A 72,089-nucleotide genomic window follows, 5' to 3' on the forward strand; every position below is an offset into this window, starting at 1 on the left:
GGTTATCCTTCAATATTGGATGACATGGTTTGTGGAGATGGAATCCTTATATAGAGCTACAGCTGGGTGGTCAATGTGTGTGTGTGTGTGTGTGTGTGTGTGTGTGTGTGATTGCTTTATTTTTCCATCTTTACAGAACTTCATATTGAATTGTATCACTTATTATCTATCTTAAATAGTAGACTTCAATTCTTTACTCAATCTTAGATACACAATACAAAAACTTGATTATAAATTAATGAATTGATCAATCGAGTACACTAAGTACAACCGGTATTTCAAGAGGAGTACATTAGGGCCAATTTGGATGAAAAAAGGGTTGTGTAAGGATCTGAAAAGGGGTAACCTAAAAAAGACCATGAAGATCTTACCAAAACTATTCAACATGGGTACTCATTGGATAGAGCTCATCAAGCGCCACCCATGGACCATTTGAGCGCTAGATTTGGAGTTCATATGAAAAAGTTATGGCTAAAATAGTGCAAAATATTCCAAAAGCAAGTGAAGGAGATCTTGACACGTGTACAAAAGTGCCATACTTTTGGAAATGTGGCTCCTCCTTGACCCTTAGATCAAGAATAGAGAAACCCTTTAACATCCCTTATTTCATCCAAATTGGCCCTAATGAGGTACGTCTCCTCGTAGGTGAAGGAGGTCTGTACCTGCCACCATCCAAACATCCAAGCTTATTAGAATAGGCTACAATGAATGGGTAGACAAGTACCAAGTGACTCCCACCACTTGTTATCGTTGTCACACCCCCCAGAATAACCTCCTACTACCCTGATTTATGCTCAATTACAATAGCACATTTGAGAACAGCTCTAGCTTTTCTAGATAAGAATTTCCTAATCCTATAGGGTTCTATTGTTTGTAACTTTAGCTTCAGTCTGGTCGATTCCAATTTTTTATTAATTGCCTTAATTTTTTCTGGGCTAGTATTCACCCTAATCCGTGCAATGAGATTTATTTTGCTTGATTCTTTGTCATACAAGCATGCATTTTATAAGAATTGGTACTCATTATAATTCTAAATTTTTTTGCCAACGTTCTGTTTGTCTTATTAAGAAAAGTGCAAAAAAAAACCATAAACCATTTTCAACAATTCACAACCACTTGAAGTAACTTTATGAACATGCTTCATCATCCATGTATATGAGCTACCAATAAATTAATTTGTAGTCTACTTCAAGAACCAGTTGATATTTGCTACCACATTTTTGTTATACTACTCAGGAATGAACCAGAATATATTAATAGAGTGCTTTTACACATATGATTGTTCAACAATTCACCTTACATCAATTATCTATAGATAACCATAACACCAAATCCTAATATGTGTCTTATGAAAAGTGTATACTTACATACGTGTGTGTAAGTGGTCATATGTATCAGACATAGTTACCCTAATCACACCTGGTATTTTTTGTATCATGTATTCATCCAACACTCACCACTACGAGCATGTTACACTTATCAAAGACCAACAGGGCCAAAACACTCCTAATCTCAAGCAATACATAGTGACAAACATGATCGGGTATATTTGTTACACCGAAGCATATCTACTGGTTTGGAAATTGTGTTTACAGGATTAAAAGCTTTTTTTTTCCCGGATCATATAAGTTTACATGATTTCCATCTATAAGCATCCATTTATGCATGTCCTTATTTACTCTTTATTGTAGACCAGCTACATGGTCTACAATAAAGACATTTTAAATATGGTAGTAATCCCAAGAACTAACCATCAAATGAGAACACAAGAAAGAGTAAAATACACACAGATTCTTTTGTGTATACAACACCCCCTCATTATATATCTATGTACAATCATTTATATGTGTAGTTCAGTCATGCAAAGCCTCCAAAATCTAGATCTTTACCCATACAAGATTAAGGATAAGAAAAACCATATTACTTCAAAATTTTGCTTAGTCCTCACAGAACCTTCCTGACTAAATGTGTAATGTACCATGCATATGTCCAAATAAATATTATGCCCCAGTATATCTCCTGCAATTTGGCCATGTGAGTGAATGTTTATTCCCAGATATACAATGCAAGCAATCAATCAGATTAGTAGGAACTTGGTTCATTTTGGATAAAAAACTGTTTGACAAATCCTTCTTAGAAATACCAACCAACATAGATTTTCTATGCATACAGTATGTTATGCAATTTATTTAATCACCCATCATGCATTTTTATCAAGACAAGGCATTCTACATTACCATTGCCAATATACAACGAAGTGTGTGTGCTTTCTCATAGTGCAAAAGTTAGTAGATCACATATCGGACCTACCTATGATGAGGAGGCCATCGTCCTACTCGTTCTGTGAGTTGAGGAGTGTATTGCCGAAAGGAGCCCCAGGTGCAAGTGTCCTTTGCGGTTCCTAGGTTATGATGCATGTGTGTGCAATGATAAGGAGTGCAAAATCGTATGTAGTACCCTGTTTGATAGATCCTTTATATGTTGCTTTGATACAGTGCCATATTCAAATGAATCTAATGTACCCATATCAAAGTGCACTCATGCAGCCACCTAATTTTAAACATCCGGTTATTTAACTCCATAAGTTTTTATTCTATTTTCAATATGAGGTTATTGAGCCCTCTATTAGATGCATATCCGAGTCAACTACAGCTCATGAGGCCTTTGAATGCTACCATGTTCCCAGAAGATAACCCAATAGTACCCATTCTTATGAGAACCACTAGGTAGACTATAATTTCTCTATGGAGAAACGGTTTTATTGAAAAAAAGCCCACGGGTATAATAGTGCGCATACCCTTATTACCAAGCTTGGTTAGTTTATCTACTGTCTTAGCAAAAAATCACTCAGAAAACATCTGGTTATCACTTTATGCTACCCCACCACTACTACCTTTGCTTGAAGGGGTATGCATCTGTCTGACCAATTTCTACATAAGTGAAAAATTGTCAGCAAATTAGCAAGATTCTAGCAAAGTCCTGTAATGTGTGTGTGTGTCGTGTGTGTGTGTGTGTGTGCATGCGTGTGCATGCGCGTGCATGTGCATGTGCACGCACTGCATGTGTGTGTGTGTGTGGCCCTCCCCATCCGTGGGTTAAGGTGCACTTAGTGGGGGGTAGGCCCACTAAGTGGACCTATCCCCTCATCAAGTGTCTTAATGAGCTCAATAGTGTCAAATCGTGATCCACAAAAATGATTTTTCTACAAAAATCTCATGATGTGTCTTGTGACTACGTGTTTCTTAAATCCATTTTTTTCAAACATGCCTATCAGATGCAATATATCTTGATATGCTAATGAGAGGTGCAAGGCATTATACACTATTGGAAAAACTTGTGATATGCACACTTTTGCAGCCATTATTTTGGGCCTATTAGCTGATACATGTATAAATGAGATACTGTTTATTGGCAGTCCCTGTTTCTTCCAAAAAGTAGATGAATCAAAGTCATCAATATATGGTCTTTGCATTCCGATTCTTGTGTTCCAATATTTAGCACTATGTGTATCAAATGTCTGCTTCATAGTGATGATGGCAAAAGGATATATGGTAAAGGGGTCCTCAAGGGACAAGGGTTTATTATGGTTTAAACATTGCAGTACAAACTTGTTGTTAATAAATAGGAAATCATCCATAAAGCTCCATGAGTAAAGAAAAGCAGTCATCATTTTGAATTCACCTAATTTAGTGAGTTTTTTATTGAATCTTATCTCAAACCAAGACAAATACAAGTTACACCAAATAGGTGAGCACCAATATCTCATCGGTATGCCTTTCCTTTTCTTGTATATGTTTGACCGAAGCTGAGTGTAACAACAATCCAATACAAACTTATTTAACCCCTTAAAATAGTCAAAGGACCAATGGACCTCTTTGTATTTCTTTCTGAGATTAATCTATTTTTTGAATTGTTTGAAACCTATGTATCTTGCATATGAAATTATTTTCACAATGTCATTCATAACCATACCATGCCATTGACACCATCATGGGGAATGGCTTCATAACAAGCTTTGATGTCAAATGAATATGTAGAGAATATTTGTTAGGTAAGTTTATATGGAATTCAAACTGATTTTTAATTAGCCAATAACAAAAAAAAATTGTGTGAGCAAATGATTTATATTTAAGATGCAGATGCTTCGTGATTTCAATGAAACCAGTGTTCATAGCTGACAACATAGATGAAACTCTGGTTGTGATCTTTGAGAATAAACAATTGTGCGCATTTGTAGTCCAATGAAACTCATTTTTGTGAAGTTTGTAGTTCCCCATTAGGTAAGGAAATGTATCCATTTTAGGTGTTTCTAGGTCCATATCATTACAAAATCTTTTAACTTCCTCTATTAATTCTAGTGCGGATAGAGGAGCTTTGATAAATTCTTCAAAAAGAAGTCTACCTTTGGCTTTAATTCTAGCTAACTTCTTGCATATGAAGATCCAAGTCTGTGCAAAATTGTCAATACCACACATGTAATATGAATTGCATAACTAATTTAGTTCATCCAATAGATCTTGGTTCATAAATCATGGTGTTTGGTTATTCCTAAAGTTTGGAAAATTCTCATGAAAAAGTGTTTGATAAATTCATGGTGTTCAAGAGTATAAGACTAGTGCATGATGGTGCATATTGTATCCCATGCTAGGCATAATTCTTTAATCAAAGGACTAGGAAGACCATCGTACATGAGGTATATGGTTTATATCTTTCAGGATAAATTCCCTAAGAAGAGGGTGTCTGAATAAATTAGGTGAGGTAGACAAAACACATTTCCCAATATTCCCAGCACACGTATTATGGGAAGACACCCACATTATTCATTTTCATCAGTGAACTCTACAAACATGAATCTTGGCTTATATAGATTGTGAGCTATGCTTCGAGCATATCTCCATCCGAAGACAATATTAAAATATGATAAGGACCTTGAGATATGAAAATGAGTGAGAACTTTATGGAAGAATGAGATAGGGTGGATAAAATCCATGAATTTGTTGCACAACATCAAGTGTACAAACCTACTACGTATTTTAGGCTTTCTAATCAATGATTGTAAGACATTATTTTTAAAGTACAAAATGCGTACCTCATCTTCTTGGATGTTGTATTTCAATATTTTGGGAGTGTCTCCCAGATCTTTTGAGCCACAAAATTGTCCTGGTCTCTTTCTGGGTGAAGAGGCTAAACTACCAGGAGTATTGGTAATTCTCTTCAGTGGTTCTTTGCCTTTCATAGGCTTGAGGATACTTTCAATGGTTTGTGTAATGGAAGTGGACTGCATTTCGGGAAGCCTGAGGAGTTCTGGGGGAATAAACAACCATCCCTTTAACTGCTTCAACTAGATGTTCATGAAAGGTATAATACATAATTAGTGCATGGTGTAACTCCACCAAAAAGCCAGCAACCCAGGCAATAAAGGGATAGATTTGTGTTGGTCCTGAAGAGCATTAGAAGCTGAGCATGATGAATTAGCATCCAATTTCCGACATTGGCATGACAAAGGGCCGATATGTGTTCCAACAACTCTTCAAGAATCTCTTGTGGTCCTTGAGTTTTGTCCATTAGTGCCAATCCTTTGGTCCTGGCAATGAGCTTTGAGTTGGAGCGTTTGTTCAAATCTACCTCTGAAATCTTGACTTGGGGGAGATCAAAAGCTAAATCAGAAGAGAGGAGTTGTTTGGCTTGGAGAGCTAAAGTTTGTCATTGGTCCACCACTTCAGGAGAAAGACTACACAAGAGAGCTAGAGCAGAGATACTAAAAGGAGCATTGAGATTAATGAGTTTTAAATCTAGGAGTTTATTGTCGAGACGAATGGCATCAAGCTCAACTTTTCTAATGGAGAGAAGAGGGATAGCATCAAAGAAGACCTTAGAGATGGATTTTTACATTTTGTTAGAATTTGAGATGGCTCAAGATGCTATGGATGCTCTTTCTTCGGGGTCAAGGAGAGGTCAAGCAAAGGGTTAACTTCCTTCTTGCTATGCTTGATTTCCAGGGGAGCAGCAGGAAGATTGTTGATGAGGTAGAGCTTACTAATAATAGTAGAGAGGGAAGTAAAGTAGAATTCCAAGTTTGTGCGATCTTGGAAATCAATGAAACAAAGAGAAAGAAGAAAATTATCCAAAGAGGAGAGAAGCTTAGGAAGTTCCTTCCTTGCTATTACTAGACGGGAAATCCAATCATTGACCGAAGCTATGCTAAGGGGTGATAAACAATGATTGGAAATGGCCTCTTTTTCAAAGTCCAAAAGCTTTTGATGAAAGTCTTGGCCTTTGAAATAGGTCAGTATGCATTGGGTCCCCGAGGGTGGAATTGACAAATCCTTGATCTCAATGTCTCCAAGTTTAGTCAGGGATGAAATCCATCCCACCTCATATGAAGGACTGCAAAGATAAGTACATGCTACTTGTTATCATTGACCAAAGCTATGCTAAGGGGTGATAAACAATGATTGGAAAGGGCCTCTTTTTCAAAGTCCAAAAGCTTTTGATGAAAGTCTTGGCCTTTGAAATAGGTCAGTATGCATTGGGTCCCTGGGGGTGGAATCAATAGATCCTTGATCTCGATGTCTGCAAGTTTAGTCAGGGATGAAATCCATCCCACCTCATATGAAGGACTGCAAAGATAAGTACATGCTACTTGTTTGGTACAATTCACTATATAATGATAGTCCAACCAACTGCCTGGAACATAGTGTGTGTGTTTGCTTTATTTTTCCATCTTTACATAACTCTATAGTGAATTGTACCACTTATTATCCATCTTAAATAGTAGACTTAATTTCTTTACTCAATCTTAAATACACAATACAAAAACTTGATTATAAATCAATGAATTGATCAATCAAGTACACTAAGTACAAATTGGCATTCCATGAGGAGTAGGTAAATCTCTTGGTAGGTGAAGCAGAGGTCGGTACCGACCACCATCCAAACATCCAAGCTCATTAGAATAGGCTACAATGAATGGGTAGAAAGGTACCAAGTGACGCCCGCCACTTGTTATCGTTGTCACACCCCCCATAACAACCCCCTACTCCTGATTTATTGTCAATTACAATGGCAGGTTTGAGAACATCTTTAGCTTTTCTAGGGAAGAATTCCCTAGTCCTATAAGGTCCTATTGTTTGTGATTTTAGCTCCAGTCTAGTCGATTCCAATTTTTTATTAATTGCCTTAAATTTTCTATGGGCTAATATTCACCCTAATCCATGCAATCAGCTTTATTTTGATTGATTCATACATCAGACAAGCATGCATTTTATGAGAATTGGCACTCATTATAATTTTTAACAAAATTGTCAGCGTTGTGTTTGTTTTATTAAGAAAATTGCAAAAAAAACATAAACCATTTTCAACAATTCACAATCACTTGAAGTAACTTTATGAGCATGCTTAATCATTCTTGTATAAGAGCTACCAAATAAATTAATATGTAGTCTATTTCAAGAACCAGCTCTACCACTTTTTTGTTATACTACTCAAGAATGAACCACATTATTAATAGAGTTCTTTTACACCTATGATTGTTCAACAATTCACCTTACATCAATTATCTGCAGATAACCATAACACCAAATTCTAATGCATGTCTTATGAAAAGTGTATACTTGCGTATGTGTATGCTTAAGTGGTCATATGTATCAGACATAGTTACCCTAATCACAAAATTTACAGCCTGGTATTTTATGTATTATATATTCATCCAACACTCTCCACTACTAGCATTTTACACTTATCAACGACCAACAGGGCCAAAACACTCCTAATCTCAAGCAATACATATACAAACATGATTGGATATGTTTGTTTACACCGAAGCATACCTACTGGTTCAAAAACTGCGTTTACAGGATCAAACTTTTTGTTTTTTGTTTTTTATCATATAAGCTCACATGATTTCCATCTATAAGCAGCCATTTATGCATGTTCTTATCTACTCTTTATTGTAGACCAGCTACATGGTCTATTCACGCTTATAAACGTTCTGAATCTGGTAGTAACCCCAAGCATTAACCATCAAATGCAAGCACAAGAACGAGTACAATACACACGGATGCTTTTGTGTATACAACACCCCCTCATTATATATTTGCATACAATCATTTTATATGTGTAGTTTAGTCATGCAAAGCCTTGAAAAGCTTGATCTTTACCCATACAAGATTAAGGATAAGAAAAACCATATTACTTCAAAAAAAATTGTAGTCCTCACAGAACCTTCCTGACTCAATGTGTAATGTACCATGCATATGCCCAAATACATATTATTCACGAGTACATCTCCTGCAATTTGGATATGTGAGTGAATGTTTATTCTCAGATATACAATGCAAGCAATCAATTTGATTAGTAGGAACTTGGTTCATTTTGGATCAAAAACTGTTTGATGAATCCTTCTTAGAAATACCGACCAACATAGATTGGCTATGCATATCAAAAAAATCTGTTATGCAAGTTTATTTAATCACCCATCATGCATTTTTATCAAGTATGCATATCAAAACAATCAGTTATACAAGTTTATTTAATCACCCATCATGCATTTTTATCAAGACAAGGCATTCTACATTATCAGTGCCAATATACAACTAAGTGTGCGTGCTTTCTCATAGTGCAAAATTCAGTAGATTACAGATTGGATCTACCTGTGAGGAGGCCATCATTCTACTCGGTGTGTGAGTTGAGAAGTGTATCGCCAAAATGAGCCCCATTTGCATATGTCCTCTATGTCACCTAGTTGGAGCCGCCGTCCCCAAATGTGCCTAGGTTATGTTGCATGTGTGCTCAATGATAAGCAATGAACAATTGTATGCCGTACCCTATTTGCTGGATCATTTATATGCTGCTTTGATACAGTGCCATATTCAAATGAATCTAATGTACCCATATCAAAGTGCGCTCATGTAGCCACCTAGTTTTAAACATCCGGTTATTTAACTCCATAATTTTTAATCCTATTTTCAATATGAGGTTATTGAGCCCTCTTTTAGAGGCATATCCAAGTCAACTACAATTCATGAGGCCTTTGAATTCTACCATGTTCCCAAAAGATAACCCAATAGTACCCATTCTTATGAGAACCACCAAGTAGACCATAATTACTCTATGGAAAAAGGTTTTATTATTGGGAAAAATCCCATGGGTACAATAGTATGCAAACCCTTATTACCAAGGTTGGTTAGGTTATCTTCTCTCTTAGCAAAAAATCCCTCAAAAAACATCCAGTTACCACTTTATGTTATCCCACCCCTGCTACCTTTGCCTGAAGGGGTATGCATCTGTCCAACCAATTTTTGCATAAGTAAAAAATTGTCAGTAAATTAGCATGATTCCAGTAAAGTCTTGGTGTGTGTGTGTGTGTGTGTGTGTGTGTGTGTGTGTGTGTGTGTGTGTGTGTGTGTGTGTGTGTGTGTGTGTGTGTGTGTGTGTGGCATGTGCGATATTGACTATGCCAACCACCGTTCGTGGGCCTCCGACCACCTACTAGAGGACTAACAGCATGTACATATGGCCTAGTATCGCAAGAAATATGTTATAAATATTCCTTTAACATTTTCCTTGAGGCTGCTTACCGCACCCTAGACCCCAAGGTTGGACTCTTGAATTATCTTTGTACCATCCACGATCACAAATAAAGACCTCATGAGCGTGTAAGTTGGAATCCACCAAACATATGTGCATTGTTGGCTTCTCCTCATATGGGGACCTTATAAATTGTGCAACATACATTATGGTGGGCTTAACTGATAGATGGGCATTGTAGGTATACTAACACCCTCCTCAATGAACGCGCGAAGATGCTTTATGTGGCCGTGCACCACCTTTGAGTGGATAAAGAAGTCAAAGTAATTGGTCTTTCTCAAGAGCTTTGGTGAAGATATCTGCACAATTGAATTTAGTAGGACAATACTCTAACTCCACAATCTCATCTCAATTAGATCTCGAATATGATGATATTGAACCTCAATATACTTTGTGCATGCATGGAAGACATGGTTTTTGGAAAATGCCATGCAACTCTTGTTGTCAACATTAAAAGGTTGTTGTTGAATCAACAGGAACACCTAAGTCCATGAGAACTCTCTTGAACCAAACTACTTCACAAGCTACAAAACAAGCAGCTTTATACTCCACTCTTGTTGAATAAAGAGCAACAATTGGTTGCTTTTAGATAATCCAAGAAAACCAAGCCACAAAAAATATCAAAAAATTGACTTTATAGAATCACAATCTATTGTCGTCCAATCATCATAATGCCCATTTAGGGTATTTGTGCCAATGCCATAGAAAATGCCATGGCTCAAAGTACCTTTGATATAATTTAGAATATGCATGTCTGTCTTCCAATGAGATTTCCTAAGGTGGTTGGAAAACCTACTCAAAACACCAACTGCAGAACAAGTGTCTGCCGGTATAGTATTATACAAGAAAATCAATCTTCCACAAGCTTCCTATACTTGTTAATGTCGACTAAGGGGGAACAATCCTCCATAGAGAGTTTCATATTCACCTTCATTTGAGGTTTACAATCCATCATCCCAAATGCTTTTAGAAGTTCTATTGCATACTTTTGCTGAGAGATGAAGATACCTTTTGTGGATTGCCAAACCTCGATCTCCAAATAAAAATCTAAAAGACTCAAGTCTACTATTTCAAAATCGGAGCTCGAACTCTTTCGAGTTTGTTGAATGAGCTCTTCATGATAAGTAATTCATCTACATACAAGATAACAATGACCTGCTTTTCGTTTTCTTTGAGACTTATAATTTGCATCAAATATTCATTTGAAAGACTTTCCTTTTGAAAAACCTATCTATCATGAGATACCATGCTCTTGGTGATTGCTATAGGCCATATAAAGCATTTTTCAACCTACAAATCTTCCCTTTTGAATGGAGTGACTCAAACCCTAGTGGCTGCTCTACATAAACCCCCTCATCTAGAAGTCCATTCAAAAAGGCGGATACTATATCTATTTGGAAACCACAACAAAAGAGAGTAGTAAGTGTAAGTACAAATCGAATAGTGGTCATTTGAGTTGTGGATACTACATCCATTTGAAAAACAACCCAACAAAAGATAACAACAAGTGTAAGTACAAGTCGAGTAGTGGTCATTCGAGTTGTGGAAGCAAAGGTTTCACTCGCATCAAATCCTTCAATGTATGAAAAACCTTGTGATAAACTTACTTTGTACTTTTCTAATGATCTATCATCCATGTGTTTGACTTTGTAAACCCATTTGATGCCGACAACCTTCTTCTCTGGTGGCCAATCCACTATTTTCAATGTGTCATTCTTTGTTATGTGGTCATACTCTGGTTGCATTGATTCTTTCCACTAAGGATCAGCCATAGCATCTTCGACGGGGGCTCGCTCTTTTACAAAGCCCACAATTTCAAACATTAGAGCCATGTTGATGATGTCTTCAAAGGCTTTTTTGTCTTTTCTATTCTCTTTGGCCTTTGCAGACCATCCTCTTTATGATGAGGATTGTAAACATAAGGATTTCGATCATCAAAGATTAGCCTGCTTTAGTAGTGGCTTCTCGTGTGATGCTACAATAAAATGGTTAGTTTTGTTTGAGTTGTCATCATCAAAAAACTCTTCCTCCTTAATTTTTACTTGACTTTGATCCGGCATAAATTGGTTTATTTCTTCCTTTGATGAAAAAGTGCACGAACATATTTTCTCCACCAAATGTAGCCCTTCTTCAAATACCACATCACGACTAGTATCTTCTTTTCCTCTAGATCATAGAGTTTGTATACCTTAGACTCTTCACTATATCTTAAAAAGACACACTTCTTGCTTTTGGCTTTTAAATTTATTTTTTTGAAATCAGGAACATGTGAATAACAAAACACTCAAAAGTTTCAAAATGTACAACCGAAGGGTTCTTACCAGAATAGGCTTCTTGAGGTGTTTTTTTTTTCAAAACCTTTGTGTAGCTTTGATTGAGGATATAATTTTTTGTATTTACTGCTTCAACCCAAAAGGAATCTGGCATTCATGCAACATGTCATCTCTACCACATTCTGATTTTTAGTCTGAGTTCCACAACTTCATTGTGTTAACGTGTATAAGCAATAGTAAGGTGACGCTCGATGCCATGCTTGTTGCAGTAGTCGTTAATTTCATTTGAAATGAATTCTCCTTCTCTATTTGCATGAAGTTTCTTGACCTTCTTTCTTGTCTCATTTTCTACACACTTTAAATTTTTCGAAAGCTTTGTACTTCTTACGAATAAAATACATCCGTATCTCCCTACTAAAGTCATCGGCTTAAAAAAGATCCACCCAAATTAGTAGATATTATACCACAAAGATCTGCATGTACCAACTCTAGAGGACATTGTGCTTGATTGTTAGTTTGTCGTGGAAATTCCTTCTTTTATTGCTTGGCCGTCATGCAAGCCTGATATACTTTATTCAAATGTGAGATTTGAGGCATGTGTGCAACCATCCCAAATCTCTGCATCTCTTAGCATAGAAATACTTAGTTGACCAAATCTCTCATACCATAATCGAGTTGTATCTTTCTCTGTAGTTACTGTAAGTGCAAAAAGCTCGTAAAGATTATTGCGCCTTACTCCCTTTCCTATTGTATTGCCTTCACAATCCAAGAGTTTTGCTCCAATTTTTTTGAAATGAACTTGAAGACCACGATCAGTGATTGCAACAATGGAGACCATATTCTTCTTGATTTGTGACACATACAACACATCAAAGAGTTACTTCGTTTCACTTATAGTTGCTAAAAAAGAAATTGTATATTTTGCATTATTCCCAACAATTACACTGATGGGTTTCTGGAGAGGCTACCAGGAACTATACCAGTTTTTTTAACTAGTCATATATCGGAATGCTCCACTATTTAAAATCCAAGAACCATCAACAAACGGATTGTCTCATTGTTGGCGGATTCTCTTTCCTTCCAAGAAGCTTCCATGGTGCCCTTCTTCTCATGCTTTCTTCTTTCTACTGTCTTTAATAGCATGACCTTTCTTGTCATAATAAAAACAGTTACCTCTAATTTTCTTCTTCTTAAGCTTCCTCTTAGAGGCATCTAACATAGTTTCCTTGCTTTTCGTACTAGCCGTGAAAGCAACATCACCCATGTCGTCTCTAGTTCTCAGATAGCTCCTCTTCAAGCAACATTGCACTCAGTTCTTCAAGTGTAAGAGGGGTTGGACAAACCTGGGCGTTGAGTGCCATAACAAGACTATCATATCTGGCCGGAAGTATGCAAATGTAGTGCCAAGCTAAATCTTCCGAAGAAATAGCCACTCCAACAATAGTTAATTGGTCTTAGAGGTCCTTCATTTTCTTGATAAAGGTCTTCACCTTCTCTCCATCAGCATAGTTTCTCGGCAGCAAGTTGATTTTTCAGATTTTGAATCCGGGTGTCATATTGGTGAGCCAATATGCTCCAAGCATCATGTGTTGTAGTGGTAGGCTAAATCAAAGTGAAAAACGAATTACTTACACATATGAAAATGGCGTGCAATGCATATGCACTCCTTCTCTTCCAGGTACGTAGAAAATTAGCATTTGAAGGAATTATAAGACTTGGATTTTTCGGATGAGTTATAGTAGACTCTGGGTCAACAACATTTTTTCCTCAACACTGAATCCAGTGATTCATACGAATCTAGAATTGCATTGAATTTCCACATAGTGTAATTGGTGTCATCAAGCTTGCCTTCTTTGAGAGCAGGTGGACGAATGCGTAGCAGAGTAGCGTCGATAACACATTCATAGGCGCCAATATAATAAGGGACTGATTTTGCAAGGTAATACAAGTACTTATCGTGCACTCTTAGTTACAAGCACCTAATGCTTCGATACCTGTAAGAAATGTAGAACAAAATAGGATCTTTGAGCAGAGAGACGAGAGAGAGATATGATGCAAAGTAGATGAGTGGAAAATCAAAATTTAAATTGATGCTATTACAAAGTGATGGCGTCGTCTACCTATGCACTCTCAAAGTAGAGCTACATCTAGTAAGCAAAATAGAACGGGTTGGTTATCCTTTAATATTAAATACCATGGTTCATGGAGATGGCCTCCTTTTATAGAGCTACGGGTGGGTGGTATATAAACGTGTGTGCGTGTGTGTGTGTGTGTAGCATGTGCGGTATTGACTATGCCAACCCACACTCCGTGGTCATCGACCACCAGTCTTAGTACTAATAGGTTTAGTATATAAACGTGTGTGTGTGTGTGTGTGTGTGTGTGTGTGTGTGTGTGTTATAGCATGTGCGGTATTGACTATGCCAACCCACACTCCATGGTCACTGACCACGAGCCTTAGTACTAATAGCATGTACATGTGGTCTAGTATCACAGAGAATACTCTAGAAAAAAATTTCCTCGAGGTTACTCACTGCGTCCACCGTGCCTTGGACCTCAAGGTTGGGATTCCGAATTAGCTTCATGCCATTCACAATCACAAATAAAGACTTTATCAACGAGTAAGCTGGAATCCACCAAATATATGTGCACCAAATACTGTGCAACATACATTGTGGTGAGCAAATCTGATAGGAGGACATTGCAAGTATACTTAAAGTTACTCTTCCATGAATCCGATCCTACGTCTCGCTACAAAGATACTCAATACTAGTCAATAATCTTTGCTTGCAAGTCTTTGAATGTGATTGCAAAGACTTTGCAATTGACCAACTTTGCAAGGCACTGTGTAGTGTATCACAAGCTTTGGCAACATCCATGAACCACAGTAAGTCGACCAGATTTCTCTCCAAAAAAAATTGCAAACCTTGCTACTCACATTCTTGATTTCGTTGCAAAATAAATTTAACCTAACAAACAATGCCATTGATACAAGGGTAGCAAGGATATTTTTTAGAAGAACTTGTTGTCAATTAAGCGAGGTTCTATAATGAGCATCTCCGTTCCCTTTCTCCGATAATTGGGAGGGAAAAAAGTCGCAAACTACCTGCCTATATTTCAAGTATACCTTTAAGCCAACTAATTGGAGCCAGCTTTATCTTCTTGCATGCTTGAGAACTTGAGATTTCAACTGGTTACAATTCGTTTAATTTCCTATTTTCAATGATGTTAGGCATGAGGAACCACTACTTTTACTCGGCACAATACCACCGACACAGCCTCATTGGGACTATTTGCTTGAAGAAGTTGCTCCCAATTCCAAATTTGATATTTATCCCTTTCAAATTCTTTATGATAGTTAACATCATCTATTGATAAATCTTACATTTGTCTATTTCATCACTTTGACTTAGTAAGAGTAAGCACTAGAGTAAGAACCATATGTGCCAGTGGTAGCACCTGCGGTTGAAGAATAAGCAGGAACCGACTGGGTGTAAGATAGGTACCCACCATTATCCATGGATGTGTATGAAGGTATAGAAGAATATGTGGAATTAGTTGATGCTGGAGTGTAAGAATTGGAGGGTAGTGCATTGTATAGGGAAGCTCCGGACAGAGCGGATGTGTCAGAGAAGGCGGGAGGTGCAACCGTCATCATGGAGTTCTGATTTCATAAAAAAAGAAGCTAATTAATCTCCTATTGCAAGAGAAAACAGCAAGACCCCTCCCATGACAAAAGTAAGACCTCAACCACATAGAGAGTGACCTGAATAAGTTGGACTGCAGTCTGAACTTGAGTGGACGTCCCTTGAAGTTCGATCGTCATCTCGCCAGGACAGTCTGCAGCCTCTTGTACATCAATGGTTGCCCCGCTTGCCATGCGCATGGAGCTGATGTTTGTACCTCCCATCCCAATAATTGCATCTGCGTAAGATACGGGCACTTGCATGTGCTGTGTTACCTGGTCATCATACCAAAGCTCTCTCTCTCTCTCTCTCTCTCTCTCTCTCTCTCTCTCTCAAAAAGCAAAATCTCCTAAGTAGAATAAACTTCTCATGGGTAAAGCTTCAATATAAATGTACAAAGCCGACCGCCACATAGATGTAGCCCCCAAAATGTCCATAAAATATACAGCAATTACCAAGACTAAATCTTAGTTTCCTTAAAAAGTCTCTTAGATCTTCTAATGTTAAAAAAAAAAATCTGTAATCCAAGAGGAGAAAAATTATCCTCATACCGTGTCATGAGCACAGCAAGAGGAATATCATCTCTGTCTGAACTGCATGAAGGTTCAAAATTATCCCCAAGAACCCTGACGGGCTCAGGAGAGCCAGGTGGTATCTCTGTTGAAGAAGAACAAGCCTGAAAAGGTGGATCCCATGGAGGATCTTTGCGCGTCTCTATCACCCTCTCCTCTTCTTTGCTTCTCTCCATCTAGCTCTTTCTGCCTCTGACCTCCTTGTACCATACAATACCTCTCTCTATCTCTCCGAAGACAGAGTGTTGTCAATCCTCTAGATGCTCTATCCTCCTAGTGCATCCAGTTGCCATATGCCCTGGTCGGCCACATACAAAACAGTCTCCGGATGATCCAATAAAAGATACTCTTTGATGCATGCCACCTCATGGATAGTAGGGAAACATTTGCACCGTGAGGATTCTTCACGCGAGAGGGTGAAGTATCAATATACCATCGGATGGTGCACCACCCTCACTCAAAACCACACCCAAAACAAATGCCAATCTCCAAAATATGTGGCTGAAACTTTGGCAATAGACCTGGAAATCTCATCCAATCAATCTCACTCTCTGGGAAAAGAGTATATACCTCTCTCTGCTGCCTTGGAAGAGCCGGCTGAAGTACCCCATTGGCTGCGAAGAGTATGCAGCACCTCTGCCCAAACAGCTGTCAAGGTGGTCAACGTCGGGGAAGACTCTTAGCCCAGAATGTGAGCACAACAAGCCTTCCACATGATTCATAAAGTGATGCTGCAGATCATAGTGAAAACTGCATCAGTCTGAGAGTAGTTCAAGTGATGGACAGTAATTGGAACCATCTATAGAGTGCCCAATCTATATCCCAATGATGTAAGCATGAGGCCAGATCTGTCGGGAGAGCAATGAAAAAGAGTGTGATACCCTGGAAATTGCAAAACCGAAGCAACAGCCCCCCAAGTCACAAATCCATCATGAGCTCCCACTCTAATCAGCAAACAACAAACCGCCATCCACACTGGCTGAGCATAAGGGCAAACCCACAAACAGCGACTCTAGGACTCATGCTGCAGAGTATGGCCATGACCAGTAATCTCGGGAGTCGGCCCAAGTGCCCACTGGCAATCCTGTATGCATACTCATCTACATGAAATAGCATATCCGGCGGCTGATTCTGATGCTCCAAATGCATGACCTAAACTATCATTGAAAGGCTGGAGAGATAAGCTGACCTCCCCATCCCTTTGACTGACAAGGACAGTGACTTGGGCATCGTGTCCTCAATATGATCCTCCTCCCAAGGGATATGGTGTGCTCAAAAAAGGAAAGAGGTGCCCCATTAGCCTCTAGAGAAGGACACTGCCACTCACAAGGATCCTAGTCCAACTCAACCAATGGACGTCCTTGCCATATCCACAACCTCCAAAGCGGTGCCTCATGTACTCTGAAAACAGGGTCGACACAAGAGCACTGCACCAAAGAGCCCACCACTCAAACAGGCTGCCAACGAGCATCTAGCCGCTGATCAAGAGGCACCTCACCCAAAAAAGCCAATCTAATGTAATAGCCATGATGGCCAGTGTCACAAACTGCTGATGTGTCAAGCCACTGAAGACTCGGCGGGTTGGGGTTTCCCAGACCCAACCCTAGTCGACCTGCAAATCCTGGCCAAGGGGCCTAAACCCTAAGAGAAGAAGCAGCAGAAGAAGTTTTACCAACTTACTCTCTTGCCAAGTGGCCTAATCTTTGATGAAGAGTTCTCACTAGCTTACGGGACCCTGTCCGATGGGGCCCAAGTTACTAGGGCATAAAAACATTAAAAAAAAAGCACCCACACACACTCTGAAGGCTTGCGTAGCGAATTGATGACGTGGCAGCAGCTGTATAGACCTTTCGCGTTTTGCGCTGACACACCACGTGGCAACACTACGGATTTCTGTGTTTGGCGTTGCAGCATGCTGACGTGGCAGAACTGTACGGAATCCCTTGGATTTGCGCTGGCTGATTTTGGGAGACCAAATGCCTTTAGGATCATGTGATTTCACTGTAAACTGCTTTTCAGGCCTAGGGCCTTTAAATATGTGGCAAGGGCTCACTATCCGGCATGCTTCCACGTGAAGATGTAGATACGTGACGCCGCTGTTGTACTGAGTTGAAACAATATAAAGAAATACCGAAGGGGTGCTAGGGCTTGGGGCCAGTGCTCTCATGGGGTGGAACTCCGCCACTCCGTGTCTCGTGTGTCGTGCATCTCTTTCCATTCAGTTGTTATTTGAAGTGCTTAAAGTTGTTCAATCTATTCTTTTCCGTTGGCAAGTAGTGCCCTCCCGTTACCGTGATATCAGAGCTTCAGTCATGTGCTTTTCTGAAAGCATACAAGTCCTTCCAAAGAGCAGACAGAGCAAGATGTGGCTTCCAAATTTCACAAGAAATGTTTCTCGTTTTTCGAGAGGGAAGGATCAAAGGAAAACTTAAACAATTTCTGAAACAGTTTGACATCATCTATGCTATTGGGGATTACTCAAAAGAATCAAAGATCTTTTGAGCAACCACTTTTCTCAGAGGCAATGCCATGCAATGGTGGATGTCTTTAGATATCAAGCCGCACACTCCAAGGACTTGGCAAGCTTTCAAGAAAAAAAATTTGCTCGAAGTTACATGCCATCTGACATCCTCCTTTGGAATGTCGTTTCTGGCAAAGCAGGGTATCTTGAAATGCTTGCCACAAAAACCCTAGCAGATTACAACTTGAAATTTCTCGACATCTCTCATCAAGTGTCTCTTCTCGGACCAATAACCTTGGAGGCCCATTGTGATTGCTATACCTGAGGACTGCAATCACCGCTACAAATGGCTGCCATCACTGCTACAAGAACACTGTCTGACCAAGCTAGTTTCGACCATTCAGGAGCTTTATGGACCATGTTGCAGTCGGCTACAAACTTCTGGGAGAAACCTAACCCTTATTTTTGGTGCAGGCCTTAGAATGGAAAGCCCATTGCCTTTTCGAGCTCGACTGACACCGAGAATGCTAGTGCAGTTTTTTCAATTTTTGATAACCAATTCGAAAAATTATTTCGTGATCTTGTTTAGAATTTGTTTGAAATAGATGGTAATTGTTTTAAACCTGTCTTGGTGTCAATTTGAATTGTTTGACTCTCGTTTAAATATTAGTTTCAATGATTGGTGATTTACTCCCAAGTGGAGTAGTGACAAATGTTGTTTGATGATGTCTGAACCTCGAAATGACGCAGACGCGATGTCTAGGGAACGTTTCGTTGTATGCTTGAAAACCTCGAAACGATGCAGACGGATAGTTGTATGCTTGAAACCTCCAAGCGATGCACGCTACAGTCTGGGGTGCATTTGGTTGTATCAATCCTTTGAGCTCATGGCCCGGACCTTTCTAGGTTATTTGCAGGGGGAGTGGCGAGGTAGTCGTTGAGTAGCGTCATACCGCACATCGTCTATCTCCGGGGGGGAGTGCTTAGCAGCATTGTTCCTTGTCTTGTAATATGCATATGTGAGTATTTGTGTTGCATTGTGATGTGCCAACCACTCACAATATTCCTAATTGGGTGAGATTGCCTGGGTATGTAAATTTAGTGCATCGAGACACCTATTACAGACCAACGCGGTCTGAGCGTGATGGCTAATTTTGCGACGCCCGAATATTAAGAGCTCCCATCTAAAATAAGAAAAACGATTGTCCCTCGGAATGACCCTCGAAAATTTTTGAGCTAACTTGAGTTTTTTTACAGATATACTGAAATCGCGGACGACTACTCTTCTTTCAAGTAGGGGGGATGTCACAAACTGCTAACGTGCTAGGCCACTGAAGGTCCGACAGTTTGGGGTTTCCTAGGCCCAATCCTAGTTGACCTACAGATCCAGGCCGAGGGGCCTACTAAGAGAAGAAGCAGTAGAAGAAGTTTTAGCAACTTACTAAGTCTTGCCGAGTGGCCTAATCTTTAAAGAAGAGTTTCCACTAACTTATGGGACCCCATCCATGTCAAAGTCGACGATGCGGAAGCGTAGAGAGTGAGCAAGGGGAGTGAGCACGAGAGAGAGAGAGAGAGAGAGAGAGAGAGAGAGAGAGAGAGAGAGAGTCTCCTGAACCAATCAACCTTGGCAATGAATAACTGAATGTGTATACAATGGAGGCAAGGGGTTGCTTATATAGCAATCCCAGTAAATTGCCTTACCGAAGACTTTGACAAATAAGTAAAATAAATACCTAAAAGCCAAACTAAATAATGGGATCACATTGGGCAGTTGACTTGAGATGCCTAAACTTTAACACCCTCTCTGCAGCTCATAGTGGACATCAATAGTGAGACCAAGTCGATGAAGAAGCTACCATGGACACCCAGCACAGGCCGGGATACAAATACACCTCGGTGTTGCTCTCCTCAACTTTGTATCTGAAAGTCATGCCATCTTGAGCATTAGTTGCCTTTGTAGAAACTTTGAGCTGTAGTCCACGCTACGTTCAATAATCCCCATTCGTGAATTGTGAACACATCACGTCAAAATATAAAAATCCAAGATAATGAACTGTTGGAACACATCTTGTCCATAATCTGACCATCAACAATGGATTGGTGCACTCATCCATAGTGTTTTGGACGTCTGATTGGTTCCCTGCCAGATGCATGTGCATTGAACTCCGACCTACAGGTCCAAACACCAATAACCTGAACTCCAACACAAGGGTCCAAATTAATTATAGGGAGCATTGCTTGCCCTCTCTGCCACTCACAAGCCTCTCTCTGGCTGAAGCTAGTGGTGACACCTGTCATTTGACTAGAAATCTGACGTCGAGGCCATTGTGGCCACTCCCACAAGTGCCATGCCGATCTCCTCTGTCAAATCTTTATTAACGTAATCTCTGTCCAACTTGCCTTTGTCCTTGTCTATCTTTGAGTTCCTGCTTTTGCCTTTGGCTTCAAACTCTCGAGCCAAACAAAGCGTTAAATCACATTCATGATTGTGGTCGTACCTCTCGGATACCGAGGCAGCTAACTGAGTACTGGTACTGTCATCCTTGTCCAATTGACCTTTGGAACTCCTCCATTTTCCTTTGACTTCATAAACTCGAGCCAAACAAATTGCCGGGTTCCTTGAGATCTGTGCCGGTGTACAGGCCGCTGGATGGTTGACGATCCGTTATCCATAGCTTTTGGTTGCTTTTGGTCGTTGTTGGGGGAGGCCTTGTTGAAGTTGCAAAACTTGGAAGTGAACTCTCGCCTTCTTGCACTCCAATGATTGGCCGCACAATCTCCAAGTCGAATCGCCAAAGCAAAACTCTCCGATCTCCCAAGCCGCGTCAAGGATCTCGTCCAAAGATCCTCCATTGCTCCTCGCTATTCGCCTTCTAAAGCTCCTCCCAATGCCCGTCCAAGTCGCTCAATCCATGCAAGGTTATGTTCTCAAGCCATTCTCCAAAGGTCTCCTCCAAATGGCTACGAAAGCCTTTTTCCACGAGGTACCGCCCTTGCATTGTGTCCTCCAAGGCAAGGCCGACGCAACCCCTAGCCTAGTGCCTTGGGGCACCCTCTCTCTGCCAAACAGCGTTTTAAAACGCTAGCCAAGAGGTGGCAAGAGGGGACTGTGGGATGGCATTGACAATGGTTGTGTCTCGAAATGCAAGTGGAGAGAGCAGGGCGCTGTTGACAGTAGCGTTTCAATACGCTAGGAAAGGGGAAGGTCGCTTGTCGGAGGGTGGGCATCTCAAAACGCGCAAGGAGGGGTGGACACTGTGCTGTATGGCAGGGCTGTGGGCGTCTCAAAACGCGATCGAGAGGAGGCGTTGCCAGGGGAGTTTGCTGCCTTTGTTGCCAACGTTTTAAAACACTGCGACAGCAAGCAAAATTTTCAAACGCCGGTGAAGGAGCCACAAACGCCCGGCGTTTTAAAACGTTGTGGGCTTTAAAAGGATACCGACGACCCACAGGATGCAGTTCTCTTCTTAGGCTTTGCACGGCTGCTCCTCCATACCAAGGGCTTCAAGCACTAAGCTCTAATGCCATGTCAAAGTCGACGATGCGGAAGCGTAGAGACCAATGGGAGTGAGTGTCACAAATAAGTGGCGTGGTAGAAGACCCGGACACACTCTGACACGTGGCAGCAATATGGACCCCCCGCAGTGCTCACGTGGCCAACTGTACGGACTTCCTAATTTTGCGGCGCGAAACGTGCTGACAGGCTAACGTGGCAGCATACGGATCTCCGCAAATTACGGAGGCTGCTTTTTGTGCTGGCTAAAAATTACTGGCAGCTTTTGGGATAATTGCTTTATTGTGAGAGAAGCTTTTCACTTATTGCTTTTGGGCATCCCTTGTATCAATAAATAAGTGGACAAGGCCTCACTTCTTCGAGCATCTTACTGCTTTTGGGGCTTTGCTTTTGGGCATCCCTTGTATCAATAAATAAGTGGGCAGGGCCTCACTTCTCAGAGCATCTGGACGCAGAGTCTGAGAGTGAGCACCTACCCACTCTCTTGTACTTTGAACATAGATTAATACAAAAAGAAATACCGAAAGGGGCGCCAGTCTTTGGGGCCAATATCTCTAGGAGCGGAACTACGCCAGGCCGTGTTGACTAAATTGTGAAGTGTGAAGTGTTTTGAAGTGAATCTCTGTTGTGTCGCGGTAGAATCTTGACTTGAGGTGTCCAAGTTTATTACAATGGTATCAGAGCGCGGTCGATTTCTCTTCTACCGGGAAATCCGATACTTTTCTCGAGACACTTATGGATTCAACAGAAATCAATCGACTTCTTCTGCATTTGCGAGTGCGAGAGGAGATCGCGGAGAAGATTCTCATGAGCGATTGGAAGAAGAGTATGGCCCACCTCGGCCTACTCAAGCTGAGATTGAAGAGATGGAATGTCGACAATTGGTTGACGACGCAACAAAGATGATGATTAACATTGTGAAGGATTCAAAACTTGCAAAATTTTTGACTCGGCAATCCTTCGAAGAAGTGCACACCCAGTGGCAAAAGGCCACAGAGCCGCCCATCAAACAGGCACTCAAGAAACATCCTTCTCCGAGGATGTTTACAGAGCAAGAATTAGAAGAGGTGGTTCACACACAGATCAACCGGATTTTGGACGCGAACAATAAAGCCAAAAAGCACGACAAAAAGCAGAAGAAACAAACTGACTTCCTGAGTTATTTGGGTCGTCAATCTACTTTTGCATCGGCAAGGAAGCAGAAGAAGCGTGTACGATTTGAAGGACTACCCAGATCTTCTTCTTCTTCTTCTTCTTACAGTTATTCTAGTTCTTCTAACTCGAGCAAAGAAGGCAGAAAAGGGAAAAGCGAAGCAAAAAGCAAAGCTTTGGAAAGGGCAAGAAAAAGGCAAAGAAGCCTAAGTTTCGCCCAGCTTCTGAAAGTTCTACAGAGGACTCATCCTCAAACAGTTCGGACTCAGACGATCACATGTTTTATGCAAAGAAGAAGCATTTTTACATAGCCAACCAATATGACTTCCTCGAAGATAAAAGCAAGAAAGTAAGAGAATTCAAAGAAGGTGGACAGTCAATTAAGTTTGACTCTTTTTTTTAATTTCGAGATGCTCCGAGGGCTTTGGCCTTCATACAGCAATTTGACATAGCTTTCTCTGGAGTGCATTACTCATGGCACTCCAAGATTCGGAAGGCTACATCTTTCTTCAAAGGAAATGCTCGAACATGGTGGTCCACCCTTCTACTAAGAAAGGAAGCTCCGGTTAAATGGTTGAAATTCAAAAGGCTTTTTATTTCTTCTTGGCTGACTTGGGAGTACGAACGAGATATACGAACTGCTTGGAATCATCTTCGGATGACCAAGGGAGATTCTCTGGACGCGTATTGCAAGAAATTTTGGAGCTCTTTTCTACCAGCTTCTTCATTTAAGAAGGTCTCGTTTAAAGAACAGATTCAGCTGTTTTGCTGCAGACTTCCTACAAAGATCCGAGACTACTACTTGGAACAAAAGTCAAATTGTCACCTAACACATCCGACCCTATGTGTCCGTGGACAAGCTACAGCATGATCAAGGTTCAGTCAATCCAATCAGTCTAGATTAGAAGTGATCTGGCACTTTGTGAGTCTATTCGTAGACCGTGCATGCCCAATCACTTAGTGTAGATGCATATCCTTTGGTTGCACACAACATGATCATCAGAATTCCTATCAGAATCCATTAGAATCAGTTAGGGGATTTTTCTAGTACATTTAGCCTATTTTCCCTATTTTTGACATTTTTCAATTATTATTTTTAAGTGACTTTCCAACAAAAGTAGGTAGGGCAATTTTGCTAAGTTTGTATGTCACAAAGTGATGACATGGCGGACAACAAAAACCCTAAAATTCTTGCAAACCCTAATTTTCTGCCAGAAACCCTAATTTCTGGAAATCGCAGAGGCGGATTATTAAAAAAGAAAAAAAAATATTTAGAAAGATGAGCGACGCGAATTTTGCTTTTTTTTAATAAAAAAAGAGAAAAGACTCTCTAAGAGAGAGAGAGAACTGATGCTTTTTATTTTAAAAGCTTTTGGGGCTCTGCTTTTGGGCATCCCTTGTATCTTTAAATAAGTGGTGAGGACTTCACTTCTCAGAGCATCTGGACGCAGAGTTTGAGAGTGAAACCCTAGCCACTCTCTTGTACTTTGAATTGATTAATATAAAAAGAAATACCGAAAGGGGCGCCAGTCTTTGGGGCCAATATCTCTAGGCACGGAACTCCGCCGGGCCAGTGCAAATCTATTGTGATCTGTGAATTGTTTTGAAGTGGTTATTTTGGTGCTGTCGCGATTGATTCTTGACTTGGAGTGTCCAAGTCTGTTACATTGTATATAACCAAACTAGAGCTAGCACTATTTGGCAGAAGAGGCCGTAGGAGCTCCAAGCTCAACAGGCACCTTCTCAACAGAACCCCCCCAAGAGACCTAGCGTTTTTGGAGTAGAGCCATCACCTAGCGTTTTCATCACAGATCAGCCAACGATTTGCTTTTGCGGATTCCGGCGACAGCAGAACCTCAGAGCAGCCTAGCGTTTTGCATTTTGCAGAGCAATTGCCGACAGAAAGACGAATTTCAGCCCCTAGCGTTTTTGGTTTGCAGATCAGCCCTGGCGTTTTGCAGCTTTACCACCACGGAACAGCAAGGAACATTAGCGTTTTCAGTTTTCAGCAGTTAGCACCCGCAGATAAAGTCCCAAACCTCGCAGATCTCACCTTCCTGCAGCAACTCCTCGCCGCACGGTCAATTTCCGCAAGGTTGACAGTTTCAGCCCGGAAAACGCAGATTTGAGCATCTGCGTTTTCATCGCGTCGTTGTCGCATCGTCGTCATCGACATCGCCACCGACATAGAGTCAGAATTCAGCAGATAGAAGATTAGCAGATTTCAGCCCATAGCGTTTTTGGACAGCAATAGGAAGATTGCAGATTTCAGCCATTAGGTCGACTTCGTCATCCCCGTCGTCATCGTCGACATAGCCTAGACTTGCATCAGTCTCATGCATACCATTTGTACCAGATTGTGCAATCATAAGTAGACCACTCTCACCGACGAGAGTGGGGCCTTCGGAGGAGGGTTTTACAACGTCTCTGGTGTCGTATTCTCTTCTCTCTCTATCTCTCAGTCTCATACACTTACACGCACAGTGTCCATTCACTTTGTTTGTGATCATAGCATTCTCTCATTAAGAACGGAAGGATCTACCTTACATAAGAACAAAAGGAACCTTGAGCACAATTCGGAGCACTCATCTTGAGCAAAGCGCAAACATTCATTCCGCTGCACCTAACACAAATTCTATTCAAGAATTGATGGGACATGCGAAACGGGGTTTTGCCATACACTTGGGCAATCTGACTTACTCCACAGATGAGATCTTGACTCAGAGAACTCAACAGACTTCTAATAATGAAAGTAAAAAGAAAAAAGAGTTCCCAAGAAAAGAAAGACAAGGATTCACGACCCCGGCTCACTCTTCGAGAGAGGGCCAACTACATCAAAGAGGGGAAATGTTTCGGATGTGGGGATCATGGGCACGTCTCCCCAACTGCCCTAAAAAGGCATAGCAAGAACAGAATGAAGACAGGCCAAGAGCAGCTGAGGAACGTGGCAGAAAAGGCAAGATGAAAGCAGGATTGGTTCCAGATTGCATGGATACTAACCCAAGCACGATAAATGAAAGTACAGAACTTTGCCGAGCTTGGGACAAAGTGAAAGATCAAGAAGCCCTGATTTTCTTTGATGAAGAAGCCAAGGCCAACTTCATTTCATCTAAATTGGCGGCGCGGCTCGAGATTACACCCGGTCGGATGGGACCACAAGCAGAGGCAGTTCTAGCGGCACTCGGACGGGACGTAGCCATTACACCTGTCATTGGCAAACTTCGGTTGCATTGTCAGGGGTATTTGGGGCACGAGGACTTCTACATAATGCCCTTGGAACGTTGTGATGTCCTCCTAGGAGTCCTTTGGTACCATAAGAACAACGTCGTGGTGGATTATCAGGCGAAGAAAGCAACATTTACAAATGAAAAGGGCCGAAAAATTGTACTTGATGTGAATTGAAGGGGGAGTCTGCCCCTATTGTATCAGCTTCGGCCGTTTCAAAATTAATGAAATCCAGTCTGTTTGTTTACTCGATCTTTTTGAAAGAGTTAAATGATGAACATATAATAAATATGTCTAAACTTGATAAAGAACGCCAAGATTTTCTCCACACTCATGCCGATTGCTATTCAGAGGGCCTGCCAAGCGAGTTCCCACCAGCTCGTCCTAAGGATCATACCATTGATCTGATACTTGGAAGCACACCACCAAACCGACCACCTTACCGTGTGAGCCGAGCCTAGAAGGAAGAGATTATGAACCAAGTGAAACACCTCTTGGAAAAGGGTCTTATCCAGCAAAGTACTTCACCCTATTGCTCTTTGGTGTTGTTGGTTTTAAAGAAAGACGGATCTTGGAGAATGTGCATTGATTATAGAGCTCCCAATAAAATCACCATCAAGAACAGATTTCCGATTCCGAGGATCGATGATATTCTTGACCGACTACAAGGACCCTCTTGTTTTAGCGGGATCGATTTGAAGAGCCGATATCATCAGATCCGAATCGCGCCAAGAGATGTCTACAAGACAGCTTTTCGGACGAGTTTCGATTTATATGAATTTTTGATGATGCCTTTTGGCCTTACCAATCCTCCAGTGACTTTTAACCGAATGATGGACAAGGTTTTCAGAGAGTACAGATCTTTTGTTGGCACTTTCTTTGATGACATTATAGTCTTGTCCAAGGATAAGGTAGAACATAGACAACATCTGCTACAGGTCTTTCAGGCATTGATCATAAGTCGGTGATCAATGCCAAGAAGAGTGAATTTTTCTTACCGAAGATACACTTTTTGGGACACATCGTCTCAGCAGAAGGAGTACATATGGACCCGGCCAAGATTGAGACTACACGTGATTGGCCCGATTTGAAGAATGTCCATGAAGTTAGAAGCTTTTTGGGCAAGCTCATTTCATTCCAGTGAAAAAAAAAGGGTCAAGCCGGATCATTTAGCAAGACTGTTCATTGCCCAGATATTCAGATTACATGGCATGCCTGAGACAATAGTCTCTAACAAAGATCCCCGATTCACGAGTTTGTTGTGGAAGGCTATTTGGGAGAACATTGGCACACGGTTGCAGTTCTCGTCATCTTTCCACCCGCAGATAGATGGGCAATCTGAGATTGCAAATTCAGTCGTATTGGATTTATTAAAGTCTTACATTTCGGATCAGAAGACTCAACGGGAGAAGTTTTTACCTTTGGTGGAATTTGCCTACAATAACACGATCCACCCTTCGACAGGGAAGGCGCCATTTGAGATTATTCAAGGTGCTACGAAGGTTCCACCCTTCCTAAGCATGAAAGATAAAAATTTTGAAGCCGACCAATACACGAGGGACTTGGACACTACTTTTGCCAAGGTCCAGGAGGCTTTAGAGAAATCTCAGGAAAGACACAAGAAGGCAACAGATGGACACCGTCGCGTTGGAAATTAAAGGAAGACAATTGGGTGCTCTTACATTTTGAGAAGGCACGCTTGAGAAAGAAAAAGGGAAAGGAGCGGCTTTTTCCAAAGCTTAGCATGAGATACTATGGACCTTTCCACATAAAAGAAAAGACAAATGATGTCTCCTTTAGACTGAAGCTGGCAGATACTTGGAGAATTCACAATGCTTTTCATGTGAGTCTCTTGAAGCCTTTTAAAGGCGATGTGCCCGACGATGGGGAGCTAGATGAGCAACCCATAGTGGAGGAAAGCAAGGAGATACTCATTCAAGAACAGATACTGGCACATAAAGATAGAAAGATTAAAGGTAAAGTGATTAGGCGGTTCTTTGGTTAAATTCAAGAACTATCCTACATTGGATGCAAAGTGGATGGAGGAGGAGGACCTAGTAGATACTCCTTAGATTGTGGAACTTTACCTTGAAGCATTCGGTTTAGCATAGTCTACTCCAATAGAACCTCGATTTCAGCATGCACGAATCTAGTGCATCGGGTTTGCACAAGAGGGGAGTCACTCCGCTCCTTTGTCAACAGATTGCCCCGATTTTTGATATAGAGTCACTGATGTCCCTTTGGGTTTCAGGGATACTGTTGAGCTGACAGTATTCTGTTGTATGACTTTATGAACTGGAATTCCCGATAATGAAAATGATATTGATTGATTTGTACTTGGCTTGTTTGAGTGCATGAACTGATAGACGAAATGACTGCAGCATTTCGGTCTCATACATCTCTATAGACATAATTGCAATATGGATTAGTTAATCGGGCATCTGTGAAGTCGCGACTAGATCTAAATGCGATTGCTAAATACGTTGCCGGATTAATCATGGTCTGAGATTTGGAATGATTTTGAATGTGATTTGTCATGTTGTCATGTGATGTCCTGTGATGTCAAGTGATGTCCTATGATGTCATGTGATGTGACTGTCGATTAGTACATGTGTTGGATGTGTTGTGCCTAGTGCATCAGTACTAACAGTCAGTGTCTGCTAAGACAATTTATGGCCTCTGTCTATTTTGCAAGCGTAATCGAGGGCGATTACAATGCTTTCAAGAGGGGGGTATGTCACAAATGGGTGACGTGACAACATACCCCGGACACACTCTGACACATGGCAGCAGTACGGACCCCACAGTGCTGAAGTGGCCAACTGTACAGACTTCCGGATTTTGCGGCACAAAACGCACTGACGTGGCAGCGTACAGATCTCCACAAATTGCGGAGGCTTCTTTTTGCGCTAGCTGAAAATCATGGCAGCTTTTGGGATAATTGCTTTATTGTGAGAGAAGCTTTTCACTTACTGCTTTTGGGCATCCCTTGTATCAATAAATAAGTGGGCAGGGCCTCACTTCTCAAAGCATCTGAACTAGAGTCTAAGAGTGAGCACCTACATACTCTCTTGTACTTTGAACACAAATTAATACAAAAAGAAATACAAAAAGGGGCGCCAATCTTTAGGGACAATATCTCTAGGCACGGAGCTACGTTGGGCCGTGTCGACTAAATTGTGAAGTGTGAATTGTTTTGAAGTGAATCTTTGTTGTGTCACGATAGAATCTTGACTTGGGGTGTCCAAGTTTGTTACAGTGAGCACGAGAGAGAGAGAGAGAGAGAGAGAGAGAGAGAGAGAGAGAGAGAGAGAGAGAGAGATTTTATTTACGTCTTCAAAAGGCCAAAGAAAACTGGCCTATGAGACAAATCCATGTACAAAAATGTGAATATCCTATGGATATCTGGTATGTGCAAAATGACCGGGTAATGATGGGATCCGGAGTGTAGTGTGGTAAGTGACCGGGTAATAACAAAGCATCCGGTGCGCAGATGTGGGGTGACCGGGTAATAACAAAACATCAGGTGTACATAGAGAGGCATGTATGCATGTAGTGAGAGTGAGGGGAGGAGGGAGGGGGGGTGGTGTGGTACATCAGCTCCATCCCGTAATGATGGCACAGTGTAGTATCTGGTACATCCGTGAGCCTGATGTGAGGACTCTGGTTATGCTCGCCATGTCTAGTGTCTGCTCTGCGCTCCTCTGAATATATACTGTATGTCGATCCCTGATGGCCTGGACCTCTCGTCTCTGTCTCTGAGAGGCCTTGGAGCGATATCCTGGTAGTCGTGGTCTCCGCCTAGCTCTCGCCTCCTCAGCTCGTATCAAAGTCATCCCCTGATGTGTGGATGGTTGTGGCTGCATGGGTACTCTAGCCTGGAAGTAGTCTGTGAGGTGTGTCTGCTTGTCCGATCCTCCACCTTCCCCCGTCTAGAGGGCTCTCTCTCTATGCTGGTGCATCTCCACCAAGAGTCTCCGAAGTAGTCTCTGATCTAATGATGTCATCACTGTCTGTAATGAGACCTCTCGCTTGCCAAATAAAGTGGGGTATCGTGATCTGATCTCCTCATAGTTATTAGTGAGGGCATCTGCATAAGAAGTGTCTCTCACACTCTACCTCCTGCCTGCATAATCTGCATATCCTGGCCTCGCGTGGGACCCGTGTTGCTCTGCCGCTCTCAATCTCAAGCTGGTGAGATGATACTCTAAGCTGTCCAATGGCTACCCTCATGCCATGTGGTAGATATACATCCATGTAGTGGGGCCCCTGTATGAACCTGTCCTCTGTGAGCCTAAGGAAATGATCTCTGTAGTATGACATCTTCGTGGCCAATGGTCGCGAAGGTGTGAGCCAAGTCTGCTCTATATGCCTCTGTATGAGCTCATATCTGATAACTGTGTTCCTCTCAGTGTGTGAGAGGGCCTGGCGTGGTGCATTTGGATCATACTGGGAGGGAGGCAATCTGTCCATAGAGTAGCCGTATGTCTGAAGCCATCTAGTCACACTCGCGTACCATGATCTCTCATCCCCAAAGCCTCAAGAGCAAGGCGAGGTAGTCTATCTGCCCTCATGCCTCACAACCTGTGGAGGTATCCCATTGTCTGAAATAGCGCCTCCACTACCATGGGTGGGGCACCAAACTCTGCTCTCACAATATCATGTGGGACTGATGGTTTGCTCCGGATCATCCGGGCAAGCAGCAATATCTGTGGCCTCTCGAGTCTACTCCAAGCCTGCTCTGATAATCCTGGGCTCCACACTGGGGCAGCGTATAGAAGAGCTGGTGTCACTAAAGTGTCAAATAGCCAACTCTTCGTGCGGGAATGCGTCTGATGGCATCCCCTCTCAAGCATGGCTAGAGCTGCATACGCTCGTGTGGTACGATCTCGGGCTGCCTGTGCCATAGAGAAGCGGCCAATTCTGGCTGTAAAGGTGATGCCCAAGTATACATATGACTCTACTACCTCAATCTGGCTGCCCTCAAAAGGAAAAACTGATCTCCTTCGAACAATGCCTGATGTGTGGAATATCAAAACCTTGGTCTTGCCAAGGTTCACTGTCACTCCTCTCTGTGTACAAAATAAGTCTAGAGCTTGTATGTGGACCTGGAGATCCTCCTATGACTCTGCGAGTAAAATAATGTCATCAGCATATAGCATAATATGTACCCGAGTGCCTGATAGGTCGGCGCCTGCTCCTCCTCTCTGTCGGATGTAGGTCTCTATCTCATCTATGTATAGACCAAATAGAGTAGGGGAGAGTGGACACCCCTGTGTTACCCCGATGGTGCTAGTGATGCTCCCTCGACTTCGTGACTGCTCTATCAGGCATCTGAGAGTGAAGATGTGGTCCACAGTAGAGAATGTGCGTCTGAAGCCTGCCTGTGCCGGAGGCGCGTAGCCCCTCGGTCTCTGCATATCTGCTCAACTCTAACTCTAAAACTGCTCCATAAATCTTGGCCATCATATGACCAATCATGATAGTCCTGTAGTTGGCTGGATCCATGCGGTCTCCAGCCTTATGTATAGGCACAATAGTACGCATAGTCCAGCTTTCTGGGAATCCTTCTGCCAATGCCCTATTGAACAGGTGTGCAATCAATGGAGCCAAAGTGTGTGTAGCGTATATTAAATGCTCACCCTGAAGCTCGGTGTGGTCCGCGGCTCGGCGGTGCTATAGACTCTGAATGCCTCATCTCACCATATCTATGGTAAAGAGAGTGGGAGCTGTAGGTCGGGGGGCTGCTGGGTGTGGAAGGGGGGACTGAGCCGGCACCTGATAGTGTCTCTGCATATGCATGCTATACCACTGGGTCCGCTGTCTCATATCTCTCCAAGAGATCGCTGCCTCTCGACTTTGAAGTGTATGGTACATATCCCACCACTGTGTCTCCTCAAAGGCTCTCCTCTTACGTCTAGTAAGAGTACCCATCTGTCGGTGCATCTGTCTCTCGGAAATCTGCCCAGTAATATGCTGTGCCCTAAGCCTTTGATATAGCTGTCTGCACTCATCATCATACCATCTATTCTGGGGCATCGTCCCAGATAGTGGTGTGTCGTTGGAGTGCATGGTCGAGGGAAAGCTCTCGAGCACTGCTAAGTGGAGTATGGAGGTGAGCTCAGTGGTGAGTGTGGAGAGTGGGGCGTCAGGGTCTAGTTGGCTGATCCCTGCGTACACATGGTATCTCTAAATCTCGGAAAGCTCCTCGCTGAAGTGTGTAGTGGTATGCTACATGGGGGACTGGGGAGGTGGTGTCGGTAAACTGGTCCTGAGAGAGAGGCTGAGATATGTATGATCCGCGCCGATGGGCCGTGGTGGTATGGTAAAGGAGCGTACAATATCCATGGCCCCTGTGGAGCCTAAGATGTAGTCCACTGTGCTCTGGCCTTTCCTGCCTCCCTGTCCTGTCTTGCCTCCCTTCTGGAAGCAAGTGTATCCACCTAACATAGGCCAATGGGACATCCCCTTGTATATCAAGAGGTGGTGCGCTGATCCTAGTGCCAGTAAGTGTGATCCGTATCTGGTAGGGTCACTCCCTCTGTCCTCTGATGTCCTCCCTAGTCCCACATCCTCCGCCGCTATGGTATGGAGTAGGGTGGAATCATCAAAGTCATATATCTCGCACTGTTGGCTCTGTGTGCGGGCATTGAATCACCTACAAGTAGGATCTCTCCCAATGCCGCGTAGTGTAGGAGGTCCTCCGAGAGAACCAAAAAGGGTGACTATGACTGTGGTCCCTCCTCCTCCTCCTCTACCATACTCTCATCGGCATCTTCCTCTGGTGGCTCCTCCACTGTCGTAGATGCCCGTCATATCTCTGTATGGTCTACGAAATGTGACCCGCGTGGGGGGAAGTAGCACAGAGCAACATGTATGGCTGTGTCCGGGGCTAGTTGTATCCTCACCCACATGAAGCGGGCCTCTACATCTCTGCTCACCATTGTGACCCTGGTCTGTAGCTCTCTCCTCACCAAAAGAGCAATCCCCCTTGATCCTCGTGATGTCCCCTGTCTCCCTGTGGATCGTCTGTATGTGGACTCCCAGTGGTAGCCCGGATGTGTGGTAGACCTCTCTCCTGGCTCTCGTGTGTCTCTGTCAGCATCACAATGTCTCTCCCCTCCATCACCTCCTCGAGTCTGCCTGGCTGAGTCCATAGGCATCCGTCACAATTCCATACTCAGAGAGAGAGAGAGAGAGAGAGAGAGAGAGAGAGAGAGAGAGAGAGAGAGAGAGAGTCTCTTGAACCAATCAACCTTGGCAATAAATAATTGAATGTATATACAATGGAGGCAAGTGGTTGCTTATATAGCAATCCCAATAAATTGCCCTACCCAAGACTTTGACAAATAAGTAAAATAAATACCTAAAAGCCAAACTAAATAATGGGATCACATTGGGCAGTTCACTTCAGATGCCTAAACTTTAACAGTCCAATGGGGTCAAGGTTACAACGGCATAAAAACATTAAAACATAGCACCCACACCCACACACACACTCTAAAGGCTTGCGCAGTGAAATGATGGCGTAGCAGCAGTTGTATGGACCTTACGCGTTTTGCGTTGACATGCCACATGGCAGCACTACGGATTTCCGTGTTTGGCGCTCCAGCATGCTAACATGGCAAAACTATACAGAATTCCCTAAATTTGCGTTGGTTGATTTTGGGAGACCATATGCTTTTAGGATCACGTGCTTTTCATTGTAAACTGCTTTTCAAGCCTAGGGCCTTTAAATTTGTGGCAATGGCCCACTATCCGGCATGCTTCCGTGTTAGGGTGTAGATACATGACGCCGTTGTTGTACTGAGTTGAAGCAATATAAAGGAATACTAACAAGGGGGCCAAGGTTTGGGGCCAGTGCTCTCTTGGGTGAAACATCGCCACTCCATGTCTCTGTGTCGTGCATCTCTTTCCGTTCAGTTGTTGTTTGACGTCTATTCTTTTTCGATGGCACGTCGTACTGTAACAGACTTGGACACTCCAAGTCAAGAATCAATCGCGACAGCATCAAATAACCACTTCAAAACAATTCACAGATCACAATAGATTTGCACTAGCCCGACGGAGTTCCGTGCCTAGAGATATTGGCCCCAAAGACTGACGCCTCTTTCGGTATTTCTTTTGTATTAAATCAATGTCAAAGTACAAGAGCGGTTAGGGTTTCACTCTCAGACTCTGCATCCAGATGCTCTGAGAGGTTGGCCCTAAACAGTGAATATAAAGATTACAAGGGATGCCCAAAAGCAAAGCCCCAAAAGCTTTCAGATCAAAAGCAATCACTCTCTCTCTCAAGAGAGCAAGTAAAATAAAGCAAGTTCTCTCTCTCTCTCTCTCTCCAATTCCTTGCGTAGCCAAAAATCAAGAGAAAGCGTCTCCGGTTGCTTTTTTTCCCATCTTCGTGATTTTCGAAAAAGTCCGTACACTACTGCCACGTGGCACTTGCGCCTGCTTTTAGGGTTTCCAGCCACTTAGGGTTTCAACCAACAGTTTAAGATTAGGGTTTTCAAAAATTAGGGCTTCTGGCAGAAATTAGGGTTTCTACTGTCGATAGCCACGTCATCACTTTGTGACATACCCCCCTCTTGAAAGCATTGTAATCGACTGCGATTACGCCTACAAAACCGACAGAAGCCATAAACCGTCTTAGCAGACACTGACTGTTAGTACCTACGTACTAGGAACACACATCTAGCACATGTACCAAATCGACAGTCACATCACATGACATTCAACATTCATTCGGATCTTAGACCATGATTTATCGGCAATGTAGCTAGCAATTGCATCTAGGTCCAATCGGGACCTCATAGATGTCCGATTGACTAACCCCTATTGCAACCATGTCTATTCGAGATCAATCAGACCAAAATGCTGCAGTCATTTCGTCTATCAGTTCCTGCACTTAAAAGAAGTCAAGAACAAATCAGTATCATAATCAGGAATTCCATTTCATAAAGTCATCCAGCAGAATACTGTCAGCTCTCAATATCCCTGAAGCTCAAAGAGACATCAGTGACTTTAGTATCAAAATCAAGGCATCTGTTGACAAAGGAGCGGAGTAACTCCCCTCTTGCGCATCCCACTGCACCAGATCTTCGGCCAAGCTGAATTTCTGGGTTCCGTTTGGAGTAGACTATGCTAAACCAAAGCATCGAGGTAAAGTTTCACAATCTGAGGAATATCTGCTAGGTCCTCCTCCATCTACTTCGCATCCAATGTAGGATAGTTCTTGAATTTAACCAAGAACCGCCTTCGGACTTTACCTTTAGTCTTCGTATCCTTGTGTGCCAAAATCTGTTCAAGAACAAGGATCTCCTCGTTTTCTTCCACTTCAGGTTGCTCATCAGGCTCCCCATCATCAAGCACATCACCCTTAAAAGGTTTCAAGAGACTCACATGGAATGCATTGTGAATCCTCCAAGTATCAGGCAGTTTCAATCGGAAGGAGACATCATTTATCTTTTCAGTGATCTGGAAAGGTCCGTAGTATCGCATACTAAGCTTTGGAAAAAGCCTCTCCTTTCCCTTTTTCTTTCTTAGGCGTGCCTTCTCAAAACGTAAGAGCGCCCAATCATCCTCCTTCAATTTCAACTCGCGACAATGGCGATCCGCTGCCTTTTTCTGTCGTTCTTGAGACTTCTGTAAAGTCTCGCGAACCTTGGCAAAAGCCGTATCCAAATCTCACGTATATTCATCCGCTTCAAAGATCTTATCTTTCGTGCTTCGGAAGGGTGGAACCTTCGCAGCACTTTCAACAATCTCAAATGGCGTCTTCCCCGTCGAAGGTATATCGTGTTATTGTAGGCAAATTCCACCAAAGGTAAGAACTTTTCCCATTGAGTCTTCTGATCTGAGATACAAGACTTCAATAAATCTAAAACCACTGAATTGGCAATTTCAAATTGCCCGTCAGTTTGCAAGTGGAACGATGACGAGAACTGCAACTGCGTGCCAATGTTCTCCCAAATTGCCTTCCAAAACAAACTCATAAATCTGGGGTCTCTGTCGGAGACAATCGTCTTAGACATGCCATGTAGTCGGAAAATCATCGTGATCATTCTGTGTTCTCTGTGTCCCAAAAAGTGCATCTCTGGTAGGAAAAATTCACTTTTCTTTGCATTAATCACTAACTTGTGATCTCGTAATGCCTGAAAAGCCAAAATCAGATGATCTTTGTGTTCTGCCTCATTCTTGGAGAAAACAATGATGTTGTCAAAGAAAGTGCCAACAAATAGCCTATACTCTCGAAAAATCATGTCCATCATCCGGTTAAATGTCGCAGGAGCATTGGTTAAGCCAAAAGGCATCACCAAAAAACTCAAAAGTAGTCCGAAAGGCTGTCTTGTAGACGTCTCTCGGCGCGATTCAGATCTAATGTTATCCACTCTTCAAGTCAATCCTGCTAAAGCACGAAGATCCCTGTAACCTATTGAGTATATCATCGATCCTAGGAATCGGAAATCTGTTCTTGATGGTGATTTTGTTGAGAGCTCTATAATCGATGCCCATCCTCCAAGATCTGTCTTTCTTCAAAACCAACAATACTGGAGAGCAATACGCTGAAGTACTAGGCTGGACAAGACCCTTTTCCAAGAGGTCTTTCACTTGGTTCATAATCTTTTCAATCTGTACTCAGCTCAGACGGTAAGGTGGCCGGTTCGGTGATGTGCTTCCAGGTATCAGGTCAATGGTCTGATCTTCAGGCCCTCTAAAAAGCTATCGGCATGAGTGTGGAGAAAAATCTTGGCGTTCTTTTGTTCAGGTCAAAACATATTCAACCTTTATCCATCGTTCAATTCTCTCCCAAAAGAATGAGTTAAGAAACTGAAGTTCATCAAGTACAATCCCTGAGCCCTTCATTTGTCAAAGTCGCTTTCTCGGCCCGATAGTCAACCACGGCGTAGTTCTAGTGGTACCAAGGGATTCCGAGTAGAACGTCACTCGCGTGCCCTGAACACCCCTGTCATTGCAAACAAAGTTTGTCAATGCTCGGTGTAATGGAAACATCCCATCCGGGTGCGAGTCGAACTACCTCCGCCTGTGGCGTCAGTCTATCGGGCGTAATTCCAAATCGAGCCGCCAATTCCAAGTGAAAAGAAGTTGGCCTTGGCTCCTTCAAAAGAGCTTCCTAATCCTTCACTTTGCCCCAAAAGCGGCAAAGTTTGTACTTTCATTCATTTGATTCGGTGCATGTCCCACGCCATGTGGTACCAGTTCTGCTTTTCTATCTGCCTTTTCTGCCACGTTCCTCAGCTACTCTCGAACTCTCAGGCCTGTCGTCGTCTTTATCATTCTGTTCTTTCGGTGCCTTTTTAGGGCACTTCGCGGAGATATGTCCATATTCCTCTGAACGAGATCTTCTTGAATGAAGAGGCGGGTAGAAAAGAGCTCCAGAATCTTTCACAGTAAGCATTGATTGTATCTTTCTTGGTCATCCGAAGATGGTTCCAAGCAGCTCGTATATCTCGTTCATACTCTTGCGTCAACCAAGAAGAAATAAAAAGCTTCTTAAATTTCAGCCATTTAACTGGCGCAGTCTCGTTTAAAAGAAGCGTGGACCACCAAGTACGAGCATTCCCCTTAAAGTAAGAGGTAGCTCTCCGAATCTTGGAGTGCTCTGAATAGCGTCCTCCCGTGAAAGCGATGTCAAACTGTTGTATAAAAGACAAAGCCTTCGAAGCATCTGAGTATCCTGAAAAAGTATCAAACTTGATCGAGTGGCCACCTTCCTTAAACTCTCGGACTTTCTTGCTTTTATCTTCGAGAAAGTCATACTGGTTGGCTTTGTAAAAATTCTTCTTGTTCGCATAAAAGTTTCTGTCATCGGAATTTGAGCTATCTGTAGACGAGTCCTCAGTAGAACTCTCAGTCTCTGGGCGAGATTTAGCCTTCTTTGCCTTTTTCTTGCCCTTTCCGAAGCTTTGTTTCTTGCTTCGCTTTTTACCTTTTCTGTCTTCTTCGCTCGAATCTGAAAAGCTAGAAGAATTGTCAGAAGAAGAAGAAGAAGAACTGGGTACTCCTTCAAATCGAACACGCTTTTTCTGTTTCTTTGCCTTGTCAAATGTCGACTGACGACCCAAATATCCCGGGAAGTCAGTGCCTTTCTTCTGCTTTTTTGCCGTGCTTTTTGGCTTTCTTTTGCGCGTCAAAAAGCTGAGCAATCCGTGCATCAACCACCTCTTGTAATTCCTTCTCTGAATATTGTTTGTGATCAGAAGGTTTCTTGGGAGCGGGTTTCAAGGGTGGTGTAGTGGTTTTCTGCCACTGCGCATGCAATTCCTGAAAAGAAATCTCGCTCATATATTTTGCCAATTTCGGATCCTTCGCAAAACTGAGCATCATCTTTGTTGCACCGCCAATCAATTGACGACGCTTCATCTCTCTATGCTCCCCCTGAGTAGGTCGAGGCGGGCCATACTCTCTACCGGAATCTTCGTTGTGATCCCTGCCCACATCTCCAGATGCAGAGGGAGTTGACTGATCCTTGCGTGAAGCCATAGGTGCCGCGGAAAAAAAATTGGAGATCGGACTTTCCGTAGAAGAGAAATCGGCCGTGCTCTGATACCACTGTAACAGACTTGCACACTCCAAGTCAAGAATCAATCGCGACAGCACCAAATAACCACTTCAAAACAATTCACGGATCACAATAGATTTGCACTAGCCCGGCGGAGTTCCATGCCTAGAGATATTGGCCCCAAAGACTGGCGCCCCTTTCGGTATTTCTTTTTGTATTAAATCAATGTCAAAGTACAAGAGCGGTTAGGGTTTCACTCTCAGACTTTGCGTTCAGATGCTCTGAGAGGTGAGCCCTAAACCGTGAATATAAAGATTACAAGGGATGCCCAAAAGCAGAGCCCCAAAAGCTTTCAGTTCAAAAGCAAACTCTCTCTCTCTCAAGAGAGCAAGTAAAGTAAGGCAAGTTCTCTCTCTCTCTCTCTCTCTCTCTCTCTCTCTCTCTCTCTCTCTCTCTCTCTCTCTCTCTCTCTCTCTCTCTCTCTCTCTCTAATTCCTCGCGTAGCCAAAAATCAAGAGAAAGCGTCACTGGTTGCTTTTTTTCCAGCTCCGTGATTTCCGGAAAAGTCCGTACACTGCTGCCACGTGGCACTTGCGCCTGCTTTTAGGGTTTCCAACCACTTAGGGTTTCAGCCGGCAGTTTAGGGTTAGGGTTTCCAGAAATTAGGGTTTCTGCAAAATTAGGGTTTTTGCTGTCGGTAGCCACGTCATCACTTTGTGACACGTACCCTCCCGTTACAACCAGTATCTGCAATGTCAAACACCTATGTCCCATGTTGCACAACAATCGGGCCGCGATAGACCCAGAACGAGGAGAGGCGTGTGACAAAGCATGGCATACGAATTGTTTCCAAGGCTCAACCCCTAGAAACAATCTGTGTACTCTGAGCTTGGCAAGCAAAACCTTTATTATATCTCTGGATCAATACTCCCCAAGCCTCCCTCCTCTCTAGGCAAGATAATTGTGTCACAATGACCTCATGGCCATGTATCACTAGACCTATCTAAGCCACTCCACAAAAAGTTGTGCACTAGACGGTGCAGACGTGCAACGACTCCAAAGTGTAGAGTTATGCAAGATGTAGTAAATCGAGCTGTTGCAAGGACTTGATTCACCACGAGGGCTCTGCTAATCAAAGACAAATGCAAGGAAAACCAATGGCAAAGCTTCCTCCTAATAGACTGTAAAACTGGCTCAAACTTCTGCTCAACAGACACACCAATGCCAACATGTATACCCAAGTATCTACATGTCACAAACTGCTAACGTTTCAAGCCGTTGAAGAACTGAAGCCAACCGGCACATCCTGGCCGAGGGGCCTAAACCCTAAGAAGCAGCAAAAGAAGAAGTTTTATCAACTTGCAAAGTCTTGCCAAGTGGCCTATTATTAAAGAAGAGTTCCCAATAACTTATGGGACCCCATCTGATGGGACTCAAGTGACACAAAGACAATAAATAAAGTTGGACCGACACACACAAAGCATTAAAAATATTGATGACATGGCAATTGTAAGAATAGCCCGAAATTCACGTTGGCTGCTCATGTGGCAAACTGTACGGATTTCCGCAATTCTTCGCTACAACATGCTAATGTGGCAGGTGTACGGATTTCCGCCGGGCAGCTTTCTGCGCCAGCTTGAGTTTCATTCTTTTCATGTAACTGCTTGAAATACCAAAAGAGGCGCCAAGGTTTGGGGTCAGTGCTCTCTCGGGGTGGAACTTCGCCACACCCCGTCTCGTGGTGTGTGTATTTCTTTCAGTTCAGTGTTATTTGAAGTGCTTAAAGTTGTTCAGTCTATTCTTTTCCGTTGGCACGTGGTACCCGTCGCGACGACAGTGGTCTCAGAGCTTCAAGAGTGTGCTTTTCTGAAAGCATACCGGTCCCACCAAAGAACAGACAGAGCAAGGTGGCGCTTCCAAAGTTTAATGGAAATTTTATTAAAGAAGCCTCAAGCCCCAACCCCGGATGTAGTAGCCACTCCCACCTTACTCCATCGCGCATCGGGCGCGCTCCCGTCTTCATCGCTCTGTCTTACAGGGCATAAGCCATAAGAAATTCAAGATCACTAGCATGAGAAGGATAAAAAAAAATTTCGAGCCGTTGTTTTTCTTTGAGGTAGTGCCATGCAATGGTGGAAGTCTATAGCTACCAAGCCGCACACTCCAAGGACTTGGCAAGCTTTCGAGAAAATTTTTGCCTGAAGTTACATACTTTCTGACAGCTTCTTTCGGAGTGCAACTTCTGGCAGAGTGGGGTATCCTGAAATGCTTGCCACAGAAACCCTAGCAAACTACAACTTGCAGTCTTTGAACATCTCTTAGCAAGTGTTTCTTCCCGAGCTGATAACCTTGGAGGTCTAGTGTGATTGCTACATCTTGGGACTACCATCACCGCCACAAGAACATTATCTGTCAAGACCTGTTTCGACTATTCAAGAGCTTATGGACCATGCTGCGGTCGGCTACAAATTTAAGAAAGAAATCTAACCCTAATTATGGTGCAGGTTTCAAGACAGAAGCCATGTCGACTTTTGAGCTCGACTGATGTCAAGAATGCTTTTTCAGTTTGGATTAGCAATTTTCTGAATCCTGTTTGAGAACTTGTTCAATGATCCTGTTTGGAATTTGTTTCAAATGGATGGTATTTGTTTTGAACCTGTCTGGGTGCCAATTTGAATTGACTCTGGTTTTAATATTGCTTTCAATGATTGGTGATTTACTCCCGGGTAGTAGTGAGAAATGATGTTTGAGAATGCTTGCTCATACTCATGGCCCGGACCCTTGTGGTTATTTGCATGGGGAGTATTGAATGTTTGAAAAGTGTTGTTTTTACTCATGGCCTGGACCCTTGTGGTTATTTATGGGGGGGGTATTGTTGTCGTTACTCGTGGCCCGGAACTAGATAGCTATTTATGAGGGGAGTATTAGGAAGTCTGAGCAGTGGTTACTCTCAATGCCTCCAAACGACGTAGGCTACGGTCTGGGGGACGTTTTGTCGCAGGACGGGCACCACGTGCCGATAGAAAAGAACAGATTGAAAAGACTTTTAGCACTTCAATAACAAATGTTCAATAACAACTGAACTGAGAGAGAGAGAGAGAGAGAGAGAGACACGAAGTGGCGGAATGCCACCCCAGAGAGTATTGGCCCCAAACCTTGGCGCCCCTTTCGGTATTTCTTTATATTACTGCTGATTCGCAAAGTACAACAGTCCGGGAGTACCTCCTCTGTAATCTGTGCGGCGCTGAAGAGTGCCAGAGAGGGCCCCCAAGGCTCATATTTAAAGGCCCAAACCTAAAAGCATCAAATATGAAAAGCTGACCCCAAAAAATCACTTTCCTAAAATTTCGGGATTTCCCTAAAGATCCGTCGCGAATTCCGGGACGTCCGTACAGGTGCCACATCATCATATTTTGATGTGTGCAAAGTCTTTTGAGTGTGTTCTGCTTTATTTTTAATGCCTTTATGTCACTTGGGCCCCATCGGACGGGGTCCCATAAGTTGGTGGGAACTCTTCTTTAAAAATAGGCCACTCGTCAAGACTTTGTAAGTCTGTAAAACTTCTTCTTCTTCTGCTGTTGCTTCTTCGTAGGTTTTTTTATTTTAGGGTTAGGGTTTCGGGCAAGATTAAGGTTTCTGATTTTAGGGTTAGGGCTTCAGTAGAATTAGGGTTTCGAGCAGAATTAGGGTTTCTGATTTTAGGGCTAGGGTTTCAGCAAAATTAGAGTTTCGAGCAGAATTTAGGGTTAGGGTTTTTGCTCTCGGGCAACCACGTCATCACTTTGTGACACTTCTTCTGTTACTTGTTCTTCTTAGGGTTTAGGCCCCTCGGCCGGTAGCTCCGTTCTTCAGTAGGTCGACACGTCAACAGTTTGTTACAGGTTTGGCTCTAAAAGGCCTCTATATCTCACGGCCCATACCTTTTTAGGTTATTTGCAGGAGGAATGATGAGGGTGTCATTGAACAGCTCATGGCCCGGACCAAGATGATTGTTCGCGGGAGGAGTGTTCATCTGCAACTTTATGTTCCTATGTCTTGTAACATGCATATGTGAGCATTTGTGTTGCATTGTGATGTGCAAACCACTGAATATTCCTTATTGGATGAGATTTTTCTGAAAAGCCAACGACCCAGGATATCAAGAGCTCCGATCTCGAATCGGACTCCTTAATGGATGAGATTTTTCTAGGAAGCCAACGATCCACGATATCAAGAGCTCCAATCTGGATTGAGAAAACTCCCTAAGATTGTCCCTTGGAATGACCCTCGGAGATTTTGAGCTAACCTGAGTTGTCTTGCAGATATATGGTAATCGTGGACGATTCCTTTCTTTCAAGAAGGGAAGGTGTCACAAACTGCTGACGTGTCAAGCCACTGAAGAACGCAGCCAACCCGGAATTCACGTTGGCTGCTGACGTGGCAAACTGTACAGATTTCCACAATTCGCGCTACAACATGCTAACGTGGCAAGTGGACGAAATTCCGTGATTTACGCTAGGCAACTTTCAACGCTAGCTTTTGAGGCCAGATCTTTTGAGTTTGTTGCTTTTCATGTAACTGCTTTTCATAGGGCAAGGACCTTTAAATATGTACAAAGCTTGGAGTATTGACATTATACCCAATTCAAGCAACATAAAGAATATCGAAATGGACGCCAAGGTTTGGGGTCAGGGCTCTCTCGAGGTGGAACTCCGCCACTCCCCGTCTATTGTGTTGTACATCTCTTTCAGTTCAATGTTAATTGAACTGCTTAAAGTTGTTCAGTCTGTTCTTTTCGGTTGGCACGTGGTGCCTGTCCCTGTGACACTACAAGCTTGTCCTCTGAGCAACCATGTGAAATTGTCTTGCACACCCCACTAGAAAACCAAAAGACTTGTGACAGTTGATCAGTGCACCACTGGCCAAGCAAAAGGTAGCTAGAGCATCCTATAAACTGTCCGAAGTGTGTGTCATAAGGTGCAAAGAGCAAAGTGTCATCTGCATACTCTTAATCCAAAAAATGTGGTGAGCCATCCAATGGCATAACAAGACCTCGCAACTATGGAGTTCTGCCTCGTAGAAAAAGCGACATGGCCTCAACAAAAAATAGTAAGGTGCGAATGGGCATCCTTGCCAAACAAAGCAAGACATATGAAATCTCTACCCAATGTAGCCTTTAATCGTGACAGCATTGGAAGCAATACGATATAACGACTCTGGAAATTCACTAGAAGGGGAACCCATCCTCTACAAAATGCCCTCCAGAAAACCATAATCAACTCGTTACTCTATCACAAGCCTTCACATAGTTGAGAAGCATGATAGGTACCAGCTGTCGCGACTATCATGTGCTCAACTGTCTCATAAAATGTGAAGATGTTAACCAAAATGCATCGATCTTGCACAAAACCTATCAACTCTATCACAACCCTTCACAAAGTCGAGAAGCATGATAGGTACTAGCCGTCCCAATTGTCATGCTCAACCGCCTCATAAAAAGTGAAGATGTTATCCAAAACGCATCGATCTGGCACAAAACTTATATGTGAAGCATGGATGAGATTAGGCAAAAACGATCTCAAATACACACTAATCACGTGGGTTAATATCTTATACATGGAAGACATGAGAGTGATCGGCCTCCACTGTCGGAGGGACGATGCATTTTCTGTCCGTGCGTTGCTATTGATTTTCTTGCTTGGAGTGTCCAAGCTTGTAACAGTGGTATCAAAGCTCAAAATGATTCTTCTTCTATGGAGGATCCAATCCCTTCTACAGAACACGCATGTTCTCGAGGAGAATCTGACAGAGCAGACAAGATTTTGTTTGTGAAAGAATCTTCATGTCCCTACCCCGGACTTATTAGGCACTCCCATCCTTCGTTTATCGTGCATCGGGCGCGCTTCCGTCTTCATTGCTCTGTCTTAAGGGGCATAAGCCATAGAGAACCCAAGAGTACACACGGGTTCTTGCGGAGAATCTGGCAGAGATAACACCTCTCAGCAAGAAGGCAAAAAAGCTTGAAATCCGGCACGGAAATTGTAACAAATTTGGACACCCCAAGTCAAGATTCAGTCGCAAGACAGCAGAGATTCACTTCAAAACACTTCACAAATTTAAGAGTCGACATGGCCCGGCATAGTTCCGTGCCAAGAGAGATCGGCCCCAAGATTGGCGCCCCTTTTGATATTTCTTTTATATTAATCTTTGAGCAAAAGTACAACTGCCCATGGGTGCTCGCTCTCAGACTCTCCATCCAGATGCTCAAAGTGAGCCCCTTAAACATTACAAAGGGATGCCAAAAGCAGAGTCCCCAAAAGCAGTAAATCAAAAGCAATGAGCTCCAAAAGCAACTTGCTAAATTCTGCCAGCAAAAGCAGTTAGCGCCAATTGCGGAAATCCGTACAGTCAAGCCACGTCAACAACCAGCGCATTTTGCGGCAGTCCATACAGCTGTCAACGTAAATCACAATCGTCCGTACAGCAACCACGTCAGCAGATTCTTACGCTCTTTTTTAAAGCCTAGTGTCCCTATTGGCCTCTCGACAGTTATCCATAAGTTGGAACAACTTGATAGTCATGCCACGTCATCAATTTGTGACATATCCCTCTTGAAAGAACCGTAATCGCCCTCAATTATGCCTGCAAAACAGATAAAGGCCATAAACTATCTTAGTAGACACTGACTGTTAGTATCGACGCACTAGACACGACACATCTAGACGATAGTCACATCACAGGACATCACTCGATATCCATGACAAATTTATTCCGAATCTCAAACCATGACTTCAAGCAACATATTTAGTAATCGCATCTAGATCCATTCCGGACCTCACTGATGCCCAATTAACTTAGCGATCATGTCTATAGAGATTTTTGAGACTGAAATGTTGCAGTCATTTCGTCTTTCAATTCTTGCACTGAAACAAGTCAAGTGAGAGAGTACAAATCAATCAAATTCAATTTCGGGAATTTTCGTTTCATAAAGTCATACAGCAAAATACTATCAGCCTATTAGTATCCCTGAAACCCAAAGGGGACATCAGTGACCTATTCAAATCGAGGTAATCTGTTGACAAAGGAGCAGAGTGACTCCCCTCATGTGCAAACCTGCTACACCAGATTCACCCTTACTGAGTTCGGGGTTCTATCGGAGTAGACTACACTAAACCGAATGCTTCAACGTAAAGTTCCAAAATCTGAGGAGTATCTACTAGGTCCTCCTCCTCCTCCATCCACTTCGCATCTAATGCCGGATAGTTCTTGTATTTAACCAAGAACCTCCGAATCACTTTACCTTTCATCTTTCTTTCCTTATGTGCCAAAAATCTGTTCAGGAACGAGTATCTCCTCACTTTCTTCCACTTTGGGTTGCTCATCAAGCTCCCCATCAATTGGCACCTCACCTTTAAAAGGTTTCAAGAGACTCACAAGGAATGCATTGTGAATCTTCAAGTATCGAGCAGCTTGAGTCGGAAGGAGATATCATTTATCTTTTCTTTAATATGGAAAGGGCCATAATACCTCATGCTAAGCTTTAGAAAAAGCCACTCCTTTCCCTTTCGTTTCCTTAGGCGTGGCTTCTCAAAATGTAAGAGCACCCAATCGAATTCCTTTGATTTCAAATCTCGTCGATGTCGATCTGCTGCCTTCTTATGTCGTTCTTGAGATTTCTCTAAAGCCTCCCGGATCTTGGCAAAAGCAGTGTCCAAGTCCCTCGTGTACTAGTCGGCTTCAAATATCTTGTCCTTAGTATTAAGGAAGAGTGGAACCTTCGAAGCACCTTCAATTATCTCAAATGGCGCCTTCCTCGTCGAAGAAGGAACCGTGTTGTTGTAGGAAAATTCCACAAAAGGCGAAAAAAATTCCCATTGAGTCTTTGGATCACAGATGTAAGACTTCAATAAATCCAGAACAACTGAATTTACAATCTCAGATTGCCTTTCTCTCTACGGGTGGAATGATGACGAGAACCGCAACCGCGTGCCAATGTTCTCTCAAATAGTCCTCCAAAACAAACTCGTGAATCGGGGATCTCTATCGGAGACTATTGTCTCAGGCTTGCCATGTAATCAAAATATCTGAGCAATGAACAGTCTTGCTAAATGGTCCGGCTTGATTGTTTTCTTCACTGGAATGAAGTGAGCTTGCTTGCTAAATCTCTCAATGAAAATCCAAATGCCATGGAGCCCACTCTGTGTCTTCGGGAGATCAAAGATGAAATCCCATTGCAATACTTTCCTAGGGGCGGGTGGGAATGGGTAAAGGCTGTAGTAATCCTTGTGCCTTACGCCTGTCAAACTTGACCTTCTGGCATACTAAACAACTGCGAACAAAGTCGTCCACATCCTTCTTGAGTCTCGGCCAAAAGAAATAACGCTCCATACCTTTCAAGGTAGTGTCAATGCCGCGGTGACCCGTAAAAGGTGTACAACGACACTCAGTCAAAACCTTTTCCCTCAACGGCTGTGCAACACACAACATCGTTTTCTTCATCAAGTAGCCATCCCGTATGGAATACCCTGGCACTATCTCCCCATTCTGTATCCGAGTAAACACATCTAAAAAATCCAGATCGATGGCGTACTGATCAACCATATCCTCGAAGCTTCTATAGTGAATCGCGGGAATAGCCAGCAATCACATGGCCTTCTTGCATTAAGACTGCTCCCAGACTACGACCACAAGCATCACAATAAACTTCGAATGGCTTTTGCAAGTCTGGCAAAGCCAACAATGGTCCAGTAGTCAGTTTTTCCTTAAGTGTCTGAAAGACACTCACCTCTATCGGTCTCCACAAGAAAGGGACTCCTTTCTGAGTCAAAATGTGCAAAGGGAAAGCTACCTCTGCAAACTTCCGAATGAGCCACCTGTAGTAAGAACACAAGCCCAAGAAGCTTCTAGCTTCATGAACATTCTTCAAGTCTGGCCAATCACGGATAGTCTCAATCTTGGCCGAGTCCATCTGTACTCTTGCTCCTAAGACGGGGCATCTCTGGCAAGAAAAACTCGCTCTTTTTGGCATTGATAACTAATATGTGATCACCCAATGCCTGAAAGACCTGTAGCAGATGGTGTCGATGTTTTGCTTCATCCTTGGAGAAAACTATAATATCATCAAAGAAAGTGCCCACAAAAAAACGATGCTCAAAAAATCCTATCCATCATTAGGTTGAAAGTCGCTGGAGCATTGGTAAGTGTAAAAGGCATCACCAAAAATTCGTATAAAACAAAGCTTGTCCGAAAGGTTGTCATGTAGACATCTCCCGCAACGATTCTGATCTGATGATATCCGCTTTTCAAATCATTCCTGTTGAAACAAGAGGATCCCTGAAGTCGGTCAAGAATATCATCGATCCTTGGAATCGCAAATTTGTTCTTGTTAGTGATTTTATTGAGAGCTCTATAGTAGATGCACATCCTCCAAGATCCGTCTTTCTTTAGTACCAGTAAAACCGGAGTGCAGTAGGGTGAAGTACTCGGCTAGATGAGACCCTTTTTAAGATGGTCTTTCACTTGGTTCATGATTTCTTCATTCTGGGCTCGACTAACACGTAAGGTGGCCGGTTTGGTAGTGTGCTTCTAGGAATCAAAACAATAGTATGATCCTCAGGACGAGATGGGGGTAACTCGCCTTGCAGACCTTTAGAGAGACAATCAGCATGTGGTGGAGAAAATCTTGGCGTTCTTTGTCTAGTTCAGACATGTTCGTTCGATGTTCATCATTCAACTCTTTCAAATAGATCGAGTGAACAAAAAGACTGGATTTCATTAATTTTGAAATGGCCGAAGCCGATACAATAGGGACGGACACACCCTTCAATTTTACATCTAGTACAATTTTTCTACCCTTCTCATTTGTCAAAGTCGCTTTCTTGGCCCGATATTCGACCACAGCGTTGTTCTTATGGTACCAAGGGATTCCTAGAAGGACGTCACAGCATTCCAAAGGCATGATGTAACTAAAAGTCTTCATGCCCTAAATACCACTGACAATGCAAACAAAGTTTGCAAATGACAGGCATAATGGCTACATCCCGTTCGGGTGCCGCTAGAACTGCCTCTGTCGGTGGCCCCATCCTATTGAGCGTAATCTCGAGCCGCCGCCAATTCAAGTGAAATGAAGTTGGCCTTGGCTCCTCCATCAAAAAAGATAAAGGCTTCCTAATCTTTCACTTTGCCCCAAGCTCGGCAAAGTTTTGTACTTTCATCTATCTGGCTTGGGTCGGTTCCCATGCAATCCGCTACCAATCCTGCTTTCATCTTGCCTTTTCTGCCACGTTCCTCTACTGCTCTAGAACTCTCTTGCCTGTCTTCGATCTATCCTTGTTGTGCCTTTTTGTGGTACTTTGCGGAGATGTGCCCTTGTTCCCTGCAACCAAAACACTTTCCCTCTTTGAGATAGTTAGCCCTTTCTCTAAGAGTCAGTCGGGGTCATGTATCTTTCTTTTCCTGGGGACTCTTTTTCTTTCTAATGTCATTGTTGAAGGTCTATCTGATCGGGTAGATCAAATTCCCCGAATGTTTCGAGAACCCCCGTTTCGCATGACCCATTAGCTCTTGAATAGAGTCAGATTTTTGTTCAAGGCAGTAATCTCGGATCTCTGTGAAGAGTCCGCAGCAAAACCGCTCAATCTGTTCCTTAAAGGTGACCTTCTTAAACAAACAGGTCGGTAGAAAAGAATCCCAAAACTTGTCGCAATATGCGTCCAAAGAATCTCCCTTGGTCATCCGAAGATGGTTCCAAGCGATTTTTACATCTCGTTCGTACTCTTGGGTCAACCAAGAAGAAATAAAGAGCCGTTTGAATTTCAACCACTTGACAGGGGCTTCTTTCCTCAGAAGAAGAGTGGACCACCATGTTCGAGCATTTCCTTTTTAAAATGATGCAGCCCTCCTGATCTTGGAGTGCTCTGAGAAATGCCCCTCAGAGTAGGCTATGTCAAACTGTTGGATGAAGGCCAAAGCCCTCGGAGCATCTCGGAATCCAAAAAAGGATTCAAATTTGATGGACTGTCCACCCTCTTTAAACTCTTTTGCCTTCTTGCTTTTATCTTCGAGGAAATCGTATTGGTTGGCTCCATTAAAGTACTTTTTCTTCGCATAAAACATGTGATCGTCAGAGTCCGAACTGTCAGAGGATGACTCCTCCGTAGAGCTATCAAAAACTTGTCAAAATTTGAGCTTCTTTGACTTTTTCTTGTTCTTTCAAAAGCTTTGATTTTTACTTTGCTTCTTGCCCTTTCTGTCCTCCTCACTCGAATCGGAAGAACTGTCTTGAGAAGAGGAAGAAGAATTGGGTAGTCCTTCAAAACGCACGCACTTCTTTTGCTTTCTTGTAGATGCAAAAGAAGATTGACGGCCCAAGTAACCGGGGTAGTCAGTCCTCTTCTTACGCTTCTTCGATTGCTTTTTTTATTGATTCTTCGTGTCCAAAAGCTGACTGATCTGGGTCTGAATCACCTCTTGAAGTTCTTTTTCTGTAAACATCCTCGGAGTAAGAGGTTTCTTGATTGCCGGTTTGATTGGTGGTTCGGTGGCTTTTTGACACTGAGTATGCACTTCAGCCATGGACTTCTAAGTCAAAAATTTTGCAAACTAGGGATCTTTTATCAACCTGTTGTCGACGTTGCATCTCCAAAAGTTCATACTGTGTAGGCCAAGGTGGCCCGTACTCATCTTCTGTTAAGTCATTTGAATTTTATGCGTTGCCTCCTCCCGCCTCAACGGTTGCAGAAGAGGTTGATTAGTTCTTTTCGGAAAACCAAGTGTTGCAAGAAAAGGGATCGGATTTCCCGGTAGAAGAGAAATCGGCCGTGCTCTGATACCACTGTAACAAACTTGGACACCTCAAGTCAAGATTCAGTCGCGACACAACAGAGATCCACTTCAAAACACTTCACAAATTTAAGAGTCGACACGACCGGTCGTAGTTTTGTGCCAAGAGAGATTGGCCCCAAAGACTGGTGCCCCTTTCGGTATTTCTTTTATATTAATCTTTGAGCAAAAGTATAACTGCCCGTGGGTGCTCGCTCTCAGACTCTGCGTCCAGATGCCCTGCGAAGTGAGCCTATAAACATTACAAAGGGATGCCAAAACCAGAGCCCCCAAAAGCAGTAAATCAAAAGTAATGAGCTCCAAAAGCAACTTGCTAAATTCTGCCACCAAACGTAGTTAGCGCCAATTGCAGAAATCCGTACAATAAGGCCATGTCAGCAGTCAACGCATTTTGCGGCAGTCCGTACAGTTGTCAGTGTAAATCACGATCGTCCGTACAACAGCCACATCAACAGATTCTTACGCTCTTTTTTTAAGCCTAGTGTCTCTTTTGGCCTCTTGGCAGTTGTCCATAAGTTGGAACAACTTGATAGTCATGCCACGTCATCAGTTTGTGACGGGAGCTGAAGAAAAGAATAAAGAATTGGGCAAATTTTCAGCAGGGAAGTTTACTAGAGCGGAGTACAAACGTCAACTGCAAGTTGACACATGTGTGAAAAGATTGATGAAATACTCTAGAGACCCGAGATTCGCAAAACACCTGAAGAATTACTCGATCGATGAGATTCACTCAAGATGGCGTGAGGCCATTCATTTTCCTCTCAAGTTGGGAGAAAGTTGAAAGGACAGACGAGTACAGAAAAGTGGAAACTGTACTCGTAAAAAGAGCTAGACAGAGCTCTTGACAAGAAGATGAACCAGATAATGAAAGGCTTGAAGCACTCTCTAAAGAAGAGGAAATCGGTGGACTTTCACGGTTATTTGGGCCGGAAGTAGACTTTCGAGGTGGCAAACAGATCTAAGAAGCGTGCTCGTTTCGAGGATGACCCAGATTTTTCTTCGTCTTCAAAAAGTTCCAACAATTCGTCGTCCTCTAGTTATAGAGAGGATGAGAAAAGGCGGAAGAAGTAGAGAAGAAGCAAGAAAAGTAAGAAAAGCAGATTTGTGAAAAAGTCTAGGAGGCATGGGAGGCCATCTAGCAATTCAAAGGAGGAGAGCTTGTCCTCTTCCGACAGTGAATAGATGAGCAAGAAGACCAAGGAGTTCAAGGAAGGGGCTCAGGCCGTTAGGTTTGAGACACTACGAGGACACCCATCGAGCCCTTCAGATAATACAGCAGTTTGACGTCGCCTACTCTGGAGGGTGGTTCACGGAACACTCCAAGGTGCGAAGGGCAGCATCTTACTCGTCCACTTGGATATCAAACGAATATGAAAGAGAGGTCATCTCAGCTTGGCATCATTTGAGAATGACTAAAGATACATTGATGATACTGCGAGAGGTTTTGGGATACTTATCTGCCAGTGTCTTTGTTTCAGAAGATTACTTTTGAGGGACCAGATTGAGCGGTTTTGTTGTGGTTTGCCAAAAGAGATTCAAGAGTATTGTCTACAACAGAACTTTATTCAAAGACTTATGGGACATGCTAAGAAAGGATGCATGCCGGCTCATTGACTTATCCTACAGACAAAATAGTATTCACCTCAACAGGGCAAAAGTCTTCTAGTGAAGAGAATGAATCAGGGGGACCGGATGACGGCTCATCACAGGATTCTGGAACAATAAGAGAATCAGATGGTAACATATCCGAGGGTTTCAACTTTCGGCGAACTAAGGGAACCAGATGCAAGTTCATCAGAGGATTCCGAAGAAGATTTTGCAACCTCCACTTCAATCTTTTTGCTTTCTTTACATGGGTCAAATATTGGGATTTCTGGGCCCTTTGGCGTCAATGTAATGCCTGCCTATTTGATCGGGTTGATGTAGATCCTTTTCCTTTCTTTAAGCTCTCGCTTCGGCAATCTTTGCAATTTGCCCTTGATGTTGAGGACGTATCGCCTGAGCTTTATCAGCTTCCTTATGTATGTTTTTGACACTTCCTCAAGCTTGAACACCTTCGAGTTCCTTTCATTGTACATGATACTTTTCGTGGATTTTCCTCGAGTAGAGGTTTCCCACTTGTAATTTAATCGAAGCATTTTCTTTTTACTTTTTTTATTTTGAAAGTGTGTGGTTGTGCTCTTAAGGTTTGCTTCTAGCTGTGTGAGGGTGTGTGAGTGGTGTGAGTGAAGCCCCTCTTTTGAGTACACTATGTTTTGGTTTTTGGTGTCCTTTCTTTGCTATTTCTTTCATTCTTCTTATTTGTTTCCATTTCTTTCGGAATGTGTTTTTGTTTTGTTGTTGTAAGCTGTTGGGGTCCTGTACTATCTCCTTGGAATTCGCTCCCTACATTTGGTTTTCGGGAATCACCTTGAGCAAGTGGATTGATCTCTATTCTGGCTGACAGATCCCTGTCTGCTCCAGCTTGGTGGTTTTCTTCTGCAGTTTTTTGATAATGTCAACTGTTTCTTCTCTATCATCTTCGTGCTTTCTCCATGACCCTTGCTTTCAAATGGTACCACTTCACGGGCATTTTCCTCGAAATCAAGCTACTGTACAAAAGTTTCGTTCCCATCACCGCTGGTGGCTTTTGCTAGTTCAGGTTTTTGGTTTACAATTGTTTTGTGTGTCGAGTAAGCTTTTGTGGGAGTGCCTAACTTTCAGAGGCTACTGTCATCCTCTCTCCACTTAGCTTGTCAGGGCACGTCTTACTCTGTTTAGGAGAGGTTTTTTCCCGTGGCTCTTCAATGTTATAGTTTTACAGATTGCCCATGTGGTTAGTTGTATACAGTTTATCCGTTCTTGCCTTCAGACTGGCTTCAGCTTTATACTTGCCCTCAAAATCGGCACCATCTAAGCATTCTGAGGGAATTTCAAGTAATGGAAATCAGAATTTTTCCTTGCCAAAAAAAAACAGAGAGAGAGAGAGAGAGAGAGAGAAGGAAAAAGAAAGAAGAAGAGGATCTATGCAGCCACTTTTGTTGAACATAAAACACCCAGGTCACCATTAAAGACTGTCATATAATGCTACAACGATGCAAGTTGTGTATCTATACTATTGACTTGCCATAGTACAAATGCTGCTTGCAAGCTTTTAACCAATATGAGAGAAGAAAGCAACTAAGCAATGCTGGCTTCAAGTATGATCAGCAAACTAGCAAACAAACAATCGAAAATTTCGCAATGAATTACCTGAGCAATGACAGGAGCAGTAGCAACTGATCCACGGCCAGGATCTCTACCATATAAAGCAACGCCTTCATGTTGATGTTGTGTCTCAAGTGGATTCGGTGTCTGATAGAAGCTATTGTGCTGATAGCTGGAAGGATCGTAGTAAGCAACACCACCCAAATTAGGTGGATTGACTGTAGGAGTTGGGGCAGCATTAGGTGTCCAAGCTACTTGAGGAGCTACTTGTGGCTGGTATTGAGCTTGAGCTTGAACGGCCCTCTGTTACGAAAAAAAAAAGAAGCCATCTCTCTCTCTCTCTCTCTGTGTGTGTGTGTGTGTGAGTGTGCACATGCGCGCGCGCGCACAAAAGGGTGCAGACTTGACCAATTACAAAATACGGCCGTAGCCCAGTAGGGTAGGGGTAAATTCAAAAAATCGCTTGCTAAGAGAGTATATTCGCACTTTGTTTGATTTTTCAAGGCGTGCCAAGTAGAGCAGGTTATAGAAAGTTGCATGCATGGCAGAAGTAAGTGAACTGGAGGACGATTCTGCACAAGTTGGGAGCGCAACAAGAAAAATGCTTTCTCGAACAATAGCCTGTTGTCTGCAGGCAAAAGTGCATGTGGGTGAACGCAAGCTAGCGGACTTGCTTCTCGAAGAACAAGGTGGTGCTTGCAAACATGAGGAGCTAGTCTCACAGAGCACTAGAGCAACCAAGCGAGCCGCTTCCTGCAGGGTAGCGCTGGTGTAAGATAACAACCAACCAAGGCTCTGCCTACAGGCAGCACTGGTGTAAGAGGGAGAAAGAGAAGGTTCGCGCTGAGCGCAACGAGTGAGGGAGGGGTGGTTGCAGCAAGAGGACCAAGATGCCACAGAATCTGTGAACGATTCAATTTTTTTAACTTGCTTCCAGTAGTAGTAGGATTGAATTTAACGACAAGAGGTTTAAAAAAAACCACCTCAATCCCTCCAAGGAGGTGGGAAAAGCAACGAAACAGTATATGAAGGTAGGTAGGGCAATGAGAACAATATCTATTACCAACTGAAGCCCCAAGCGGAGCAAATGCGCAAAGAAATCGTTCGTCTCCCGACTAGCCAGATGCACATACCACCAGGACAGCACAAAGGCTGGAACACCACCAATGCGAAGAAAAACAGGCCATATTGAAGATCTTGAAGACTGTAAAAACCCACCAACAAGGCCCAATAAACTGCAAAAGCATCTTCAGAACTACAGGATAAGCCTATGAGAGGCCTGAGAAAGAAACCAACACCTGTCTTGCATTAAAAATTCTTCAACGCAGCAGGACAAGGTGGAGAGAGGCTTCCTTACATAAACACCTTCAACCTTTCAGGACAATACAATAGAGCCTAAGAGCTCAAAAGTTTAAAAAGTCAACTGCTTTTAAAATTTGGTCACCAAAGTCAATCTTTACAGTAACTGGCACCCAAAAAGCACCAGCGGTTGAATTTGACAATTGCCACGTCCCCCTCGTCTATAGAGCACCACATCAGCAGCGTAATTTCCACCGCAAATCACAGTGTGAAATTTGCCACAGACGTAGGCCCCCTGCACGCCGGTTGGGGCTCCAGCAGAGCTTGGCTTTGGCTCAACTATTCCTACTCCTCCCAGTCCCAAGGGTTATGCCACATCACTAAGTCTTACATCTTCATTGAATGTGAATAATAAATTCCCTGGATAGAAACTGCTGGGACGCCCGAGGTACACCCTCAAAAGGTTGGTGCTACCAAGGGCATCATTTGACAACCTAGTCTTAGTAGAAGCAATCTTCCATAGCAAAGAAGCATTACTATTTAGATGTCACCAAATCTTGCATTATATACACAATGTTACTGAACATCTCCAATGTCTCAATATCTGGTGTGCTCTGTGATGGTGTTGAAAACCTGGACTTAACAAAGTCAAAATGGAAGCAAAGCACCTGAAAGTTCAGAATTAACATCAATCAACTAGTAGTAAAGCGAGCAACTTATGCTAAAATCTTGCTTGTTTACTGGTGGCAGTGAAAAATGACATAAGAATCAAGCAACCAACTCTATAACTTGCAACAGCAGTTTGGGCTGATCACTTCAGCTCCTGTTTAAAGATATGGGAATCTTCTACTTAACCGATATCAAAACAGCCCCCTAAGCTTAACCAAAAGCATGGCAGAAAAGAGAGATAGAAACATTGTAAGAATTAAAAGCAAGAGCTAAGGTCCTAATGTAAGGCTACACTACTAGGAAAGCATTCCTAGAACACCCTACACTGGAGCCACCTCACACGGATATGAAGGACCCACAAACTAATAAGTTCCTGAATTCCTGAGCATGTATGTTGGCCTGTGCTCTACCATGCATAAGACGTGCAGGGGCCCTGATCCACAATATGGACATCCCCATCAGAACACCGGATTCAGTATCACAAAGGTTATTATGTAAGTGGTGAATCCTGAACACAACTAAAGGGTAAGAGATTTTGATGTAATTTGAGTAACAAACTGTAATCTAATTCTGACTACTTCTTTGCTACATTGTGTCAATATGTAATCACCAGCAGGTTTCTGCATTACATTACTATGTTGTAGCGTATTTGGATGTATTTATCCATGTTTTCCAAATTCTTAGTATAGGCAGTATACTTGAGGTTACTGACCACTACATCAGGCATTCCCTCAAGCTGCGAATGTCTAGGCTTGTATGAATACAATGTTGGGTTCCGTTGGATGATCCACTGCTCCTCCTTTGCCACACCTTGTTGGCCATATATAATTCTATCAAAAAAGTTCAAATTTAATGCTAGGAAATTCTATAAGAACCTTAAGACGGGGTAAGATTACTCAAAACAAGTATTTTTTCACACTGTATACTATAAATTGTGCAGCACCATCTCAAAAACAAGTTATCATCAATTCAAAAGCAATAAGGACAGTTTTCTTAGAGTCGTCCTGTGCCAACTTACATTAATCTCAAATAATGGTAAGACAGAGCGATCTACTAGAAACTTGCGTAAGTGTGACACCGCAAGTTCAATTGCTTTATGAACTTTTATTGGTTCCCCATGCATCTCCACAATTCTGTCATCTTGTAGAGCACAAAGGGGCAAGTCCTCTGTCAAAATTTTAATACCAATTATTACATTGCCGACACATGTATCAGCATGTCAAAGTACTAATGTGAACTATATATATCAATGCATTGGTGAGTTAGTAATAATTTTAAACAGAACACATTTGCACACCTTTGATAAACCTTACAACGATTGGGCTCAGGTCTCCCAGTAAAGATGCAATAGACACTATTTATTCACCAAGTGCCCTTATATGAGACAATGAACAATGAGCAGAAGCGAATTCATGGCACTGACCAGAAGGCAGTATCCGGAGAGTGGCCCCAGAGTTATCTTGAATAGATTTTATTATGGCACCCTGTTTCCCAATGAGGCTTCCTGCCTGTGTCGCTGCTACTAAAAGCCTTGATGCCACAGGAGACACAAAATCTGCACTCGCACTGGGATAGCCTTCAACACCCTCAATGAGACCCAAAGTGCGTTGATGCACTTTCAACAAGCCATCAATTGCCGGAGACACAATGGCTTCAGGCTCTTCCCGTGCAGAGACCAGAACCTGTAGAGCAAAATTCCATGTGCTCATGTACACATTTCTTTCCTCATGCTCATCACACTCGAAAATTGAGAGTGCAATAATAACATATCATTTTTAACATTGGAAAGGGCACAGAGGATCCGATAAATAAACTCAGGTGCAAAAAAATACAAGGGATTTTGAAAACTCCATTGCATGATGCTACTCAAGCATAAATAATCGAGATAGACAATGACTACCAGAAGAAAAAGCACAGTGCAGTTTTAGTTGTACAGAACTCTCTTGATTTACATGACAAATAGCTAGCTGTATTCTAGAACAGCACACATTCAATGTGGCATCACGTCATCGTTGTCGTTAGCGCGTCTCTCTCTCTCTCTCTCTCTCTCTCTCTCTCTCTCTCTCTCTCTCTCTCTCTCTCTCTCTCTCTCTCTCTCTCTCTCTCTCTCTCTCTCTCTCTCTCTCTCTCTCAAACACACACACAAGTGGTCACACATGCGCCCACACACACAAAAATTGGAGTAAAATGCGCTAGACTCACTACTCTCTCAGCTGTGCCGACAATGCCATCGAGGATCTTGATGCGCGACCTCGTATCCTCGCACATGCGCTTCACAAATTCACCTTTGCGGCCGATGATGGCGCCCACTTTGTGGGCCGGCACAAGAAGGCGAAATACGTTGTCGCCGGGCCAGCCGGGCCATCGCTCTTGACGCAGCAGAGGGAATGGCGGTGTCACGTCCTCCTCTCGCGCTCTCTTGTGCGTATTTCCAAGGCTTTCTACCACGGCCGCTGTTGTTGCTGCCATCACCACCTGATAACTGTTTCTTTGAAAATGGGGGGCCTTTCCCAAACTCGTAAAGAAGGTGTTCCTCTCTTCTTATAATGTCTCACATGTATTTCTTGGCCATACCTTAAGCTCAAAATCAAGGGAGTTTGAAAATCCATGAAGCCCTATGAAGATGGATATGTGCGGGTGCGAATGTGTGTGTGAGAAGGGGTGGGGGGGGGGGGGGGGGGGGGTGGGGGTGGGTGGTTACATAACACTTTGTGACTTTGCTAAAAGCGGTTACGGGAGAGTGAGAGAGAGAAGAAGGAAAGAAGAATGGCGGGGTTCTTGTTTTCTGCAACATATAAACATTGCAATTACTCACATGGCCACAATTTTGCAATGGCTATACCTCAAGTATAATACTAGCAAGTAAAGAAAACCATCTAGAATTCGACCATGCTTGTCGCGTTTTCCTTATCATGGAATAGCCACGCATTGAGCCTTTGCAAAGGAAAAGACAGGAAGATGAAGAAGATGAAAACAAACCTGATAAATCATGCTTTTTCTTTCAATTTTCACTCGAGAGCAATAAAAAGGTGAGCTTCTACTTAATTGCACGCATGGGTGTTTTTGGCTTTTTAAAACAAGCCTACTAAAGGACAGAGTGAGGCATATATTTGACTTTTTCATTTGAAGCATTGAATGATTAAGATGTTCTTCTTGTATTTTAGCTTGAAAATGGGTTCTTTCATTTAAGACTCTCATATTGATGTCTACTCGGTCCTTTTCATTTATTTTTTTGGCTTTCTTTGGCCTACACTAGTGGTACGTAAGGCCTTAGTAGACTCCTAGAACACTTGTGAGCAATTGAGGACCATTGGATTAAGCATGTTGTAAGCAATTGTGGACTGGCGGATTTAGCTTGTTGAATAGGGCCAAAATCAATTTTTCTCCTACTTGAGAGTGGAGTGTTTAAGAGAAGCATTGATTAAGGGGCCACACACTCTCCCTCCTACATGCTCTTTTCAAAGCGTTTTCTCGCATTCTTAAAATTTAAAAATTTTCTAAAATGAAAGTTTGATGGCTTGGAAAATCTTGTGAAAGCCACTCTATATGTGCACCATTTGTGTTCTCTTATCGCTTGAACATAAATGGTGCACATCTAGAGTGGCTTTCACAAAGCATACATATATTTTTGTGATTACAAAATCAAGGCTTGAAAATCCCCCATTACAAGATGATTTCATAAGCCATATGAAGTATACTTGTACTAGACATCCATGAAATATGATCCACTTATATATGGACAATGTTCAAAGACCTCCTTGTAGTTAGGATTGCCATCCATGATTTTTGCCATGACCTCTATGCATGGTGGTAACATGCGTCACCAAGTGCCAAGAGATATACTCATTACAAGCATTCCACTACAAAATATCATAAAGAATCGCATAGCATTGGCTTGTCGTGATTCAGAGACCAAGAAATCACAACTGCTATGATGTTCACAATGCAAAATACCAAAAGGATTTAATTGTTGGTGGTAGCTATGATGCGATGAGTTGAATGATAGATCCACCTTTGCAATTCGCAAGGGCCTTGATTGGTTTGCAAATATGTAAATGGAAGCCTTGGCACAAGGTCCATCTAGCATGAAGTGATAAACAACATTATCACTTGTGTTGTACATACTTGAGACCAACTTAAGATGGACCCATGACCTAACTTAAACTCTTGGGGGATCCAGTTTAAAATATGTGTCTATAGCACATGAGTTCATCGAGAGGGTTTTTAAATTTCAAGAAAATTACATGTTTAAATCGACACAGAAGAGGCCCAAAGCTTAAACTACCCAAAGGAGGTGACTATCCAAGGACATTGATGATTCTTCCAAGAATAGATCCAACATTGACAAAAATATGATACATCACCCACACGTAAGGAAATAGTTTGTAGGACCAATAATCATGCGAATTAAAAAGTAAGTATAGATTATAAGTAAATGTGACGAATGCTTGGTCTAAGAATCTAAGATTCAAGATTTTAGTTTTTGAAAAATCTCTACCAAAGGAGATGGCTATCCAATTATTTTTGGCCAACCAATTCACAAGAAGATTTAGAAATTTTCTCATGTAGGAAAATGGAGTCTTTCTTAGTGTTTTTCATACAATGCATAACATCATGAGCTTCTGCTCGAGAGGCACCGCATACCTAGCTAGGTACGATTGGGGGCAGGGGACCCTCTGCCCCCCACCGGGCCGGTGGTCCCTTGCCCCCAATTGTACCTAGCTAGGTATGCGGCACCTCCCTCACAGAAGCTCATGATGTTGAGGTAAGTCACAATGTGGGAAATATTGTGAGAATTTCTCCAAAACTTCTTGTGCAAGGCATTGATGAGATATACTCTCGAAAGCCAAAACAAGTCTACACTTTCCAAAATAAAGGATAGATTTATGGTAAAAAACTTCAAACAAGAACGACGTAAAGTTCAAAGAGAGGCATTGTTAATCACAATCTTAGGACTGAAATTCAATCCCAAAAAAAGAAGTAGGGATTATAGAAAGTGAACTAAAGAGAACATTGAAACCAACAAAGCAAAGAAATGGTACAAGGTATACTCTCTAAGAGACTACCTACAAATAGAAAATAAGACATAATTACATGTCACAAAAATCCCCTAACCTGTTTGCAAAGGATTATATAGATGTGCAAGAAGCTGATGCAACCTAACATCACATGGAGTGGAAAATAAAAAGGAAGAGCCACGTCGAGAAGCTTTGATGACATGGGTGTAGTGAAAGAAGAAGTTCCACTCGAGTGGAGGTAGGCAATTCCGTCACAACTAGTTTCGCTGAACCATCTTATGTCTCTCTTTATACGTTTCCAACCATGCCCGCTCCAATGCTGGCCATTGATTTCAAGCAAGCCATCAATATCAATCTTTAGATAAGATCACCTCACAGCCCCTTCTACCATCAACCACAATGGCTGAATGATCTACATGTCACAACATCTCACCAATGGAAAAATGCACCAACTTTTAGGAAGAGGAAGAAGCACGTGCATCAAGTTTATCACTTGAAGCGAATTGCTTAACTAACCACAAGGATGAAATGTCTAGGGATGAATGTCAACATGGAACACACATACAAAGAAAAGAAGCTTACAAAGGATGCTTACATGGCTTCAACTGAAGCGTTAACCGAGAGAGAGAGAGAGAGAGAGAGAGAGAGAGAGAGAGAGAGGGTAATGTTTTAATGTGATAGATGATAGTAGTTGGCAAGTATTATTGGAAAAAAAATTAAAAAGTTGTTTTCGAGAGGGTGATTTCTTTTTTCCTTGAGAGAGTTAAGGCAAAAAAAAAACCCCTTGTGAGAGAAAATTTCACCTTAAGCAAGGCACTAGCACCATAGCCTCACTTTAAGGCATAAAAAAAACTCTCTTATGAGAGATAAAATGAAGAAAAATTTCTAAATTCTATAAAATGAGGACAATTTTTTTTGCATAAGTGAGGCCATAGCACCAAGCTTCTCACAAAATATGTATTTAATAAGTAGGGGTAAAGAAATTAAGGCTATTGACGTTGGCAATTGCACCCCTCTCATAACATAAATGCAATTGGGTAGCTGAGCTTGAACTGCGTAAATCCACTCCTACTACATCACGCACCATCAGCTTGCAACATCACCTTCTAGAATATTGTGTAGCTTGATGCAACTCCCCTCGATATTCTACACCTCAATTATGATTATGCAATGGCTTGGGTTTTCATGCTACTTCTATAGTGCTCGTTTATGCTAGGTAGACCACCCCTTCCCACTCAATTGGATGAACTCCTTAGCAAGCAATAACTTAGACTTTGTTGGGCTTAGCATAGTATACACCCTCTTTGTGGAAGCCACATGCTAATGAGCCTCTTTTTATATTTTATTTTTTGTTTATAGAAGCTGTGCAAGTAAGCCACACCTATAATTTGCAATTGACTCAAGAGAATTCATCATTAGCAACTCAATAGCCAAGCCTCTTTGCATGAAGATTTTGAGATTAGCAAGTAGGTAATTAGACATGGGGATGTGATACTCGAGCTCATCTCACCAAATTTGTTGTATATGTTGGAGAAATCAACATATTCCAAGGGTGGAGAAACTAGATTTCTTTGTCATGCTCGTTTCTCACTTGTTCCCGCAACTTGTCAGGAATTTGGGCATTCAACTTTGAAATTTTTTGCTATGCTTGTTTGAGCTCCTCTTGTTGTGTGATAGGTGGTGGATTTCCAAGAGGAAACTCATAGAGTGTTGGCAGAGCATTCCTAGCTAAAGATTTATCACCGCACTCCCTTCCAACTATAGGTTCACTGGGAGGAGGTAGCCCTTGGTCATAGTGCCTCATCTAAGTCTCGAGTATTTTCATGGTTATGATTTTGACTTGAATTTTAGAACCACTTAGTTTAGAATCTTCTAAGTTTTTCTCTTGTTCAAGTATTGTGTCCAACGAAGGTGCTTGCTCATGATGCATGTATAAAAATAAGTGGACCATGTGTGGTACTTTGACAATGATGCAACTAAGCACATTACATCGATATTACATCTCACTGTAATTTGTTCACTTCTCTTGAGACTATCCCTAATGGAAATATTTTCATGTGTGCCAACCACAAGAGGTCACTATATGTAAACCCTTTGTATCATGCACGTTCAATACCTACTTTAAAAACTATTACCTATAGGTTTTCCATGAATAAAACATCAGTTTGTGTAAAACTCCTTTGTTTGATACCCTTTTTAATGCTGCATAAGGGTAAAATCTATGGTTTTAAGGCCCCTTATGTTGAGCTCATGCGCTATATATATTTTAACAAATTGATGGTTGATCCCCTCAAGGTGCCAACAGTGCCTCTTATCCACTTCAAGGCATTGGGAAGATTGTGATTACCATTTCAAGTGGCATCTCCTTTACGCTTTTGGATGCTTTGTATGTACGTGGGATCAAGAGGAATCTTTTGTATGTGTCTACACTTGAAAAACTTGGTCTTTGTAGTCAAGTTTGTAGATGGAGTATATATTGTGCATGATCTAAGTTTTGGTGATAGTATTGTGTCATTTGTTACTTTGTTTCATGGGATGTACAAGTTCAATGTATACAAGAAATGTATGAAAGATTAAGCATGTGTAAGTTTTGAGAGAAGGCCATTTCATATGCAAAACTTTGGCATGTTCGTTTTGGTCATCTAGACTTTTTCAATTTTTTGTATTTTCAAAAATCTAATATGGTTGCTTCGTTGCCCCCTTTTGAGGCACCATTGACACATGTATGTGAAGACTGTGCTTTGGGCAAAATGCAAAATTCTAAATTTTCAAAGGATGGTTCTATGCAAGCTACTTGCAAACTATAGCACACCCCTTCTTTGGGAATCATTTGTCCTTTGTAACTTTCATCGATTCTTACTCTAGGTAAGCATGGGTGCATGCACTTAAGGCAAAGTTAAAAACATGTGCTTCAAGTAAATTTTTCTTATGGATGAAAATGTATCTATTTTGTAATGTGAGCACCCTCCACCCTAATCGGGGGGGGGGGGGGGGGGGTTATAGGTCTAAAGAGTTCAATGTATTTTTTGCTAGTTATAAAACACCAGTATATGATGTCATATACCCTCAACAAAAAGGAATTGTAGAGAGTAAAACATGTCATGGAAATGGTAGGATGTATGGTCAAAATCTAAGCTTTGCCACATGTTTTGGCTTGAGGCTGTCATGTGTGTTGCATATATACTAGATAGGTGTCCCCATATTCAACAACTACTTTTTAATGACTAGAGATGACATCATGAACACACCCTGCAAGCAAGCGGATATCTATTTGTAATTAGGTTTTAAAAAAAACAATTGATAAAGAGTTCCAAGAGGGGCAACAAATCTTTGGGAGTTTGAGCACAAAATATGCAAAATCAAACTCAACATCAAACAAAACAAGGCAATGAATGACTTGGGGAATTCATCCTTAAGAGAGGGCTTAATTCGAGCCATCCCTTACCACTTGAATTAAGCAAGGGAAATTCAAAACCCAAAAATGCTAACAATGGTGACCATACAACCAACAAAGGGCGTACTCTTCTTTAAACTTTGATGGGAGGACTCTTCACCCTATGGCAAGTTATGACCAAAAAGGTAACACCATTTCATTTCAAAAATAGAGTTAAGGAATTTATGGATCAAGGGATGTCATATGGTCACTTGGAAACCTTTAAACAAGTGCTTTAGAGTCCATACATAGGTTGGGGGATTTGGCATGACCATGGAAGGAAAGGCCTTGTATTGGTTTCGATCTTTGATATTGAGAAGCATGACTAGTCTCAATTTTATGGCAAGGGATGTTGTTTTTGCCTTTTTGAAAATTTGGATCAAGCACAACATTGTTGCTAAAATCTAACATCTTAAAAACAAAGGAGGAGTGACACATTGTGTGATCTTGCGAATAGAATTAGAGAGTGTCGGTCTTTCCCAACCCAAAAATTTTGTAGCATGCACAAATCCTCAGGAAACATGTTGGGGATTTACTTGTAAAGGCTAAAAAATGGTTTTAAGATAGGTATCATGAGTGGTGGCTAACAAACAAAGAAGGAACCTTAGATTGGCTTATGAATAAGAGAGGAGAGGCTCACTTTAAGATGTATTGATAAAGAAGAGTTGGAAATGTGTGTATTTCTTAGCAAAGCAAGGTCTAGTGTCATTCTCTAGTGTTAGTAAGAAAAAAGGTAGAACCAAGGGAAGCCCATATAATGTGCTTAAAATTTCACAAGAGGGAAATATGCAATTGCACATTGATATAAGCTTGACCTAACTTACACTTGAGTAGATAAACACTAGGTTAGATGACAACTTTTTGAATAATGACAAAAAAGATTATACAAGACTGAATCAAGAAGCATATGGCTTATGGGGCAGCTATAGAAAAGGAGCATGCAAGATGCTAAGTGCATTTGACTTGATATTTTAGGATTATAGGAAGTACACAAGGAGTAGATATATAGCAAATGTTGATGCATAGGCCCAAGGCATTACAAGCACATCGAGACAAAAATTAGTAGTTAAAAACCTTAAAAGATAAAGACCATAGAAGATGTAGAGAGAGATGTATTTGATAAGAAAATTGGATGTCCTCGTGCTTGGAAAAACACATAAGAAAGTACTTACACATATAACATAAGGCATGCCCCCAACAACATCTTTGTTGAAAACAAAGAAGCTAAGCTCATTACCGGTGGAGTCGCAAGGTAGCACAAAAACATAGTAGATATTTTAGCATACCAAAACTTGTTGAAAAATGATATTGACAATAATTTGGGTTGCTAGCCAGCATCCTTACACTCACAGAATAATGATGCAAGGACAAAACAAGATCTGATAGATAAACTCCATGAATTGTATCCCATTTAGGTGTGCACAAGTTTAGCCCGTTATGAACAAAAGAAGCCACATCAAAAACACATAAAGCAAAATAAATAAGTTAAAGAGGTGCAAACATGATCCCTCCAACACAAGAGGCAAGAGCAAGGCCATTAAAAAAAACACAACCCCATTCTATGTGGATGTGGTACCAAACATTTTTGTAATGTGGAAGAGCTAAATAAAAAAATGCCAATACTTCTCAAATAGTAGGCATATAAGAGAAAAATGGTAACATTGAATAAACTGAGAGAAATTTATGGAAGCATTAAAGTGGAATAATTCAACACTAGCCTCCTCCCTTGAATATATCTTTAGTGGCCAAACTGCCCTCGCCTTCAACACAACATTGATAGTGAAAATGATGCAAGCACTCTAACTCCACTAGGAGAGTATGAGGCTAAATCAGAGATAATACATATGCCACTTGCAAAAGAGCTGATTGTTAAGGAAAAGGACTAGTAACTGGCAAGTTGTAATGACACCCCCATTGACTTGCACTCTTTCCTAACAAATATATTGAAGATAAGGCCTAGCTTATAGAAGGAGCTAGAAATCGTAACAAATAGCCACCAATTTTTGTATTGAAGATGGGCTTGACCAAGAGATCTTAAAATGAGTAGAACAAAGGAATGCCAAAGGAAAAATCCAATACCAATCCACAAGATATCCTATAATAACGACAAACAATACAATTGGAATGCAACCTTGCCATTAGAATATAATTAGAAAAAGGCCATGAAAATATTGTATATTGGAGTAAGAGTTAGCATAGCCACAAAAGATGTGGAAAAATAAAAAACCCAAGCACTAAGAATACTAGGGTGTTCCTTAGCCAGTTGATGGGATTCTTGAAAAACCCATGGGATTCCTTGAGAACATTGGAGTCACTACTTGTGGGGTGAAACATTTGGAAACATTTTCTATTGTGGACTTTGGTAGGGACCCCATCTACCAAGTGATTTTGGGGTAGCCTTTCATGAGACTAACTTATGGTTGCCCAAGATTGGGGCTATGGATACCTCTATTTGTAGAAGGAGTGACAAAAAGAGTTAATCTTCTCACTCATGATTATCAACCCATAGCAAGTATACTGATAGAAGATTTTGAATTATCTATGTCCTTGCTACAAACAAAGAATAACAAAATATATATGGGAGAAGATAATTTCTTTCTTTTTTAATGCAACTTTTTTCCTTTAAACATAGCTAAAATGGAAGTCGTGACTTTGCTCGATACAAGGTCCAGCGTAAATCAAAAGAGGAGCTTTCTCATGTCCTAACTACCGAAAACCTTATGCATCTACCTCAACCAATCCACTGGGTATATCCATTTGAGGAAGGAAGCTAATGCACAAGCTAACATGAAAAAACCAAGGTGTTCTTATCAAAGCATCCCTCACCTAAAGAGCAAAGGAGTTAGTTAAGATAAGTCCTAGTGCCAAAAGCCCTAGTTAATGGTGATAAATACATGTGGGTGGACAATTAAGCAATAAAGGCCAATATGTCCACCATCATATGGCTAACTACTTGCAAGTCATCGGTGGCACAAGGACTCGAGGAAATTCAAAAGACTTTGTGGTTATCAACTCCACACATCACAAGCTATAAATTTCCACCATAGATTAGTCAAGCAAGAAAGCAACAAGGGCCTAGAACAAAGTTCAAAAAAATCTAGGAAAAAGAGACACAACCCTATGTCAACTAATATGTATACCAGAGTTGTTGTTAAGCCCCAATGTTATCCTTCCAACCAACCAATGCAAAGGTGGGTACCCAAGGATCTCCTCATTGCAGAAGGCTACTATACTACTAGTAATGGAAGAATTTAGCTACCAATCAATTGAAAGCCAAATGTAGAAATGTCATAGCCAAAAAGAGATCCAATACAAAGGATCAAAGGATTTATAAAGACAAATCTAGCATGGAGAACAAAAGCTTCTTTGCCACACTAAGGGACCACATTATCCATGTGATAGTGTGCTACACAGTCAAGGAAGGATACCTAAGGAGCCACTCCATAATAATGAGAAGGTTGAAGACACCACCAACTCATTGATACTAAATCAACCCTCTACCACAAATACAATCAAGAAAAGAGCTCAAGTTATTCAAGATTTACTGCATGGTAAGACCTCTTTGATGTAAACTCACATCACTAGGATTGAGAAAAAACCCTCATTAGGAAGTGAGTGGGATCGAGGAGGGCCTCTTTATTTTGTAGTTTAAGGAAATTTTTAAGGCTTAAGCATTCTTTGACCAAGCCTAGAGTGGTGGGTGAAAAGGTCCAAGTTGGGTCTAGAGAGAAAGGCCTTTCTATTTCTTGGATTGCTTTTAAAATAGGCAGTCTCCACTAAAAAGTGATGCGGGCAACTCTATTTATTAACCCATCTTTTTGAATTTCGTATTGTCCTTTTCCCACCCCTCTCCTCTCTGTACTATATTGAAACCACTCTCTCTCATATGGAAGTTTTAAGGGAGGAACTTTTTAGTCCTCTACTATGACAAAAATAGTTTTTTAAAGAATTGTCTTTGTATACACACATTCTCTCTAAAACATGAACTAAATCTTGCTCTTTATATCACTCTCTCACTCCCCTTTCTTTTTAGAACAAAGTTAGTTCTTTCTTCTCATCATTGGAGGAGCATTGCACCTGCCAAGATTTGGCAAAGAGTGTAGATCTGCTCTCACAAACCCTCTCCCGATCATTATTTCTTCATTCTCTTCCTCTCTCATGCTTCCCATCACCACCTCAAGCATAGAACCAAGGGACTCGCTATTCATGTTGTGTGCAACATTAACTTCTATTTTCTTTATCTCTCTAAAATACCCAATAAAATCCATTCAAGTTCAAAGGTGGATTGTCAAAAGTCTCTTCTTTTATTCCCTCCATAACTTCATCCAAACCTTCTATCTCTACTCCCTTTGGGATTTCTTTCATACCCAACAACCTCTACTTGGAAAGCTTGTATAACTGCTATAGTTTTTATCACCATATCCACATTGGATCCTAGAAGATCCCTTTGTGTGCTCAAGGTCTCCCAAAATGTCATCCAATATGCTACCATTACACAAATTAGAAACATTCCAAAAGGCAATGTTGATTTGAAGCCACAATATTCAACCTTGCGAGTTGGTACATCCATTCCAATGCGGACGATCATCTATGCAACATTGGGTGAAACACAATCAATTTATGGCATCACCATCATATTTACTTGCAAGATCCTCTCACTAATGCACTACCACCATTTCAAAATGTCATAATTTCACTTTGTGGAAAGTCAAAGCAGCTCAGTTTATGAGATTGGCAAGCTCATAGAGAAGTTGTAACAACAAAAGTAGGATCAAACCAGGTGTTTGGATAATTACGTGCATCTCTAACATAGTGCACATAACATGTAGTGGAAAATTGATCACCTCACACACTTTACCCTTGGCTTCCATGCATGCAAACACAAGATGCAATCAGTGATAGTGATTTCTACTAGTAGTGGAGCTCTAAATAAACAAATCCAACAAACTAGGTATGCACATGGTTCATTTTGTTGCTTACACTTTTTTTGTTTGGCGCTGCTACTAATACATGTTTTTCCAACTTGTAGGCACTTGGACTGCATGATGCAGGAAATGAATGCGAAATCTCAAGTCAAAGGATGTATACTTTAACACATGAATCAAAGGACCTCGCGGAGATTTTGGATGATTCTTTGAATGTGATCGTGGACCAACTTTTGTGCCACAAGTTGTTTTCCAAAGTGAGGGATATTGTGACACCTCAAGAAATGATGGAGGTATGTGATAGTACAAGAATATACGTTCAAAGCATATGAAGGTTTGTAGAAAGTGGTCACACTAGGTCACAACTTCTTAGATTGCTTCCAACACCTTACAACATAAGTCTTGCAAAAAAATCTAGCAATGATGTTGCAAGCTTATTAAGCAAGTTTCAATGGGTTGATGATGTCATGACCCCATGAAAGATAGCAAATCGTTTTGCTACAAATGAGATAAAACATGTGTGTGTTAACTTACTGAAGCTTCAAGAGTCAATGGTTAGAATTTCTGAATTAACACAGGATTATGGTGGTAAAGTCATTTTTGTGATGAAGCTCAATGAATATTAGTCTATGAAGGGTCAACGTCTCAAAAGGGTAAGTGTTGCTTTGATGAATATGGACTTGGATGGTATTGATGTTGAGCTAAATACATATTTTGAGGTTCAATTTGAGAAGAATATCTAGTGGTTGATAGCGTTCCATCTCCTACATGACAGTCAGAGTCATCACGATGGTATTTCAATCACTCTTTTTGTTGACATTGTTCGGCAGCAACAACAAGGGTAGAAATTGCAAGTTTTGGATTTGGGAGTGTTGATTTTGAATGTCACTTTTTGGCAAGGGACTTGAAGGCCCTGATGTGCATGTTGGGTGCAAGTGAAATCAAGGTGCTCTCAATTTGTTGTTGTACATTATTCCTACCACAAAAATATCGCTGACCATTGAAGGCAAGGGTGAGAGGCCAACAAGGCAAAGGGTGGAAAAGTTAAGGGTGGCAAGGATAGAGCGAATGCAACAAAAGGTGTACCCACTTTGCAAACAATGATTAAGGGACTACAACAATGGTTTGAAGATATCCTTGGTTACACCCTAATTGGGGCACCCAAATTGGAGTTGCACCTTGCATGCATGTTCAAAACTTCTTGACAAGTTTCCACTTCAATTACAATTGGAGTATGGATTGGCTTATAGAAAGAGAAGCGGGACTCCCTTGATGAATTTTCTAGGCTTCTTGAGAAAGCAAAACTAAACTCTAATGAGCTCACCCCCTTCACTTTCACAACACAAATGATTGATCCTTGAGGGGAAACACACATAATGTGTTACATGGTGGGCAAAGGTCACTTTGATTTTTTTGAGCACATATTAGCATATGTGGGATCCACAGTGGGCTAGAGGGGTTGTACAAACTCCTAGGGATATACATACATAATATCAAATCTTGGTGCCCATGTGGAAATTTTGAAAATTTTGACACCGCCAATGGACTTAGAAGAGTGGTTTTATCCTAAGAAAGGTCCATGTCTTCTATGGAAAAATAAATAAATCATGAGACATCAAAAACAACTCTCAATAAAATGGCCATAAAATTTGAATACGGACTCTAATTGTATTTTCAAAAAATAAAACAAAGCAAAGCTTGCAACAAGCTCTAAAACTTTTTTGCTAAAAAAATTTAATGATGCCGAAGTTTAAGGGTCAAATTTTGAGAGGAAGTTAAGGGTATAAAAAGTTTGCCCCCAAAAAAAATTGCTCTCTATGACTCAAATTGTTTTGAGACTAGAGAGAGTTTTTTTGGGAAAAAAGTAGACCAAAGGACTGAAAAACTCCTATGGACACGTAGATATACCCTAATTTTGCATCTGGTGATGTAGGAAAAAACTCGATACGAGCCCATATAGGTATGTCATTGGAGTAGAATTTGACTGATGAGGAGACTTAGGAAAGGAGGTTTATCCTAAGCAGAATGCCAACCTAAACTTAAGGAACAATTTTTTTCAAAACTATTTGAGCCATTAGGTCTCCCCAATCTCAGAAAAATAAAAATTCGTTCAAGACATATTGTGCATAAGTGAAGGGTGAGTTTAGGAAATGAAAAGACAGCTGAAGTTGAAAAGTCAAAAGACAAATGAAGGTGGAACATCAAAAGACCTTTTGTGCCCATATAAATAGGTGTTTTCTTCTCTTTCATTTTTTCTTTAGCATTTTCTTTGCTCTCTCTCTCTCTCTCTCTCTCTCTCTCTCGATGTTGTATCCGTCCTTTCGAGCTAATATTGTTGTGCAAATCTATGTGCTTTGTCATTGCTTGTTGTTATGTGCTATGAACTAGCGCATATATGTCTATCAATCCCTTAGAGTCCATAGACTTTCTTGATGAGAGAATTTGTGATGGCACTACCTTCATATCTGATTTGGCTTCATACTCTCCCATGTATAAGGGTAAGGTTTTCAAAGATTGAGGTTGACTCTTTAAAGAGCATACTGATCCCTTATCCCCCCAATATGAGTGAATGTCCATATCAACTTAAGATCTTGCCTTGAACTCCTCAATAGGTGGAAGAAAAACATCCCTCCCCTTATTGGTTTGGTTGACTCTCTGACTCAACTTTTTTGCATCATTTTCTTATTGTATTTGCCTCCAAAGCATGTCTAAGCCATCATCCTCTCTGTGGGTCTCAGATATCATAGG

The 72,089-nt window shown here is 41.9% G+C and overlaps 1 protein-coding gene across 2 annotated transcripts; it reads right to left on the bottom strand.

Annotated features, from left to right (window-relative positions):
- Positions 1 to 15,112: 15,112 nt before the first annotated feature.
- On the bottom strand, positions 15,113 to 58,492 carry LOC147421680 (flowering locus K homology domain-like). 2 transcript variants are annotated; one of them, XM_086502631.1, is made up of 6 exons: positions 58,168 to 58,490; positions 57,389 to 57,647; positions 56,984 to 57,132; positions 54,043 to 54,300; positions 15,628 to 15,822; positions 15,113 to 15,525 (listed from the first exon to the last, which is right to left on the bottom strand). In XM_086502631.1, exons 1-6 carry the CDS (start codon positions 58,432 to 58,434, stop codon positions 15,271 to 15,273), a joined length of 1,383 nt encoding a protein of 460 aa, XP_086358757.1. In that variant the 5' UTR covers positions 58,435 to 58,490; the 3' UTR covers positions 15,113 to 15,270. The 2 variants fall into 2 exon arrangements, 1 of the variants encoding a protein (XP_086358757.1); XR_015186742.1 differs by lacking the exon at positions 15,113 to 15,525 and adding an exon at positions 16,099 to 16,850 and having other exon boundaries at positions 15,687 to 15,822; positions 58,168 to 58,492.
- Positions 58,493 to 72,089: the final 13,597 nt, after the last annotated feature.

The sequence above is a fragment of the Adiantum capillus-veneris genome, chromosome 27 (assembly GCF_014529385.1).
Source record: "Adiantum capillus-veneris isolate H3 chromosome 27, ASM1452938v2, whole genome shotgun sequence".
In the NCBI taxonomy this organism is placed as follows: domain Eukaryota; kingdom Viridiplantae; phylum Streptophyta; class Polypodiopsida; order Polypodiales; family Pteridaceae; genus Adiantum; species Adiantum capillus-veneris.

Excerpts from the sequence above, each read along its gene's own strand:
- LOC147421680 (XM_086502631.1), bottom strand. The coding sequence starts at position 58,434 with ATGGCAGCAACAACAGCGGCCGTGGTAGAAAGCCTTGGAAATACGCAC. Across the intron at positions 57,133-57,388 it reads TCTCCGGATACTGCCTTCTG|AGGACTTGCCCCTTTGTGCT; the intron begins GTCAGTGCCATG and ends AAATTTTGACAG. Across the intron at positions 54,301-56,983 it reads TACCATTATTTGAGATTAAT|AGGGCCGTTCAAGCTCAAGC; the intron begins GTAAGTTGGCAC and ends TTTTCGTAACAG.